We start from the raw sequence: 68,140 nt of genomic DNA, 5'->3' as shown, positions 1-68,140 counted from the left end.
GTACAGAAATAACATGAATCCTCATTTAAAAATCTGTCACAGGGTGTGAGACAAACATATACACTGACATAGACTCAAATGTCTATTGCAAGGAGATCAGACCAGTCAATCCTAAAGGAAATAAGTCCTGAATATTCAATGGAAGGACTAATGCTGAAGCTGAAACTTCAATACTTTGGCCACCTGATGCAAAGAACTAACTCATTGGAAAAGACCCTGACTCTGGGAAAGATTGAAGGTGGGAGGAGATGGGACAACAGAGAATGAGATGGTTGGATGTCATCACCAATTCGATGGACATGAGTTTGAGGAAGCTCCGGGAGTTGGTGATGGACACAGAAGCCTGGCATGTGGCAGTCCATGGGGTCGCAAATAGTTGGACACAATTGAGCAACTGAACTGAACTGGGACTCAAATGAGATTCACCTTACAGGATGTGTGTGTGTGCTTAGCCGTGTCCGACTCTGTGACCTCATGACTGTAACCTGCTAGGCTCCTCTGTCCATGGGATTCTCTAGGCAAGAATGCTGGAGTGGGTTGCCATTCCCTACTCCAGAGGATCGTCCCACTATCTGAGCCATCACAGAAGCCCTAGAAGAGGCTAAAATCAACCCTAACTTTCTCATTTCTCAAATGAGAAAATGAAAGCCAAGGGGAAAACTGTATAACAGCCATACTGAGATAGAATTTGCACACCAAAAAACTCACCCACTTAAAGTGCACAATTCAGTGCTTTTAGTGTGTTGGCAGAGCTGTGCAGCGATCACCAGTATCTACTTCTAGAATATTTTCATCACCCCAAAAAACCCAAAACGCATCATCATGTCCTGCGTTCATCTATCTCATCACACATCCTCACGAGCAGAAATCCTCCCATGGACTCACCCACTCCACAGCCCCCACATCACTGTCTCTACAAGGTGTCTATTCTGAGAGCTTGTTGGAGGTTCTAGCAGGGGAGCACAACTGCTTGCATGCCCTTGACCAAGGACCGGTCCTGCTCTATTGGGGATGGGTGTCCTCTTCAACCGAGCGTGCAGCTTTGGAAGGGATGCACAGTGGGAGGTGAGAGAGGAAAGGGGTCACCCACCTCACCAGCCAGATCATCCAAATCAACTCTGGCGATCAATGAGGTGGCAGATGTCAAAACCAGATCACCCTCATGATGCGTCTATTCTAGATGCTTATACAAATAAAACCATACAACATATGCTGGTTTGTGACTGGCTCCTTTCACTAAGCAAAGCATTTTTGAGTGTTGTCCACATGGTAGCATGAATCAGTACTGCCCTTTTACTGCTGAAGGATGTTCCAGGGAATGGACAAACCACATTGTCTCTATCCACTTATCTACTGATGGGCATTGGGATCACGTCCTGATGAATACTACCACTAGCAGCCGACTCATTGGGAAAGAATCTGATGCTGGGAAAGATTGAGGGCAGGAGAAAAAGGGGGTGACAGAGGATGAGATGGTTACATAGCATCACTAACTCAGTGGACATGAATCTGAGCAAACTCCAGGAGACAGTGGAGGACAGAGGAGCCTGGTGTGCTATAGTCCATGAGGTTCCAGAGTCAGACACGACTTAGTGACTGAACAACACACTACTATAAACATCCCTGTACAGCCTTTTGTGTGGAAACACGTCTTTGTTTATCTTGGTTATCTACCTAGGATTAGGGTTACTGGGTCACATGGTAATTCTACATTTAAGGCTTTAAGGAATTGCCAAGAAGTTCTCCAAAGTGGCTCATTTCACAATTCCATCAGCAGGGTTTCTCCACGTTCTTGCTGACACTTATTTTTATATTTTTATTTTCACCATTCTCAAGGGTTAAAGCTGTAGCTCATTCTGGCTTTGATTTGCATCTCCTTAGCGACTAATGTTGTTGAGCATCTTCTGATGGGCTTTATTGGATATTTGTGTATTTTCTTTCAACAAACAACTCTTTAAATACTTTCCTCAATTTTGACTGTGCTACCTGTTTTGTTGTTGTCGTCAAGATGGATGGGCTCTTTGTTCTATTTACAAAAGACTCCTATCAGATAAATGATCTGAAAATTTTCTCCAATTCTTTGTCTTATTTTTTAATGGCATCCTAGATGCTAATTTTGGTGAAGAACTATTTATCTACTTTTTCTTTTGTCACTGTGCTCTTGGTATTGTATGCCAATTGCTGAACCCAAGACTGAGAAGGGATGTGGTAGAGGCTGGGACCCTCAGGGTAGACCAGACTACCCTGGGGCAGATCCAGCCGGCCCCCTTTCCAGCCTGCATTCTGCATTGGGGTTCCTCTTGGAGGTCCAGTATAGCAGATCAGTTTGCTATAGTTTGGTCGGTCCAACTCTTTTCGCCCCCATGGATTGCAGTCCACAAGGCTCCTCTGTCCATGGGATTCTCCAGGTAAGAATACTGGAGTGGGTTGCCATTCCCCTGTCCAGAGGATCCTCCCAACCTAGGGATCAAACCTGGGTCTCCTGCATTGCAGGCAGACATTTTACCATCTGAGCTACCAGGGAAGCTCAGTTGGTAAAGAATCTGCCTGAGATTCTTTAGGCGTTTGGGTCTGGCCTGGAGAATTCTGTGGACTGCACAGTCCATGGGATCACAGAGTCGGACATGACTGAGCCACTTTCACTTTCACTTGCTATAGTTTGACCAGATTGGTTACCTTTGTTTGTTTGTTATCTGTTGTTTAGTCTGTAAGTCTTGTCTGACTCTTGTGACCCCGTGGATGCCCACCACGTTTCTGTGTCCATGGGATTCCCCAGGCAAGAATACTGGAGTGGATTGTCATTTCCTCCTCCAGGGGATCTTCCCAATCCAGGGGTCGAACCCTCATCTCATGCATTGGCAGGCAGGTTCTTTACCACTGAGCCAACAGGGAAGCCCATGCCTTTATTTACCATGTTATCAAATTCAACATTCTGCTAAGAAACAGGGTATCTTGAGTCTTTCACATTGAAAAGTCCTTTCACTTAGCATATACAATTTACGCCATTTCCAGCAGTGGTTCATTTTTTATTACCAGTTATTCAAGGTTGCTCCACTGAACTGAATCTTTATGTGAAACATGAAAAGTGGCTTGCAATCCTCTGCAGCAGCCCTTGCCTTTTCTAGGAAACACTCTCCCCAAAAGAACCCTGCTCCCGGGAGTCATGGTTAAGAAAATCTTAGGGAACATTTAAATTGATATAAGAAGGGATGGCTACTATGTAGAATATGCATCAAATACTGATTGCAGTATAGTTTCAATGCAGTGCCTTGACATGAGTGTCCTATTTAATCCATTAATGTATAATCTATAGGAAAGCTGTTTAATATATCTGCAATTTTAATGGTTTAATGGTGACTGAAACAACAGGATTCTTTCACTTCATAATATTCAGAACTTTAAGCGAATTTTCAAAGTGAAGTCTATGTTTTACATTTGGTCCCATCAATTCACGGCAAACAGATGGGGAAAAAATGGAAGTGGTGACAGATTGTATTTTCTTGGGCTCCAAAAATCACTGCAGATGATGACTGCAGCCATGAAATTAACATACTTGCCTCTTGGAAGGAATGCTATGACCAACCTAGTGAAAGGGAAGGTTGCTCAGTCATGTCCAACTCTTTGCGACTGAATGGACTGTAGTCCATGGAATTCTCCAGGTCAGCATACTGGAGTGGGTAGCCTTTCCCTTCTCCAGGGGATCTTCCCAACCCAGGGATCAACCCCAGGTCTCCCGCACTGCAGGCAGATTCTTTACCAGCTGAGCCACAAGGGAAGCCCAAGAATATTGGAGTGGGTAACCTATCCCTTCTCCAGAGGATCTTCCTGACCCAGGAATCAAACCAGAGTCTCCTGCATTGCAGGCAGATTCTTTACCAACTGAGCTATCAGGGAAGCCCTATGACCAACCTAGACAGCACATTAAAAAGCAGACACGTCACTTTGCCAACAAAGGTTTGTATAGTCAAAGCTATGGTTTATCCAGTAGTCATGTGCGGATGTGAGAGTTGGGCAATAAAGAATGCTGAGTGCCAAAGAACTGATGCTTTTGAATTGTGGTGCTGGAGAAGATTTTTGAGAGTCCCATGAACAACAAGGAGATCAAATCAGTCAATCCTAAAGGAAATCAACCCTGAATATTGATTGGAAGGACTAATGCTGAAGTTGAAGCTCCAACACTTTGGTCACCTGACACAAAGAGCCAACTCGTTGGAAAAGATCCTGATGTTGGGAAAGATTGAAGGTAAGAGAAGAGGGCAGCAGAAGATGAGATAGTTAGTTAGCATCACCGACTCAATAGACATGAGTTTGAGCAAACTCCAGGAGATAGCGAAGGGCTGGGAAGCCTAACATGCTGCAGTCAATGGGTTCACAAAGAATCAGACAAAGCTGAACAACAATTTGTTTTGGAAGAATATCAGAATATTCCTCCCCACTCAACAATAGTGTCGAACTTCAAAAGATTAAAATCAATGTAACTTCCAATGGCAGTTGGAATAAAAAATGCTTTACTAACCATCATTTTTAAAGGCTATTCCTTACTGCTTTCCAGAGAAATGCCATCAATGTTACTGTTTCTAAATTATCTATGGTGGGAAGATATAAGTATTAACAACTTTAGATTGCTGTTAATATTTAAATGGTTAAAAGAATCATATATCTTCCAAATATTTTTCACAAAAGAGATTTAAAAGAATGAGTTAAAAGTACATCAATAGTAGATACAAAAGAACAGACATTGGTTATTTCTAAAAAAAAAAACTATAATTTGAAAATGTATATACCTAATTCTTCCATATTATTTTATGAAATTCATATAAAAGATCAAAAAATGTGTCCATTATCATGACATTTTCACACTTTAGAATAAGATACGCAAGTTACTTTCAGTCATTGTGAAATTGTATTCTGCATACAATTTACCCAAGGAAGGGCTTCTGAAATTTGTTTCACAGTGATTCATTTTATTCCAAAATTAAATATGTACATAAGAATAATATAGCTTTTATAGGGCTTGTTCTCCCATAAACTACGTTGAACATGTATTTATACACTAGTTATTTACATAGGTGGCTGGCTTACTAATTAGTACTCTCCATCCACAAAGCGTGTTGGTGCAAACTTACAGGCTGATATGATTGCAAACCTCGGCAGAACAAAGGGAGAGAAATTTTGTATCCTCAACAGAGAAAAAGCTACATGGATAAAAAGTAGAAAATGAGTGGTTCTAATATTTATTCCCTTTATCATGAAATTAATCCATCAAGAAAAATACCAACAGCAACTTAATACACTGTTTCACCCATGATCGTTCAAAGGAAGGGGGGCAGCCCCTCTTCTATCTGCCAGGTGGGTGTGGAGTGACCCCCCCACCCCGAGGTGTGATCCTCCCATTCTACCTCCAGCAAGAGACCCGCCCCCCCGACCACCCTGTCTCCTCTTAGTCATCTCGCACCTGCCACCCCGAATCCCCTCCTGGGCTGTAAGCCCCCCTGTTGTTCAGAGTAGACCCCAGTCTGCATCCCCCATCACTGTCGCCTTCAGACAGAGGCAGGCAGTCAGCCCACCACACCAGGCTGTCCTCACCTCTGTCAGTGGCTACATTCTTCACAGTAGGCTCACGGGCTGTGGCTCAAACCTTCAACATTTTCACGTTCAAGGCAAAGTGAGGTAAATAAGATGTGTGAACTTCCCTTTTCCTCCGAGCAGTCTCACAGACACCTGCCCACGTGTACACAGGGCACAACAGCCTAGAACCTCTGTCATCACCGCTCCCTCCCACGGCAGGAAGACGCGATTCCCCCGTTTTGCCCATGAGGGGGACAGAGTACCCCTGCAAGCACCCCCTCCACACCCCTGTGGTAGGAACCTCATCGTCATCAAGCACAGAGGATGGCGTGAGCACCAGGTCACCGACACCCCGCAAGAGCTCCAGAGGCAATGATCCCCAGGAAACGTCGGCAGCCAGAGACGCAGGGCGCCCACAGCACCTGGTGCCAGGTGAGAGCTCACCCACCCTCAGCAGAACAGGGGGTCAAGGTACCTCCCAGCCTCACTTTCAGTTCTCAGATTGCTAATTAAGTGCCCTTTTTACCCGCAATTTAGTCATTGCCAAGCAGACAGGCTGCATAAAGTGAGCTGGAGTCGGGGGTGGGGGGTAGTGAGAGTATCCGCCGTGGTGTGACAGGAAGCGAGGAAGGAACAGAGATGCGGGGCCGGAAACAAGAGTCCAGATCTGAGCAACACTCACAGCCCCGGGACCTGAATCGCTTCTCCGCAGTAGCTGTGAGCCATACCATCGAAGGCGAGGCCCCGGGGTGACTTCACTCAGGTGACCACCGCGGGCTGGGGTGGGAGGGGGCGGGTGTCCACCCTCCCGGCAGGCTCTGCTCTTCGCCCTGACCCCCTGCTCCCGGAAAGGCTCAGACACATCACCCTCGTGTCCTCCTCTACACACATCTGTAAGCAGCACAGGATTTACCCACTGCGTGGCTCCCGGGGACCAGGCACCCTCGAAGCACTTCCTCATCCTTTTTGTTCCAGACCCACAACTCTGCAAGTCAGATGTTGTTGCTGCTGCGGAGGAAGGAACAAGTTCTCTGGGACTGAGCATCTGGCCCTGGATCCCAGGGCGGACCAGGCAGAGCCCGCTTCACACCCAGGTCGCTGAATTCAGCTCCTCCTGTGTGCAGCCCTCACGCCTTCACTTGCAAACGACAGACCAGGACGGTTCTTAAAATAGCCCTTACGTCTTCTTCTTGGCGTCCCAATTCCTGCCAGAAGTTATATTTTATTTATGATTCAGTTTCTGCAAGTATTCTTTTCCAAAAGTATGCTCTTTTACTTTCTAAAAAACACGCAGAGATGTGCTATTTACGGTCCAGAGACTTGACAAGCCAGGAAGAGCATCCACCTTGCGAGAAGCGGCCCTGGGCTTAAGAATACGTCTTGTGAGTTTTTCTAGTAAGACAATTCCATATTCAGGAGCATACAAAATTAACAAAACACTTAATAAAAATTACGATGAAGACATATGGGCCGAATATATATGTTCTATTTGTAACAGCCAACCCCCAGTGTCAACTTTATCATTACCGAGCTAAAAACCCTCATTTCATGATTCTCCACATCCCACGCGGAAGTAGGATGTGGTGTGCTCCCCCAGGCTACGGGAGACCCTGGGTGTTGAACTGGGTGCCCAGAGGCCCTCGCCCCTGCACTCCTGGCCTGGTGGCGGGGGGTGCGGGGGTGAGAGTGGTTTGGGGGAACTCAGAGCATCGCCCACCGGAAGGTGCGGGGCGAGGCCCAGCCGGAGCGGTACGCGGTGTGGACGCGAGCCCCGCGTGAGGTTACCTGAGTAATTTTCCAAATGCAACAGACCCCTTTCATTCAGTTCAGAGTAGGAAAGATGGGAGTAGGGTGGGGTGGGAGTGGGAATGATAAAGGGACTAAATTGGGAATCTGTGCAGGAAAGTTACCAAAGGAATGAAGATGATAATTCTCCGTGGAAATTTCTGGAAGATGTTTGAAAGGAGACGGACCCAGGAGCGCACCAGTTCATTTCAGCGCTTCACTGCTCTCGCTTTCCTTCCAGTCTAAGCGCGGAGGCCTGGGGTCGCAGGAAAGGTAGAAGCCGGCTCTGACCACCATCTGGGCCGGGACCCGGGGGGTGCGGGGGAGGGCCCGGCGGGCTCGTCTGGGGCGTGCGGGGGGCGCGGGGCGAGGACCCATCCGCGCCAAAGCCGCCGGGCAGGCGCGCGTCCTCCCGCGCGGTCGCGGCACCGTTTCCGGAACCCAGCGTCTCAGCTGCCGGGCGGGATTCGGAGCTCACGGTGGCTAGTTATTTCGTCCACGCAGGACAGCTTTTCTTCTTTTTATCCGATAACATTTCAAACCCTAACGGGCAGGTGTGGTGATAATTGGCACATACCCCGTACTCCTGTCTGCTCTCAAAAGATGGTTTCCTTTCTTTCTGTGTATTGCGCTCCTCAGACTCTGGGCCGGTGATTTCTGATTTCTCCTCGACTACTGAATATGTAACAGGACCGGTGTGCGCCCTGAGCCCCGGCCCCTGCCCCCTCCCCCGCGCCCCCGGCGCAAACTCGCCCGCGGACGCGCGTGTGCGCGGAGTGCCCCGGGGGGCCCGCGCCTGCAGACCGGGCGCTTGCCCGCCTCGCGCACGGGCACCCGTGGAAGGAGCAGCTTCTGCAGTGAACGCGTCTCGGTTCAGCGTGCACTTTCCGGTCGCTCCGTAAGCAGGTATGTATTAAGTTCTTGGTTCTATCTTTAGAGACTGAAATCTTCAAACAACTCTCATCCAAAGTAGAACTTAAAAAAATATATAAAACAGAAAAACAAAGTAAAACTTGGTCAATTTAGGCGACAATTCCAGATGACCAGCATGGGAGACAAAGATGGTGAGTGGAGAAGGTTTTGTCAAATTTTATCTACCTTATGAGTATGAGGGAAAACAAATTCATTCGTCTTCTCTCAGTAATTGTTTGCTGCTGCTAGGTCGCTTCAGCCGTGTTCGACTCTGCGCGACCCCAGGGACGGCAGCCCACCAGGCTTCGCCGTCGCTGGGATTCTCCAGGCAAGAACCCTGGAGTGGGTTGCCATTATTGTTTAGTCACTTTCTATTCTACTGTAGGTGAATACTGCCCTCTTTTGGCAGAATGTTCGAACTTTTAAATAGATGGGTGGTTTTTTTTTTAATATAAAAAAAAGAAGAAACTCGTCTCCGTGAACAAGAACCACTTATTTTAAAATAATCTTGAACTATGCTTGACATTGTTCATGTGTCTTTTATTGTCTGTTATCAATAAGCCACAAAGCCGGCTTCTTCCTTTCAGGCCGATTGCTACCATTCCAACGCTCTTGCGGATGTTTGCAATTTATTAGATAACTTGGACGAGAGGAGCAGGTTTGTTACCGTTTTCAGCTCAAAATATCATAAATATTACATTGTATTCGTAGGGCATTTTTTTTCTGGAAGGAAAGACTAAAAACTTTCTAGTTTAAAAGCTTAAGCTGATGTTTAAAGAGAAAAAAAAAAAAGAAAAAAAACTACTGTTGCATTCCATGAATATAAGGCTAACTGAAGGACCCAGGGAGCTTATGAATAACACAATTGCGTCATGGAAAATGCAGTCAGCAAGGTGGAGGAGTCTTGTTTAGCTGGAGAATTTACTTAACTAAGTGATGCCAGAAATTCGGATTTGATCCCTGGGTCAGGAAGATCCCCTGGAGGAGGAAATGGCAACCTACTCTGGTATTCTTGCCTGGAGAATCGCATGGACAGAGCAGCCTGGTGGGCTACAGTCCATAGGGTCACAAGAGCTGGACACAACTGAGCAACTAATAACTACAGATTTAGGGCAGTAGGGCCAGGGAAGAGGAGAAAAGCCCTTTCCTAAGTTAAATGGGGAGTCTTGCCTAGAATCTCCATCCCTATCAATTTCAGTAATGGCAAACTAAAAAGAATTCACCTACCCACCCCCAGCTCCCAGAGATGGCAAAGAAAACTGCCTATTTCAAAATTTGCTATTCGAAAGGAGGAAGGGAGTTAAGTCTCCCTGAAGAAGCAACATGCCCCAGATTTGCTTTGCCATGGATGTTCATGCCACTCTCCCTGAGTGGTGTGAAAACCTTAAATCGAGGACTTAAAAGAGGTCAGTGAACCAGCAGCGCTCACGAAGTACAAGAGAAACAGGGCTCATGAAATCTAGCTGACAGTAGTTTCGCTTTCATGAGAAAAAGTCCACTGTAAAGTTCAGATACTGGAATTAGACACAGAATCAACCCTGAATATTTACTGGAAGGACTGATGCTGAAGCTCCAATACTTTGGCCACCTGATGCGAAAAGCCAACTCATTGGAAAAGATCCTGATGCTGGGAAAGATTGAGGGCAGAGCCTGTGAAGTCAGTGAGAAACACATGTAAAGACATAAGGATACAACAAAGGTTGAAAATAAAATATCTTTAAAAAGAAACTATCAGTAAAAAAATTTACAAAAGACCTGAACAGGAATTTTCAGTTAAGTTCTGTCACTTAGTCATATCCAACTCTTTGTGACCCCATGGACTGCAGCACACCAGGCTTCCCTGTCTATCACCAACTCCCGGAGCTTACTCAAACTCATGTCCATCAAGTCAGTGATGCCATCCAACCATCTCACCCTCTGTCATCCCCTTTTCCTCCTGCCTTCAATCTTTTCTAATCGGTCAGTTCTTCACATCAGGTGGCCCAAGTATGGGAACTTCAGCTTCAGAATCAATCCTTCCAGTGAATATTCAGGACTGATTTCCTTTAGGATGGACTGGTTGAATCTCCTTGCAGTCCAAGGGCCTCTCAAGAGTCTTCTCCAATACCACAACTCAAAAGCATCAATTCTCTGGTGCTCAGGTTTCTTTATGGTCCAACCCTCACATCTGTACATGACTACTGGAAAAACCATAGCTTTGACTAGATGGACATTTGTTGGCAAAGTAATGTCTAGCTTTTGTCATAAGCTTTGTCATGGCTTTTCTTCCAAGGAGCAAGCATCTTTTAATTTCATTTTTTAATGGGAATTTTACCAAAAGGATTTTGGTGAATTCAGATTCTACCAAATTTTAATAGGAATTTTACCAAAAGGAAACCTGAAACCAAGAAGCACTTGAAAAGATGCAAAACCTCTCTAATAAGTGACAAAGCCCAACAGCACTACAGTGTCAGATGTAGGTGAGGATACGGACTAGCTAGAACATTTAAACACTACTGGAAGAAACACAAGTCTGCAGGATTCTGCACCATCCGGGAAAAGTGGACATCGTCACGGCCTCTGGGCAGTGGTTCCTGCTCCTGGCCGGGTGCTTGAGAACTCTGGCGCACACAGCCACAGGCATGCTGAGTGGTCTGGGGGACCACCTGTCCATCAGCAGTAGGATGAACAGGTAACCAAGCTGTGACCTAGCATCGCTAGACAACAGGGACCAGGCTCAGAAAGACAATGTGCAGTGAAAAGTGAGTGCACAGGAATGCATAGGGTGCACTCACATCGCTTAGAGATACAAATGTGTGTAAAACCACAGCAGAAAGCCAGATGCCTGCCCTTACATGTACATTCAATCAGTCCTTAGACTTCACATGCACCTTATAAATATCCCTCATATCTACTCAAACAGTTTATAAAAATTAACTTCTAAGAACACCACAGCCTTCAGACATGGCAGCAGTCAAAAGGCAATGAGATGTCCAGACACAGACACCTCTGTGCTGTAATTCAGCATACATCCACAGGTACTGAGCTTCTCTAAACTTGAAAAGGGAAAAAGAAAACACAGGCCACTGACAGTGATGCTTAATTATATGCAAGTGTTTATTTAAAATAATTTTCCAAGTTTTCCTGTAATTTAACAGCTTTTGCTTCACTTTTATCCTCTCAAACAGCTAGAAACCGATGCTTACATTTTCTGTATTTTAACTATGAGTGCTATTTTAATGACATCTTTATTAATACTAGAACCAAGATATATCAACCAACAAGCAGCACAGATTTAAATGACCTTCCTGGTAGTTACAGTGTGGCTGGCAGTTTTTGGACTTTATCAGATGCTGGACAGTATTTCACGCCATCTCCAACCAGCTTAGAGAAGTCTCACTTAGGGAAGTGTTGCTCCCCTCTTCAGGCCTACTTCCTCTCTGCAAAATAAATAAAGCTTATCCTGCTGTAAAACCCCATGAATGCACTGCTCATCACCTTCCAATTACTTCATCTTTATTTGCAACCTCTCCACCTATAAAGCATAATTATTCACACTCAAATATAACATGATTCATTAAAAAATAAACACCCAAAATATCCGCAATCATTCTAATATATTCCCATTAATAGATAAAGGGTTTTCACTTAAAATTTCATTTTTTATTTCTACTTCTTCAATAGTAAAGTCACAACTGTAAAACAAATGCATTTAAAAACACAAAAGATACATTTCAATGACCAAAATAGGCAATGATTATGAAAATCTATTGTACATTTTGCCAAGGCCAACAGAATGAAAGCTGATACAAAAAAGTCAATCTTCAAATATATCCTTAACAAAAACTTCCCTCATGAATAGTAAAATCATTTAAGAATAGGTTATCTTTACATACGTGGACACTTGCTTCAAAAACAACAAAGCTAGGGTGGGGGTACAAGTAATCTCCTAAAATACGTTTGTTTCAAAATAAAATGACCATTTCTAATATGATAACTGTATGAAACAATTGTTTTTCCTTGACAGAAATGAGATGGGCACGTAACAGTAACTACAGCTTAGTAGTCATCTAAGAAACCCTGTGGAGACACTATACCCCCAACCCCCAGCTCAGTCACTGGTATAAAACCAACAGCTTCCGTGAAATCACCTTTGACGTCACTAAAGGGATCCTGGGATAATTCATGCTCAGAATATTTCCAACACTTGTTTTTACATGTGTAGAGTTTTCAGAACTGAGGTGTTTTTGGAACCACCCATGTGTGAACCTCTGCAGAACATCATAGTCCTTCAACTGCACTGTGACTGCATTTCCTCAAGCATGTCTGATCCACACTTGTAACAGTGATGCTGGCGGCAGTGACACTCAAAATTCTTCCTTCTATAAATACATATAATCCATCAGAACACTAAATAGTAAATAGGCTACACTGTTTACTTTCATAAGCAAGGAATGACTCTTCAGGCCCTAGTAAGCTAAGAATGGCATTTACTACCTGTTTTACCACTGACATTCAAATAATGAATAAAGTATGTGATATTAAGCGAAAAACGAAAATCACTGTTATTTCACCACAAGAAACAACCACAAAATAAAAACACGGGAAGAAGTTAAATGAGCCCAATGCAGGTCCCAAGATTAAACTATGATTCCGGATTTTCAAAGCAAAAGGCATCTACACGTCATTTCTGTGAACGCTCCCGACACCACAGAGGTGAGTTTCAGACCAGGGCAGGCTGTTCTGCCCTACCTTCCCAGGGCAAACCTGCAACCAACCAGAAGCTCCCTCTGCTAAAGTGCACCTGTGGCCAGCCCGCTCCAGCCTAACTCACCCACGAGCGATCGACAGTCACACAGAACTATGCCTCTCCTGAACCAGATACTCTATACAGTGGACGACAGGGAAAACAGTCCTAAACATACCACTACCTTCTAAAACTTCAGAGTAACACAGCCTCATCATGTTTAAATACTGAAAATGTCAAGGGTCCATACAAACTAAGAGCTGCATTAAGCATGTATGTTTTACTCTGATATTCACTTGATCTGCTCTTAAAGTCTTGATGAGAGAAGCAAACGTTTTCCCCATGTCTTTTGGCAACAGATTCAAAAGCGAGAGTAGCGGTGCTGCTGAATTCCATGAAACGTGGGTTTTTAAAGCTAAATTATTCAGTATCTGCATTGTTATTGCACTCATACATTGCCCGGAGTAGGTCTACAGCAACTTGGCAGTGGGGACTGCAACGCAAGTAGGGGGTCTGCAAAGCGTCTGCCTTCCTTGCTAGACAGAGTTCCCATGCAGGAACTGCACACGACTGCAGTTCAGATCCGACCACATGCGCTTCATGATTGTGTCTCCCTGAGGGAAGTTAAGTCAAGCCCTCACCACTACTAACTAGTTCTGTCAGGAACCAAACGGGGATCTGCAGACCCAGTCCTGACTACGGCCGAGTTCCACTCCTGAAGCTGCTCTGAGTTAAAACAGCAATTTTTCCAAGATTTAAAGAAAAATATATTTTATAAAAGGGATTCTTTTTAATCACTGAATACATCATTTTTATTACTAAGACAGAAACAAGTTATACTTTTTCCCACTATAAATTCACTCTGATAAAAGAGAATTCTTTCTTTCAACTCCTAACAAATGCTACATTTTCAAGACGCAAGGAATTATCAGTAGGCATCTTTTCTTCTTGCTCTAAGCTACTTCTCCCTGAAGTATGTCAAGTAGGCTTTTAGAGACTCTGGCAGGGGCAGCTTCATGATCTTCTCCCGCAGCAGGTTTTGGGGTGGCTCCTCTGGCTTCAGGGCTTCGCCCGGCTCCTTCTCCTCCTCCTCTTTGTCTTCCTCCATCTTCTCGTCCTCCTCACTGTCGAGAGGCTGGGGGATGAGTTGGTTGCCCACAAAGACGTAAGTGTTAATCCTCTGCTTGACCCGCTTCCTCTTCCTTTTGGGCGGAGCCCTCTGAGGAATCCCCTTGGCCTGCATCTCATCATTTATGAAATTCCTAAGTGTGCGTCTGATGTAAATGCGAGCCAAGTCCTGCAGGTTCCTGACAGCACAGGGGGCTAAAAACACACGGAAAACATAAAAAGTGAAACATTACATACTGTTCACTTTTCAGTGAGCATCAGAAGACAGAGACACATAAAAACGTTGACTTTCATCAAACACAGACTCAGTGAAGAGCATTGACTTCGTGCAGATCACTCCAGCACCAAGGCCAGCAGACGGGGTGGCAAAGGGGTCGTGGCACAGAGAGCCCAAGGCATTTGCATAAACCCTCTTGGGAAGGTAACTCACAGCAGGTGGAGCACAGGAGAACTGAGTAGTCAGGGGACTGAGGGGCAGGGGCAGGGCTGGTGACAGAAATGGGGGTGACATCACCTCACCATGACCTACTGTCAGCCCACCATGACCTGCTAAGACCAGGGGGGCAGACAGGGGAGGCAAACATGGAGGGGTTGCTGCAGTAGGTGGGCTGGAGAATCACCCAGGAAAGAGCTTCAGAAGTTACAAAGAAGACAAGAAACACCTCCGTCTTCTCGATGGCTCTGCTCCCGACTCCCCCGCACTCCGGGTACTCTTCCAACACCTGCACTGTCTGCCTCTCCTGCCAACACTGCCAATGACCTGTCACAGCAGCCCAAGTTCAGAAGAACCCAACAGTCCCAGAGTGGAAAAGGACTCAGACCTGCTTCAGCCACTTCTAACATTCCCAAGTCCTAGAAGAGCTTCCACACAAGCTTCATTTAAATGTTCTTCTGATAATACAGAAACTTTCAGACAATTCTCAGCCCTAAAAATAGTGTTTTCTGTACTTTCATCCTCCTGGTTCCTAGTCATAAGAAGATCCAGTGGATCAGACAATACGAGTCCTGACTGCTATAGAATTGTACTGTGAACTGAAGCTCTGAGGCCACAACTACAAGGAAGGTTCTCTCTAGCACACATACACGTCAGCTCTGTTTATCTCCCACAAGGTTACTTACGGAGGCCCACAGAGTCTGGCTTGCCGTTGTCATTCTTACTTGGCTGCACAAGTGGAGCAAATGACACAGCAAGAATGTTTTTACTTTCCCAAGTGTTCTGTCCAGTTCGCATAATTTGTGTTAACTATTTAGAGGGCAAAAAAAAAAAAAAAAACAGAATGGCTCAATCAGGGAAGTGTGACCACCTTACACTCACAAGTTTGTTTTAACAGAAAATAGCAGAGATTGCTCTATAATCACCTGTATTTGAATGCACCCAATTACCTTCATTTAAACATTTACCATAAACTAATACAGGAAGAATCCCAAGTACTGGTTTCGCAACATATTCCATGCACACAAATGGCTCTGCAGGTTATATTAATATGACGGTCTGATGTCATCAAGGGGTATTATTCTAACACATGACTGCCACTGGCTCCCAAAACACACATCTCACAGTTGTGTAGTTAAAGTGTTATATTAGTAAAAACACATTTTGATTACTGAACCAATGAGTCAACTTCACAATCTTCCAGGGTGGTAATAAAATACAGATTCTAATCCCAACTTCATGAATAAATGTAATTAGTCACAAAGGGATTAGAGCTTTCCCACTCAGCAAACACCCATCAGCAGTACTTGGCTTGATCAGGACAAATCAGTATCGTCAATTTATATTATAAACGTCAACCCATTATATTTTACATTAGCATAATGTTTATAAGAAATATTCAATAAAATACCAATGGGAAACCATATTTTAGATCTTTAAAAATATATCTTTAAAGGAAAACAGGAAAAAGATGATTAATCTGGGAGTCTCAACCCTGGAAGCATTCAAATTAATGTTTTTCCAAAAACGTATGTTAATGAATGCTTTATATTCTCTTTTTAATAACTGATACACACAGTGTGATGAAGTCCTCCAACCTGCAGTTCACACGCTGTGGAAGTGGAGGACTCTCAGAGACGCCAAGACCACCACTCTAGGTCCAGTCATCTGGGACAGTCCAGCTCCCACATACAGACCACAGAGTGTTGTAACATCTCAGACTCAGGTTAGCATGAACATAAAAGCTAGTTTTTGAAATGTATATTCATAAATTTTCAAAGTAAAAGATCCACCCATTTTCTGAATAGATTATTTCACACGTTTATTATACTTAATAATTCCAAATCAAAGGCAGGCAAAGTGAAAAATAGTTTCAAATGAGTCATTGTAGTACTAAAAGATCTAAAAATTTACTGGTCTCTGAAATGGAGTTAAGTAGTTTCAACCACACCCCTTCAGCTAGAAGAGGCCACCACATTCAACAACAAGAACACTGGTGGGTCGGGGTGTGTGTGTGGAGGGCAACGCGGCCAACACCACACACGGGAGAGCTCAGTTTGGCTCTTCTTTCCCTAGGTAAGGGGCCTTTTCCACACCTGCTCTGGTTAAGAGCTATGCGTCCATTTCAGTGCTTTTCTATACAGATACCTGTGTGGAGAGCACTTCTTCCTTAACAGTCAGTGCACCTTTCACTGACGTAACAGCCCCCATCCTACACTGAGTGTGTCTCCCGCACCATCAAGCAGGACAGTGGCCGCTACCTGGTCCTCTATGGGCATGACCAGAATGCCCCCGACTTTCAGCAGAATCTTCATGTAGTTCTCATGGTCCTTCTGGACCCCAGCTCCACAGTAGATTCGATCATACTGATGACTGTCCGATGCTATCTGCAGGCAATTACCAACCACAAATGCAGGCTCACAGAACTCAAACCTGTATGGAGAAATAAAAAGTATTTTAATTCATTTAAACAAAAGATGAGACCTAAAAAATTAACATAATCCAACTCTTTGAAAGTGAAGTTACCAAAATTAATTATAAGGATAAAATATCATAAAATTTGAATTTGAATTATGTATATTTATGAAATCTAACAGTGATCAAATATATTGCTTTATTATCAATGACACAGTATACATTTTTCCAAAACATCAACCTATTTTTCCCCCACACTGAAACCTTACTTAAAGCTCAGAAGGTGAGTATAGTGAAAAGCCATCACAACACTCTTGTGATTGACAACCTGAAACAGTCTCTAACATACATAGTTAAAACCCCAAAGCACTAATAAAACATGTACGGTAGTTTTAAGAAATTAATTCATGAAAATACCCTCTCAATTTTAAGTTGATTGAAATTAATATGACCACACAGCAAAGTCAGGTTATCATCTGAGGATGAAATAATTTGCATTAAAAGGCTCAGCATGCAGTGAAAAATGTCTCTGAAATAATTTTTATTTTGTAAAATGTATCTTGCCCTTTGGTAATTAACAGACATTACCAGGGATTCCCTGGTGGCTCAGATGGTAAAGAATCCACCTGCAATGCAGGAGACCTGGCTTCCATCCCTGGGTTGGGAAGATCCCCTGGAGGAGGGCATGGCAACCCACTCCAATATCCCTGCCTGGAGAATCCCATGGACAGAGGAGCCTGGCGGGCTGCAGTCCATGGGGTCACAAACAGTTGGACATGACTGAGCAACCAAGCACAGCACAGACTTTTTACACAATGTGTTTCCATTAAATTCACTAAATATGCAGACACCCCGTGGTCACTGATATTTAAAGAAGAGTTTCCCAGAATGATGCCCAGTCCTCAGCTTCCTGTTCCGGGGTGGGGAGTGGGGTGGGAAACAGTGCAGGCCCTGCCCTCTCCTCTCGATACCCACAGGGGCGGGTGGTCCTAACCCCAGCTCCTTCTCCTATGACTGCCCAGTGCCCACACTTTCTGGGGGTTCGCCACCCCCACCACCACCCTGTGCCCAGAGGCTCAGGACAGGTTCCCACCTCTGAGAGGCCACATGGGGCCCTCCCCGGCTCTGCCCCATCGCAGAGACACTGCTGTAGCCATGGGTGGAATTACAGGCCCCCAGTCACTTAGAGGAAATACTACAAGTTGTCCCCTGCATCCGTGTCGTTCCTGTGACTGCACGGCCCCTCCCTCTCTGCTTCTTAAACGCCCAGCATCCCTTCAAGACACAGTTCAGATACGAGCCACACTACACAAAGCACTCTTACCCAACTCTTCAGGAACATCTCAGTCTTTCTACCTGCATAACACTCACGAAAGTATAAACTTACGTATGTAATGGGAAGCGTTTAATTTCTCTCTTATACTCAAGACTACTAGACAACCTAGGACTGTCTAAAATACAGCCAAAACAATCTCTTGGCATTTAAATAACTAGATATTGTGGATCACATGGTTTAATCATCTCAAAGTTACAGTAAGCATTCTTTGAAAAAAGACTAGTATTTCCAATCTAAAAACCCTCATTATTATAAAAATTTATTTTAAATTACTTAATTTTACAATAATTTAACCCATTCTTAAAATTTTCTAGATGAACACGAGCAAGGAATTTAAGTAAAATTATTTTGAATTATTAAACCTTTTATCATTCAGTCTGTTAAATCAACTTAAAAATATGCTTATAGTTTAAAAGCTTCCTACTAATTAAAAATATGATAGCTTACAGAACTATTATCTATAAAAACACCATTACAAGTAAACAATTTAGAGTTAAAACTGCTTCTCAAATTACTGATATTTTTATACACTCTCATCCCAGCAAAATGAACTAAAAAGAACTGAGTGCCTGATTCTAAAATCAAATGTGACTCTGGTCAAGTAGCCTGACACTAGCAATTAGCACAATTCACTCCAAACACTATTTGGGAGCCCCAGTTGCGTGTAAAGACTGGATATACAGTGGGAGGCACTCATGCCTAATGCAGTGAAAGAGACAACAATCTCACCAATTAAAGATGAACTTACAAGGATGATAAATGCTCTAAAAGAACACCACTCCATAAGTATGGCTGAGGATGCAAGGGAACTGACAGGGCTGGAGAGCCTGAGGAAGGCTCCCCAAGAAACGGCGACCTGGGATCTGAAAGGTGAGACAGGACAATCAGCCCCGCTAGCCACCAGCCTTGTGCAGACAGGAGCCCCGAAATGCGGCTGGTGGCAAGTGAGATGCACAGAAAGGATAAAAATCACATGAGATATTTAGCATGTAGAGTATCTCAGGATCTCGTTTAAGTACGTGTGTGTGTGTTAGTGTGTGTGTATCTCAACAGCCACAAACTGAAAGCACTAAGCAGCCGCTTTGTCAGCTGTGAACAGGAGCTTCAAATACTTTCCTGAGCACAACCTCTCCTCTGGGACATTCTCCTGCTTTCCCTGATAATCTCTTAGAACACTTCTTCTGAACTTTAATTATATCTCCATCACCTTTTACAGTCCTCAAGAAACATTTATTAAGTGAAAAACCTAAGAAATGTAATTGTTTTGTCATCTTTTCCACCTACCAACTTTGAACATGAACTCAGACTTGATAAATATGCTAATCACAAGAATCTCAGGACTAGAGATTTGCCCAAAAACAGTTACAGAAAAAAATAGGTGCCTGTGGCACCCTCTAAATCAACATGATGGTTCTTACTTTACTAAATTGGAAACTATAAAATAGCTGTAGTTTCATGTTACAAAACACATGATTTTCCCCCCAAAGTGCCAAGAAAAAAGCAAAACAGTAAAAAAGCCAAAACAAAACCTTGCCTTTAATAAACCAACTGTCCCCCAACTTAAAGGTGCTTTTTAGTGGCCTTTCTGAAGATCTTAAATAAGCCACCCTTATTTATTATAGGAAACAAAGGCTTTTCCCCTACAAGGCAGATCTGAGCCAAGTATACTATCTTCTTCCATTTAGGAAGTGTTACAAAGAATCATTACAGAGAAAAGTTAGACCTTTACATTTACAAATGATTTCTACTAATGCAAATGGAACATACACTTCTAACATGTATATGGGGTCTTCGAAAGTGTGTATACCCTTTCATTTAATATACCAAATTCATTTCCTTTACCAGCACACTCAAATTTGAAAGTTTAACTGAACTGAGGCAACATTCCAAAAGGAGTAGTAGGACTTGACTATTTCTAGATACAAAATAGTAAAATTTCAAGGACATAATCAGGGAGAAAGGTGTGGCCTTTTAAAATATAAACACTAAAACACAATGACTTAATAGTTACAAGAAATGGCCTAGCAGAGACAGTGTTTCATCTGGGGACTGTTTATTACATCCACAGCTGTGGCTTCACCTTCTCCACCAATACTAAGGGAGTCCTTCATGATAGTAAAGGAAACAAAACAACTCTCAAACTGCCTATACTTACAACATTATTTTTTAATGCATACATGGGTTAAAGATGATCCTTCCTATAAGGACTTGGAGATGAGTGTTAGCATTTCTGACTAGGTAGAGATGAGGATCTTACTTAGACACTTTATATTCTGATATTGAAATTATGGCTTGTTTTTATTACAGCATTTCATGTAAATAAATTCATACAAATTCTACTGCTAACAATATTTTTCCAAAAGTCGATGATTAAAATTCTTCAGGCAAATGTTTACGAATGTGCTCATATATGTATAATGATGTGAGATAAGAATGACAGCTACCAGGTGGTCAGGGTAAATTACAACTGCTATTAATTTTTCCAGCATAAAGAGGAAAATAAAATAAAAGTTTCCTCCTTTTAGCTTTAACTAGATTCTGAAAGCTGCACCTTCTCTAAGTCTCCACAAACCTCTGTAGGCAAAGGACATATTTTATACCATAAACACAATTCTGTATAATCCAGAAGTCTGCATTAATGAACTAACCAGAGGTTTCCACTATTTGTAGATTTGCACATAAAATCTAGGTTTGAAAACGGTGAAAGAGAAAATCTAAATTCCACTTTTCACATCAACTACACATAAATGGAACCCAAGAAAGGAAAATAAAACAACAAAAATTTTTTAAAAATGGCAAGAGGCCTACCAAAAGGATATTTTCTGTGGTTCTAATTTTAATCCTAAAAGTATTGATCTTGTGTTCTCTCCTAGTTTTCACACTTAATTTAGGGCAGCTCATTAACATTTTTTGCCTGTTAGTAACATGAAAAGTAGCAATCATTTTTATTCTTTGAAGAAATTTTCCAAAACAAAATTTCCAGGTACAGATGTCTTACACTCCTGAATTCCACCACGTTATACTTCCTAACCATGTAAATTATCTGTATACAAAAAAAGTAGTTCTGAACTGTAATAACTACAAATTCAATCACTTTAGACTTATAATCATTTATTGATTTAAACCTGAAAACCCAATGGCTTTTTAGACTTACGTAGAAAGGGGAGAGTATCTGACATACGCTTACTAAAACAAAACATACAAACAACATTTGTGGGAAAACCGAGAGCACAGGTATCTTGGTTTACGACATGAGCGCTTGGCCAAAAGGGCACCAACTCCATCACTTACCTCGGCAGGGGTCTCCTTTACAGGTGCACGCTGGGTTATCCTCATCTCCAGATGCACAGACGCTCCATTCACAGCAGGGACCTTGGCAACGTGCCCACATAATTCTCTGATAAGCTGCTAGGAGATCAGGGTGACCTAGCCTTGCCCTGCAGCTTCCCTCTTAGACGGGTATTCTAGGTCTAGGAGCTGACTGAGAGTAGAAAAAACAACATTCCCCTTCAATACACTGTTGAAATCGGGGCTGAAAATTTGCACACCTAGATTATCACGTGCCACAGGATGCTGTCATCAACATTTTAGACTATCGTTCCAGCGCAATAAAGGATTTCAGGGACACAGGAAAGACTCCCATAGTGTTCTCATACCTCACCCAAAACAACCTGCCAAATGAATCACATATACTTCTTTTTCTTAAAACACTTTGTCAAAATGTTCACTTTGAACTGTGACAGCCATGACAACTTCATTGAAACAAGACAAACTTCACAACCTTCCACTGGGAAGAAAACTCAGGGAAATAATCATCTCTTCTTTGCCAAATACAGTTAAATCATTCAAAAGCTCTTGTAACCAAGAATTAAGCTACTGAATTTTACAAAATTTAAAAAACAAAGACTTTACCTTTATAAGAGGTTTCCCTTCCAACTGCACCAAACTCACCTCAGAATAATTTAAATATTATTTAAAGCAAAGTATTAAGAGTAAATACACAGATTTTTCACTGAACAGAGCTTTAGGAAACTCCATAGGACCAAAAACAATCTCTAAACGTTTTATAAGAAGTGTGACTGGTACCTGATATGAAAGCGAGTCCTCATATTTCAACAGTAATTTCTTATAAAATAACTTGGGCTACAAACTTTTATTCCTGTCAGTATTTTATTCTTGGAATAATTTCTTCTTTGCCCAATAATGTGTCAGAAGCTACCAAACCTCCCCCCATACCATTTCTAACTGATGTTAAAATACATAACTGAGAGCTTAGAGGACTATTTTTAAGCATTTCTCTGTCCCACCAATTGAATGTCCGTCATGATTAAAACCTATATTTAAAACCTATATCTCTCATAAAACTACCATCTGAACATGACTGATATACCCACATGTTCAACTGTCTTAGAAAGAGTTCACAATAATGTTGACTATGTATCTACAGATAACAAAACTTCTTTAAGTATGCCACAAGTCTCTTCAAGATGAAGTGGGACTGTTCCAGTAATAAAGGTGACAGAACACAGTATCATTTCATTTTCTCCAATCCAACATGAATTATGTGAAAAAGGAGCCTATAATCGAAAATAAAATTAGGACACTACACCCAGCCACACAGCCATTAAATCTTCTAAAATGCAAATGACTACAATAAACCTGAATTTAATTTAGAATTTATACCTTGACTACACCTGAAGAAGGCATGGCCTCTCCAGCTCATCTCTGACCCCCAGTCATCCACCCCAGAGGCAAGTCTCAATGAACAGGGCAGGTGTGCTCTGTGACAAAAAGGTTATCATGCATTTAACCAGACTAAGAGCACTTCCTAAATTCTAACCTAGAAAAAAATAAATGATGAAAAATAAATAAATAAATAAATGATGGAAATAAAGGTGCCGCTTCAACCTCTGTTATCTGGGGCTAAGCTGTAAAATTCATTGGCAATCTTACTGCTGGGAAGAACATTAAAATAAATCAGTTTTTACATCATTATAGCTAAATCAGAACTAAACAACAAGACAGGCCTGGCTGAAGTTTCGGCCTGTCTGATCCTGTCCTCCCATCTGGGAAACATGGACACCAACACTGCCTCTAGAACTGTGGGTACAGCTCAGAATGGTGCAGACGACACACATGAGCTGCTATCATTTTCATCATCATTTCATTACTGTCTTCAGTACTCACATTGTGACTCATTTATACAACAAACTACAGGAAACAATGGTCCTCCATGCAAACAGAATGGAAATCTTCAACAAAGCAGACAACGCTGCACTCATGTGGCTTCTGGCAGGAGAGCATTTCCAAAACAAGGTACAGTGTCCTTGGAGGGGAGAGGACACAGGACCTACTGTCTCACAGGACAGCTCACCCCAAAGCATGCCCTCCAACGAGTCAGGTCAGCTGCATGCACATGTACACATATTACACAAACATATACATGTAGTTGTGAATAAATGCTATGCCAATTATCAACTCACAAAGCACTTACAGGGTATAATCCAGGCTCCTTTTATCTGACCTCCTCTTCCAAGTAAACACAGCTGGAGAGACTGTTTTGCTTACGGTACATGCACAAAACTGATTCAGATGATCTGGCCTTCCCCCATGAAAGCCAGATACCCAAGGGCCTTTAAACCTGGGGCTGGAAGACTTGTTTACAACAGAATGGGCTAAAGTAAAGACGTCCTGGAGAACGTGTGTGAAGAGCAGAACAGGTTAGCACACTGCAAACAACAGGCCATATACAACCTGCTTGCTCTGGTAATGAAGTGACTAGAACCCCCCGCCTACCCCTGCTCGGATTGTCTGAGGAAGGCTGTGCACTGCCACAAAGACCACTTAGCCCACGAAGTCAGAAGTATTTACTATCTGCTCCTTCGCTGAAAACGCTTGCCAGTGTTTTAGAGAACCTGTGAAATCAAGTGTCAGTTCATAAGGGAAGGTCAGTGAGTCTGGGAATACCGGAGGCAGAGCATAGGCAGAAACCACACAGGAGAACCTGCCTTCTCTCCTGCCTCCAAGCACAATAAATTCAGAGTAGCCTCACCAGATCTTCGCATTTGCTGATACAGAACTGAGACACAGAAACAAAGTTTACAAGTATTAACACTGTATAAAGGATATTTTTTTCTGAAAGAAGTAGTAGTACTTTCAAGACTCAGGAGCCAAGGCTCCTTTATAAAGCATACACAAAAACATACACCTGCATTTTTTTCATCTGTATCTCACATGATACAGTCTAATATTGAATAGTTTATTGACTCTATCCTCACCTACTATATTTGGGAGTTTATTATGATCTCCAATAGATACATACAAGAAAACTTCAAAGATACACTTTAAATCATAAGCGATATGATAATACTTTTGAAAAAGGAACTGGTAAGATCCAAACCAAGAGGATAAATAAGACTGGGTAAATATTAGGTTTTAGCTTTCTACTGTCTTCCTGTTACAATCAAGGTAGCCTGGTCCTAAGTACTAAGGGATACATAAATAGCAATTTTGTTTCCTGAGTTACTTTATATGTTATTAATTAAAACAAGTATTTTGATGACCTGTATAAAACTAAATATAGTAAAATTGCTTAGGAATAGAATTTTAAAAATCACTTTGCATGGCAAGTTTTTCAAATTTAAAAACTGAAAGTAAATAGAAATATTCTCCACAAACACCAAGAAAAAGTGCACAGAAATCATCAAAACATAAAGACAGGAAGAAAACTGCTACATCTTTATCATTTCTAATCACCAAAATTAAATGATAAATGACCCCAAAAGGAGTCCATTAAATGACCTTAAGTAGCTTTGACTACTTAACTTCCAACCAAATCAAGATTTTATGCAAAACGAAGCATTTGCCAGTACCTGCTACCTTGGTAAGCAAGATACCTTTATAATCTGAAGTACACAACTATTTCAGAAGCTACCTGAAAACCAAAATAGGTAACATTTCCAGAACCTTTTTTTTTTTTAAGAATAGTCTGTTAACAGAAGAATCTGTTTTAAAAATAAGTTGCAACATTTCAGAAACAACCATATTATAAAGTCTGATTATTTTAACTAAAATAAGACCATTAAAAGTTATGAAGAAACATTTAGATCAGTCATATCACTGTATTTGAGATGATTCACCATTTTAAGAATAACAAACCTGTATAACACAGTCTAACAACACTCAAGAAATACAAGCCAAGGACATTTGATATCTCACAATTACATGAAAGCAATTTTAGAAAATTTTTTTTAACTTGAGACACTTAAATACAATAGCCCTCAAACTTAACTGTGTTCTAGATTATTCAAAATTTAAATTACATCGACACAAAGCCAGTGCTCTGGGACAACCCAGAGGGACAGGTGGGGAGGAAAGTGAGAGGGGGATTCAGGCTGGGGGGGACACATGTATACCTGTGGCCAATTCATGATGATGTACGGCAAAAAACATCAGGATCTTATAAAGCAATTATTCTCCAATTGAAATAAATTAATTTAAAACAAAAGCAAGACTTTAAAGAATGACATATTTTACTGTTTGCCAGGACCATGCCCTTGTCAGCAAGACTTGTCTTCATAGATACTGTAGAGGTGCTTCCACGATTCAAAGTTCTTCATTGAGCTTGTTCTGCCTGATTAATGACCCAAAAGTGAATTATCTGTGCCTTTATGTGTTAATACCTGAAATCTATTGTTATCTAATATATTAAGATAAACCTTAAACATTTGCTTTTACTAATATTACTTTCATATTTTCTAAGTTTAATTGTATTCAAATGGTCTTACATGTAATTAAGTTTCAACATCAAAACAAATACTTAGAATAGAAATTCAATAAATTCCACAAAATTCCACAGTTCTAATAAACAATATGAAAATATCCATGCCCACATTTTAGGCACTTACCATATCACTAATTATAAGATAGAAATGATGAAGACACAAAGGGTACCACAATTGAATCTCAATTTCTTACAAAATAACTTGGACTAAAATCTATTTTATTTCTGCCAAACAATATGTTATTCTTGGAAATGGAAACAGAACACGGTAAGCACTTGAAAAATGATTCAAAAATGTGAATTAAAGGTTAACTATTTATTAAGACAGAATACGATAAAAGGACAGTGTTCAGAAAACTGGTGCCGAAAATTCCAGTGACCTGCTCAAACTCATCGAACTGATTACAGAACAAACCCAAAACCCAACATGTGCACTCCCCCGGCTCGCTGAGCACAGGCTTCTGTTCCTCAGCCTACCAAGTGTCACTGCCAGGGTGTGGGAGGCAGAGGAGGGAGGAGAATGGGGGAGACATGCCAGGAGATGCCTGCACTCAGAAAACAACCTCCAGCTCAGATCCGGCCCAGTCGTAGATCTCTCCCCTCTATGGCCATGGCCATGGCCAGATCAGAGCCGAGTGAGGAAGGCTCACACCCAATAAGCTGGGTTGGAACTCTGAACCAAAGCTCTTGTCATGTTAAGGAACTAAGTTCTAAGCTCAATTCTCATCATTTGTTAGCCTTTCTCTCTTTGAAAATATGACTAGCTGAGAGAGAAATGCCATCTAAATTTTTCAGTGTCACAGTACTATCCACATTACTATCATTGCTGGCTGAATGTCAGGGACATGACACACCAAACAGACTTCCCTACAAGGACCAAGACCTGTGCAGTATTTTTCCTAAGGGAAAGTAGTTCAGAACAATGGTTGTATAAACAGATTTCTCAAAACACAGCCCTCACAAGATATAGTGATATATTTCTATGATTAATTTCATTTAGCTATATTATTAAGTAATTTTATGTTTTTAAGAAAAAGTCCTCCATATGCTATGAGGTATCACTCTTATTAAATTACTATCCCCAAAGGTATAAACACAGTTGCCAAAGATTCTATGGCCAGGAACATCTTTACCTTCTATCTTGAGGAAAGGTACCTGTGTGACGTTTAATGAATGGAACAATACCCTACTAATATAGTGACAACAGCATGTAATTAAAACATAAAAGTTATTTACTTGTAATCTACTATATGTTTACAGAGAATAAGAATTAGAACACAGCTTTCTAACTTACTTTCCTCTTGCATTTTATACCATGCTCATTTTTGCTGCGCTCAGTCAAGCCAGGATCAATAAACTAACAGTAGTGAGGAACACAGATGTCACTCATATCTACTTATCAAGTGCTTTCAGAGCAAAACCATAGATACGAATACTTACTTATCAAAGCTATCACTATTTTTGATGAAGCTCTCCAGCTTTTCCTTGGCATATTCCACCACATCTGAATGAAGTTCAATCCCATGATTTATTCCAAAAGGACCTGCAATTGTAGCAGCAGCATTTATAAACAATATTAATGCCTTTACAGAGCTCTTAATTTCTGTTCATTTATCTATCACAGGAGCATTTAAAGAGAACTCAAAATGTATCTACTAGCCACAGATTTATAAAGCTATATGGAAATCTATTTACATTGCTTTAAAAAAAAGTAAGTCATAAAGAGTTCTCTCAGGAGTGTAGTTTATCTGTCAGGACAATATTGCCAAAGAAATAATCACATTTCCGTATGAAGTTTAAGTCATTTGCCATTATGTTTTCCATTTCGCCATCGTAATTTAGCATTATCACTTGCTAAAAAACTTGGTTAACTCTCAAATGTCTGAATCCATGGGCTGACACAGGTGAATACCCCATTGCCCAGTGAGTACTAAATTCTTCCAGGGCTGAGATCACACCCTCTGTCCCTGGAGCTCCCAGCGTCCAGAAGAGTGTGGTCACTGGGCAAAGCTGGTTGATGCTCCTGTTCCAGTGCACTTCTCACTTGGTATTTCTTCCTGCACACAGCCAAGGATGGGTGACCACCCAGGAATGAGGAGCAGGAGACAGTCCCAGGATGGCTCCTTCCCCGACCCTGGTCCTGGCTGAGAACATGACCACCTGGATTCCTGTTTCCTAAGGTGACTGTGCCTCCTGCCTGCCCTGCAACCCCCTGACAGTGACATACTGTCTCACCTAGTCACCTGGCTCCTCCTAGACTTCTGACACTGAGCCAACCAGGTTTCCCACTCTACATTTTTTTCCCCAAATTTTAGTTATATTTTTATCTTACTTCACAATTGGTCTCCCAGTGGGGCGGGGGGGAGGGGGTGGGTTGCGCATGGGTGTGTTATTCTTTGGTTATCTGGTTCATATCTTTGGAACTACCTGAATGTGCCCCTACTAAATGCCATTAAAAACACAACATATATGAAGTGCTATAGACCTCAAAGGACTTTAAAATAACCAAAAAATCACATTTACATTTAAATAAACATTTTTGAATGTACAAAGGGGGTATGAAAATATCAGCTTGTAATCGAGGAATTACCTAATTACAAAAATTAAACCAAAATTTAATGGTTTAATTTAATTAAGATGGTTCGGATACCATCTTCAAGTTGAAAGCAGATAAACCTACTATATTTCTATTGATTTGCTTAAAAAAAAAAAACTGATGCTATTTGAAAAATGTATTTAGATAAAAAGATTACGTAAAAAGGTACTTGACCCATCATACCACAACAGAGAGCATTAAATTCCTTTGCAATGCTTTTATACCTTTTTAAAGTTATTCTGATCAATGTAATCTTAAATGTTTCACTTCTCGGTTTTTGTTTCATCAAACCATAAGCCTTTATCTGCAAATTAGAGCATCCATTCAATATTATTTAAGATCTCTTATAACTCCTTATTATTAACAAATAGACAAAAATTAGACTTTTTTTAAAAGAAATGAAAATGGCAAAAAAAATTTAACAGAGAAGTACATACAGTGACATCACTTTTTAATTTACTATTGAATCTTGAATAGTGTGAAAACTTGGACTTCCTTAAGGAAACAAAAAAGGCTAAGAAACCCTGAATAGTTTTGATTTGTTGTTCGGTTGCTCAGACGTGTCCAACTCTTTGCGACCCATGGACCATATAGAACACCAGGCTTCCCTGTCCTTCACCATCTCCCAGTTTGCTGAAATTCATGTCCATTGAGTCAATGATGAATAATGATTATGAATAGTTTTCCTCATTTAAAAACCTCAAATTACACTACAATTATTTAACATTATATATACATAGTAGGGAAAATATTGATCTAGGAAATCTTAATTTTTCTTTTACCCTTTTAAAGTAATCCACTGAATGTAAAACATTAGGAGACTTTTATATTTTCATTAAGAATCTAGTTGTATGGATGAGAGATCACTAAAAGGTCAGTATTTCTGGGGTTGAAGTTTCTAATAGAACTGAATGAATAAGCACTATAAGAAAGGTGTCAAGAATGTAGAAATCTAGGCTGCTATTCAGTATTTCAAACTGCTTTGCTAGCAGAGGGAGTCAACTTGAGTGCTCTGGATCAAAAGGGACTACATATGCTGTCACTTAAGACAGCTCTGATCTCATTTTCCTTTTCTTGCTTTCTGCTCATATAATATCTAAAAGCAAAGTGGCAAGTTTTAGAAATAAGGCTTAAAGTTCGCTAAGAAAATTTAAGACTTTTTCGCATCAGCTTGACACAAAATAGAGACAACTTCATTAACATACAATGGATTTGACAGATAAATGTACATACTATCATTAATTCTGATACAAACACCACTGATGATTTAATGGATGGACTTGTTTAATTTTAAAATAACATGGAGGTATATCTTTATTATCGCTAATGAATTAAACAGTAATTGATATACTGAAAAGAATGCACTAATAGAAGGCAGAACTTATATGGCAATGTCACCGTCTCATTTATTTAGAATGTGATATACAAGTAGAACACATTGAGGATATGATAGAAGTGTATGTGATGCTTTTTATTACAGTTCATTTGACACCTGTATTGAACAGAACAGAAAAATAGAACACGGGAAGCTGAAAAATATGTAGCTGCTTCCAAGGAAGGGGACAAAGAGGTCTGGGTGGGAAGAGACATTTCCATCATTACACCCTGTTGTCTAAAGTGTGTCAACACAGGCATGCACAACTTTTTCAACCAAAAAATGATGTGTTAGTCAGAGATTTTTTAAGTACACGATTTTCAAAGAAATGGATAATACAAAATAATTCTAACAGAAAGGTATAAGCTGTCAACTGAAGAAAATGAAAAAGGCATGCAAAAGCAAAGCCTAAGACTTCCTAACATCATCTAACAGACACAGCATGAATCTGACGGCACTGAACAGATTCCAACGTTATTCTGTATGTGCCAATGGGAAGAGATCTCTCTAGAAATAATAAAAGTTTAATTTCTGTCATACAATTTTTTTAACTTTAAAAACCTTGTCATACAATTTTTTGAAAAAAATCAAAGTACTAACAGTTGACCACTATCTTTAATAGCTAAATATTGAAAGAGAAACTTACACAGAAGTCAATGTTTATTAAGACAAATATAGTTATTAGAAGAACCTAGATACCCTATATTAGAAATTATTTTTAAGGCTGGCAAAAATTCAGTAACAAATACAATAAAATGTCAATATAATAATAATCTCTAGAGAATGTTTTTCTTTTGTGGTACTTGAATTAGCTTATTTATCACCTTCCAGTTAGTCAATAATCAGAACTGATACATAAAGGTCGCCGATTATTATGTCTAGGTATCAGGTGTCTCAGGTGTCTATCAACATCTCCATCTCTCAGCTATATATCCCTTACTTCACTCCTCTCTGAAGTACCAGAAAGGTGACCGAGTGTGGCGTGCAGGTGGAAGGCTGTCCATGGTAGGTGTGGGAACCTGAGAGCTGCATGAGCCGAGGACACCTGTGCCCTCCGTCCTGTGTGGAGAGCTAATCTGTGGGACAGCCATAGCAAGACCACTTCACAGCACATGGTAGGTGACTAGAGGAGCCCTAAAGATGCACTCAGTCACTGGGCGGGGGGTGGGGTGCAGGGGACAGAGGGTTCAAGGCCGGTGCCTGTTTCCAACTCTGGCCCCTACAGCTGCACAGTCAGACCAGTCACGTTCCCCATGAGGTCCTTCCTACCGTGTGAAATGGGTCTGTGGGAGAGCACCTAAATGATGTCAGAGTCTTTCATACCATAAAATACAAGACAGCTACAAACCACCAGAAATTCAAGTGTGCTCTCTCTGCAAATACACAACTGGTTAATCATAGCACCAAAACCACACCCTGTTTATAAGTGGTTCTCTACCCTGACTGCAGGTTAGAATAACCTGGAGATTTTTAAATTAAATTTAAAAGTAGATTAAATTTATTCTGATTTAAACTATGAACAGGGGGAGGGAGTCCCTCAAGAAGAGGCCCAGGCACCGCAGGTGACCCTGACGGGCAGCTTTACTGACCACACTATCTACACTCCCCTCATTGCTGCAGTGCCCAACCTAAATGTGTGTTTAAATCTCTTTGGACTATCAGATCTGTGCTCTATAAATGACATAGAGAGATAACCACCACAAAAAAATAGAGAGAGAGAGAGATAACAACCACAAATAGAAGCATCAGGATAAACTATTTACCACAAGAGGGAGTAGCTGAACCAATTATTTGGTTTCTAGAAAACCAGTGCAAAGTTTCTCAGCAAGAATTAAAACATACAGTCATCCTTCGGTATATGGGGGTCGGGGGAGAATGGGGGGCTGACTCTAGGACCAGACTCTACAAATACCAAAATCTATGGACTGTGGACACACAAGTCCCTTGTATAAATGGGAGAAGTATTATTTGCATATATGACCTGCACATCTGTATATCCTCCCCTGTCTCAACTACTCAATACCCAATACAATGTAAATACAGTTGTAAATACAATGTAAATGCTACGTATACAGTTGCCAGCATGTAATAAATTCAAGTTTTGCTTGGCAAATGAATCCTCAAACCCTGGATACACAAGGGCAACTATATACAGGAAAACATCCTTAAATAAACTGCAATGATACCTCATTTACTAATTCCAGGCATCTTTGGGAAGATTCAGGAGTAACTTTATAAGGATTCAGAGACAGCAGTAACAGGCGGAGAGCAGACATGAGCAGGTCTCTTTCTGAGAACACCCTTCCAGTGTGGTGCAAAGAAACAAAGCAATACAAAGGGGGATAGAGGAATGGGGAGGAAGATGAATCAGCCAAAGATTAAGAAACCAATAACCAAATTATGAGAAACTTACTAAGATACACCTATTTTCCTATGGTTTCTCCATTTGATTATATGACGCTAAAAAAGCACATTAACAAAAGCACTGCCAAACGTTTACTCAATCTCGCCACATTAAAGCTTCAAATTCTTTGGCTAGCAGGGCACACCTAAGACTAGAAACCTGCTCTCTAGGTTTGGGAAAGGCCTTGTGAGGCAAGTTTTGCAATTAACGAGGAAGTTCCAGTCCCGTGGGCTTCCCTCAGCTTATGGATAGAAGTGCTGGTTTCCCAGTGGCTCAGCAGTAAAGAATCCGCCTGCCACTGCAGGGTCAGGATCCTGGGTCAATCTCTGGGTCAGGAAGATCCCCTGGGGGAGAAAATGGCAACCCACTCCAATATTCTTTCCTGGGAAATACCATGGACAGAGGAGCCTGGTGGGCTACAATCCGCGGGATCACAAAAGAGCTGGACATGACTTAGTGACTAAACAACACTCAAATCTTAGAAACATGCTTAAGATAAAAATAAAAAAAAAAGAAGAAAAAAAAAAAAAAGAAAGAAACATGCTTAACGAAATGGACCACAGGCCCAAGGCCCAAAGTAAAATGCATTCCTAAAATGTCAAACTATCAAGAACAGACATCACAACCAGCTGCTTTAGATACCTCCACCCAGTGGGCTGATAATACCCAAGTCTAATGTGGCTGAGTAATTTACAACTGCAACTCACATGTCTACACTGGAACATTACACCAAAGCACAGTCAGTAAACTGAGAAGGTATGCTCAACTATGACACAACAGAACATGGTTTAAAAGGTAATGTAAACAGCATTCGATATCAGTCCACTTTCCCTGGAAGCCATTTTATCAGTTCTTTCACTGCACTGTGTATTCACCTGCGAAAGATACTCCAGGGCCAATGCATGTGATCAAGTCACAAGTAACCAAGACACATCGATACTCAACAACTATTTCCTGACCTAAATGAAGAACAGCCAACAAAACTGACCCAATGTTCCTGCTGCTGGTTCAGAAATAACACACACGATACGTGGGATGCCTTCCGCACAGCTGTATGTTCAGCAGCTCGCACAAAGGCACACATAGCAAATACTCTTTGAAGAAAGTTAAAAGTACATAAAGGGAGCTATGGTCCCAAATTTAGAAAGGTTTACAAGTAAGACTGAAGTCAGTGATATATACAAAGCATAAAAATGTGTATTTTTCATGACTTTATAAGTATATTGGCAAAAAACCACGTGTCACATCTACTTCATCACAGAATGAGGCATTGTACAGAAGTACATCTTACACAGAAAAGTATATTCCATTCAAAATAAATTTCTTATTAATTTTAGCAGTTTGCTAGAAATCTTTTAAGATGCAATACATATTTTCCTTCCTGTACCTAGGAAAATTCTTTTGATTTCAAGTCAACTATCATCTCTATAAACATTAAATTGAGTCTGTGCAGGAGTGGAGGTGTTCCCAGGGCTCCATACGTTGTTCTTCAAGTGGGAAGGGCAACCAGACAAAGTGGAGGAGAGGCAGGTAAGGAGTCTTTAAAAGTATCCCTTCTGATTCTTTTGGATTATTTAACTCTGTGAATGTATTGCCTATTCCACCAAATATAATTAAAGAGAAGAAAGAGTGGTGTTCAGGTTTCTGCCTTGAGTCACGAAAATGGATACAGGTGGCAGAAGCCAACCTCAACTGCTCTGGTGTGGCTAGGGTGAGGAAGGGTCACTCGAGCTGGAGACAGGTTGAACTTTCAGAATCTCGTGCACACTGAAGAAGAGATATGCAGTAAGCACAGCAAAATTAAGTATCCAGTTTGTTGGTCAGCTTGGAAGATGCAGTGTCCAGAGCTCCGCAGACAGACCTGGTGCTGGAAACCTGTGAATCCTCTGCACGTGGAAGGAACCCGAAGACAGAAGAGGCGCCACCCTTCACCACAGGCTGAAGGCAAAGAAGGTTCCACAACAGGCTAAAGTAAGTGTCTATAAAGGAAACGCAAAGAGGAGTGAAATCCATTGGATGAATCTTTGCAGGCAGAAGGCATGGGACGGTGGACAGGCTGATGCTGCAGGAGCTGCCCACACAGGGTGTGAAGGCCGGTGCAGGCGCAGCCCTGCGACACAGGTGAGCCGCTCGCATGGGTGCTAGTCCAGCACATCTCAGCCCAGGAAAGACTGAGGAGAGAGCCGAGGCCACGGATGCCCGCTCCAGAGTAGTGACTCATTAGAAGCTGGAGATTCACAAATTATTTCACACAGACACACAAACTCAAAAGGTTGTCATTTTCTGAAGCATCCAGTCAGTACTCATTATTTGTGGTACCTTATGTTCTATAAAGTCCAAAAAAACAATAAGCAAATGCCGCACCACCCAGTGGCTTCAGGGGAATAGTGTGCATATACTACACATATATACCTACCTCAGACAGACAGCAATGTTCAGTCCTAAGAACTCACCCTAGAAGAGTCTGTTTTCTTTTATGAAAGAAATGAGCTCCAGAAGAAACTGGCCCAGCACCAGAGCTGTTTGCACCACGCTGTGAATGCATCCTCTGGCCACTGCCCTGAGGCACGAGCAGGACTGCCCCCTGACCCGGCCCAGGGGGACCATGTCCACAGAACTACTCACTCTGTCCCCTCTCCCCAAACACGTGCACCAATGACGAATACTGATGTGAGAGTTACAGACACATTTCAGCAAGGAAGCAAATTCACAAATACAGCTCAACTGTTCTCAGTTGACAGGTAATGCAAATTGGGGAGTTAAGCCTGAAGGTAAAAACTCAAGACGCCTCATGATGCCACGAGATCCACCTGACACTCTTCACAGCACTGAAGGAACTACCTTTCAACCTCTAAGGAAATATACTCAAATTACTGTAAAAATTTGCAAAATTTCTAAAACTTGTATTGTGCATGTGTGTGCATGCTCAGTCATGCCCATCTCTCTGCAATCTCATGGACTATAGCACACCAGGCTCCTCCGTCCATGGGATTTCCCACAGGCAGAATACTAGAATGGGTTGCTATTTCCTCCTCCAGGGTATGTTCCCAAACCAGGGATCAAACCCGAGTCTCCTGCAGCTCCTGCACTGGCAGATGGATTCTTTATCACTGAGCCACCTGGGAAGTCCCTGATAAGAGGGTATATGGACACAAAAAAGATGCACAGAAGCCTAACTAGGACTAAGAAGAAACAGTTTAAATAGTAAGGAGCTTTACTGATTTCAGAAAATCTTAGTAGCTTAAAGGAAAGGGTTCTTTTCAAAACAGATTTACTCAGAGCCCAAAATAAAGCACATACCAAGAACAGTCTTTGTAATTCCTTTAACAAAAAAAGTAGGGTAAAAAGATAGAGGGAAAACTGAAGTTTGGCTTAATGCAGAGAAGAGAATCTGCCTTAGAGAGAACCATGGAAACCTGCAGAACTGTGTTCTGTCCAGAAAAAAAGGGATAGGGGAAAGGAGGCCCCTCTGGATCTCCCTCACTCTCAGGCCTCAAGGGAGGCATGAGTTTTCTAAAGGGGTGCTTAAAAGCAAATGGAGAGAGATTTGAAAATCATACTTCTGAAAAAGGGCTTGTACTTAAAAGAACACTTACAACTCATTAATAATAAGGATGCCAATAATGTAGTTTAAAAATGGAGAAAAGAGCTGAACAGACATTTCACCAAAGAAGATAGAGGAAAGTCACAGGAACATATGCTCTACATCATTAGTCATCAGAGAGGTACAAGTTAAAACCACAAGATACCATGTTATGCCCACTAAGATGCTATTAAAATAAAACAAAACACCACCAGTGAAGATATGGAGAAACTGGAACCTCATACATTGTTGGTGGGAATAGAAAATGGTGCAGCCACTCCAGAAAAGTTTGGCAAGTTCTTAAAAAGTTAAACACAAACTTACCATAAACAGTCCAGCAATCTCACTCCTAGGAATCCACCTGAGAGAAATGAAAATGGACATCTCCACCAAGACTTATACATGAATGTTCACATCAGCTTCATTCAAAACAGGCATCAAGTGGTCAAAGGACAAATAAATGCAGTCTACCCACACAACGGAATGTTACTCAGCCACCAAGAGGAATGGAGCAATGATACATGTTACAGCACAGGTGAATCCTGAAAATCTAACACTCAGGTAAAGAAATCATACAGAAAGATCACATGCCACATGATTCCACTGACATGAAATGCACAGAAAAGGAAAACCGAGAGACAGAAAAGAGGCAAGCGGCTGCCAGGGGCTAGGGGAGGGAATCCACGGGGTGATGGAAGGGCTCTCAAAATGGATTACCTTCATCAATGAAGGACTACATTCTCTGTGACAGTTCTTCATAGGAAGACTCTTAGAATATGAATGTATCTTCAACTGGAAACTAAACAAGTTATCTGAAATGAGGTATAATTTAGAACTTGGAATCATCCATCTTCTCTGTGTGGGGCAAAAATAAATTCCATTTATGAATAACTGCTTCAAGTGTACTTTAATCATGAGAAATCCCCTTAAGTGAGAATAAACCTAACTCCTCTCACCGAACAAGAGCTCTCCAGACTGCAAGGTGCAGATTCCTCAAGAGGCCTCCTCCGCAGACCCCCACTCTCCCCGCTTCAGCCTGGACCCCCAGATTACACCAGCACATCCCTGGATGAGAGCCTCTGTTGCCAGGGAGCACCTGTCACCCTCATCTTGTGACTGAAGTGCAGGGCTGAGCACCAGGGTGCTAGCAGAACTTAGTAACACAAGGTCATGGGAAGCACTGGGGCCCAGCCTGAGGCACCACACTCGAATAATTACAGGGCACATGTAAGCACCCTCCTCTGGAGTGAGTGCTAAGTGATTTCTGTGGATGTGTCCCGTCCTTGATTTAATTAAATGCTCAGGAAACACAAACCAAACAAGGGGAGCAGGGGAAAAATGATTAGCTTCTCAGAAGCTGGCAAAATCCAAGATTTATTAACTGTAATCACAGTTTTACAGGCTCTGTTCTTTCTTTCCTTTTTAAAAGTTTTTATCTTTCTCATCAAACACTTTCCCCATCAAAAGGAGAGAAATTATATCTTGATCTTGACTGCAGGAACACACAGAGACAAATCCCCGAACAATATAAAGTAAGGGTAGTCATGCCTGTGACTGAACACGTCTGACTCCCTGGAGCCTGGGAGCAGATGTCCTCCCTGTGGACTGCCACACAAGGGTCTGTGTTTCCACACTGCCTTCAGGTTGGAGGAGGAAACATTCCAGACACAATAAATTTAACGCACATACAAGCAATCTAGAAAAACGGTACTGATGAACCTATTTGCAGGACAGGAATGATATGCAAACATAGAGAATGGACTTGTGGACATAGCAGGGGAAGGAGAAGGTGGGACAAATTAAGAAAAGTAGCACTGACATACACACACTACCATGTGTAAAACAGACAGCTAGTGGGAAGCTGCTGAGTAACACTGGGCCCAGCCTGGCGCTCTGTGACAACCTAGAGGGGTGGGATGAGGTGTGGAAAGCTCAAGAGGGAGGGGATATACGTACAATTATGGCTGATTCATGCTGTTGTACTGCAAAAACCAAAAGAACATTGTAAAGCAATTTCCCTCCAATTAAAAAAAAAGACACAATAAAGTTGGCAGCTGGCCCACAAAGGCAGTTAGCCCCAGGAAGCCCATTTCTTAGGGACCAGGACTAGGGAATGGATTGAGTGAGCAAGACTGCCGATTCCTTCTCTCCCCGCCAGGCCTTTGGCTAAAACTCCAGCCTGCAGCAGGAGCCAGCTAACCAGCTGGAGGAGCAGAACACTCATCTGAAGCTGGACTGCAGCCCTAGTGGCCAGAGCTGGTAAAGCAGCACACTGGCTCAAGGACAGCAAGCCCACTTTGGGAAGAAGCTCTCTCTACCACTCCCCTCTGCTCCTTGGATTTGGAGACCCTCTCAAACCCTGGATCCCTTTTCTAGAGGCTCTTATGATACAACAGTTGGATTTCTGGGATTCCCAACCTGATGAAAATGCTATCTCAGAATCAGAGAGATCACCAAACGTAAATGCAAGTTGCTTAACTTCTCTCTAGGCAAAAATGAATGATGTCACCTTTCTGACCAGTTACTACGTATCAGGAACTGACTCATTAATGGGATAAACAGGCTTCAGGTGAAACAACTGCAGGCTCCACGACTAGGAGAGAAAGTATGGAGACAGCCAGCACAGAGCAATGGGATTTCAGACTTGAAAACAACTGAAGCCATATGATGTGAGCACATAATTTACTGTCCAAACAGGGACACTTTGGCAAAGAAAAGGACATTACTAATACTGACGCTAGGATAATCAAAAAAAATCAGGACCGCTTAGTCACAGGGGGGTCACAGTCACTTCTCTGAAGTCCTCCAATGATTCCCCAGCACTTCAGAGTGAACTGTAAGCCACAGCCTCGTCCTTGTAACCTGGGAAGACACCCCAGCCACAGGACACATCACATGGGATAAGAACCGCTCACTTCCTGTCTCTCCACCCCCGCCCGTCTAGTCTGCAAACCCCAGGGCAAGTCTGTGTCACAGGGGACTTGGTGTTGCACCTTGATGCCTGTCACGCGGTGGTGCCCAGCAAACACCAAGGGGCGCAGTGACAGCCATGGTCCATCCTCCGCCTGACGTCACCCGTGTCTTTCAGCAGTCTCTCCCCTGGCATGCTTTGTCCACCCATAGGCTCAACCTCACAGCTCTCAGCTCCTAGCTATGGGACCACAGGCAAGTCACTGAACGTGACTCAGTTTAAACACACAGGAACCATGACAATACACACTTCTCAGGGTTACTGGGAACACTAAACAAGTTACCAGACCGTGTCAAGTGCTTTCAGCAATGCCAAGCCCTCACCGTGAGCACGAGGAAGTTTCGTGAAGGCAGAGCTATCTGTCCCTTTTGATTACTGCTGTATCCTTGCTTTAGAAATAACGCTTGGCAGACACGTAATGACCCACACTCTTCCCCCTCTTCCCCGCCCTGCGTCCTGCGCTTTGCCCCAGCAGTGCCCCAGCAGTGCCCCATCTCCCGCCCCCCACAGGCTTCTGGATCCCTAACAAGCACAGCACCACCCCCTTCAGCAAAGGACACCAGGACCCACCGAACTCTCCCAGCCGCTGTCAGGATGCTTGACCCCAAGTAGGCTACGAGGTGCTCCTGAGCCTCCCAGCGGCCAACTGCTCAGTTGTACAGTACAGATGGTGCTTGGGGGATCAAAAACAATTCCAAGAACTTTTCACGTCTAGCACTGAAGGCAAAGTTAACTATGGGGGTCAGGGCTGAAAATAAGAAAAGATGACTACTCTGACCTTAAGGAAGGAAGGTAACTACTTTGAGAATATACATTCAAACATACGCTGTATACAAAGTTATAAACCCTGTAAATCAGAAACAGCAGTACAAACCCAGCTTACTTTTTAAAAAAGAATTTTACAAAAATAAAATTACCTAAAATTAAGCCCACCATTGTACTTAAATATCCGGTTCCACTTCCCAGGTTAAGAAAAGACAATCCTGGTTGAAGTTTCAATGCTTCCATAACTTCAGAATAAATGCAAGGTGCTGACAAGTGTATGTTGCCATGCTTCCAGGCTAAGTCTTTGTACGCATTGTCTCGGTAGCCTTCCAAATAGTAATCTCCGCGATCAATCGCTCTGAAGGCTTGCTCCACTCTTTCAGTGCGGATATACTGGGCTTCTTTTAAGTTATCAATTAAGTCATCATTATCTTCCCCAGCACTCACAGCTCCTCCCATGATAGTATTCAAATCAAACCATAAATTTTAAACCGTAATAAAATTAGCAGAAATGGCTTCCAATAATGTAGTGTGGTTTTGTTTTCCTTTTAATATTGCACTTGATTTCCAAAAATAAATTAATCCTGAAAGGGAAGAATAAAAATAAACAGGTTTAAATGAATGCTCAAAAGTAAAGTAATTCTAGTTTATTAAATATATAATAGTCATTATAACTAACGATCACTTCTCAAGGACATAGTCTCTTCCAGGCACAGAGTTAAGTTCCTTAAATATGGTATTTATTCTTAAAACCACCACAAAGGGCAGCTTAAGTGTGATCTCATCTCTCCAGAGAGGAAACCTGGGACACAGAAGAGTTAAGTCACCTCATCTTGTGAAGCCCAGTATAGCAGCCATGGGTCACACAGGGCTGCCTAGACATAGGCCGATTTAAACTCAATACACCTAAAAATCCAGCCAGTCACACCAGCCACACTCCAAGAGCTGAACAGACCCATGTGACCAGTGGCTGCCACAGTGGACAACGCTGCTCTGGAAGGTGATGCTGCTGGGGCGAGGTCCCTGGTGGTCTAGACTTCAGAGACCATGCTCGTCATCACTGAGTCACGTGGACTTCTACAGTGTGGAAAGCCTAGATAAATATGCATGTGTTACTTCACTTAAAATTCCTAAACAATCCACTAACAATTCCTAAATACACCACATAAATTCAAAATGTTAACAAAAAGAATAATATATTACCTAATCACTGAATACAAAATGGAACTTAAAAACAGATTCACATATTTAAAATGTGTGTGTATATAAATCAATATATATACATACATACATTTACACCTATTAAGATTTTGTTTGGTAAATTCTGTCATGATGAGACCACAAATTTTGTTAACAACTTTTAATAGTTTAAGCAGTAGAACATAAGTTATACACACACAAACACACACACACAACAAACTTCTTTAACAAACTCAGCATATTTGAAAGGAAACATAAGTACAAATTGTTAAAATAAGAATTTAGATACTGAATACACAATTTAAGCTTTATTCAATAAGTTAGTAAGCAAACTTGTGTGTCAATTAAATTCTGAAGTAATAAATCAGCCAAGGGGGAAAGTGAGAAATGAAATAGCCATGGCCAAAAACAAGTGTCCTGATGCCCACTCCGGCCAGGAACTGGAGGAAAAGCAGCAAGAGGAGCAGGGCCCCTCGCCGCCAGGCTGCCCCACTGCCTGAGCCCCTCTTGTCTTCTCCTGCTTCCCCCGCTCTGAGACTGATGACAAACTCCCCCCTCTCTACTGAAAAATGAACAAACTGGAAGTTCTGCATACAATTTCAGAAGGCTCCTGAGTTCCCAGAGGCCCCTGCGTCTACTGCATCTACTACAGGTGACAGTAAGTTAAGTCGCTCAGTCGTGTCCTACTCGTTGCAACCCCATGGATGGTAGCCTACCAGGCTCCTCTGTCCATGAGATTTTCCAGGCAAGAGTACTGGAGTGGGTTGCCATTTCCTTCTCCAGGGCATCTTACCGAGCCAGGGATCGAACCCGGGTCTCCAGCATTGCAGGCAGACGCTTTACCGTCTGAGCCACCAGAAAAGCCCTTACAGGTGACAGTTAGTCAAGTATTAACACGGGAAATTACATCTCCATTTAGAAAGTGCAGTGCATCTGTATTTCAAATCCACCACTACAGGCCTGAGACGCAGGCCTCAGAAGGCTGGCGAAAACACCACTCTGTCAGCCAGACAAACCACACACTGTGGAAGCCGACTTCCCTGACTCCTTTCCATCTAGTCTGGTAGGAAAGACAAACAGATCTGAACAGAAAGCTCAAAGGGTAATGCAGGAGGAAGTCGGGAAAGGCTTCCCGGAATATAAGGTACAACCTGCTATGATGTGTGTTTCTTTAACACAAATCAAAGTTACTTAGTTGCTCAGTCATGTCCGACTCTTTGCAACTCTGTGGACTGTCTCCGTGGACTGCAGCCCGCCAGGCTCCTCCATTCATGGAATTCTCCCGGCAAGAATACTGAAGTAGGTTGCCATTTCCTTCTCCCGGGGATCTTCCTGACCCAGGGATTGAACCCAGGTCTCCTGCATTGCGGGCAGATTCTTTACCGTTTGAGTCACCGGAGAATCCCAACACAAAATGAGCTCACATTCAACATACAGAGTAATGACGTGGAGATAAACATGAAGGTGTGGTGGTCACAATATATGTGCATGTTCTGAAGTGACAGGAAGGGACAAGCTTCCACACTTTAGAGGCACACCTCAGCAGCTTATGAAAACTTTAAACAAAAAGCTGAGAACAGAGTACCTTCCTGTAAGACAATGAGACAGTGTCTTCAAGTGATCTGGGGGACTGTGCACACAGATGAAAAAACACTAAGACATCTTCCACGAATTAAAACAGACTAATGAAGGCTATAACCAGGTTCAGATTTTTTTTTTATTTTAATAAATAAAAATGACATCTGTCTCCAAGTAAAATGATATCCAGGGCCTGAATGTCAAAGTAGGGTTAAAGCAGGACCATGAACACTGGGGGTTATGACTATGGAGGACTGATTGACTAAAGCCAGGTCCAGAGCCCAGCAGAGACAGCTGCCCTAGAAATTTTATTGAGATTGTTGTTTCTGCTGGTACAGCTGATTGCACAGGCTTTGAATGTTACACCCAAAGCTAAGCTTCCCACAAGCCCAGCTGCTTTGCAGAACAGAAGGTGTTTTCAAAGGTTACAGTAGAAAACCCAGGACAGACTTCTCAGGCCCTTGAAAGCTCTCAGAAGACCTCGAAGACCCCAGGCCACATGTGGAAAACAACTGGCATAAACAATTCCAAAATCAGATGAGCACAGAAGTTACACGAGGGTGTTACAGGGCACCCAGCCCAAATACAGGTGGGATGGAAGAATCAGAAGAGTTGCCTGGAGAAGCACAGACAGAAGAAGGAAAGAAAAGTGTCTGGGGATGTAGAAGAGATGGGGGCCACATGCCCACTCAAGGCACAGCACCGCAGAGCTAAGCCTGGGTAAGAAAGCAGTGCTGCTGAGGCCAGGAGAACCCAGGGTCTAGGCAAGCCGGCAGGCCCCAGGACACAGAGCCTGGGCCTCAGACTGCCAGGGAAGGCTCAGAGACAGACAGGACACACTAAGGGACTAAAACTGGATGTTAAGGGAAAATCAACACCCACCGGAAAACAAAGGGACTTTTAGAATGCGAACTCATTATTTGGTCTGTGGAAGACAATATTTAGTATTTACATAGTAGTACCAGTGCAAACATAATTGCTGATATTCATCTGAATAGTCGTTTAACCACCCTGGGCGAGTAAGAGGAAAGACTTCGAGGGGCATGGGAGCTAACCCTCCATCTGTAACGGAGAGTAAAAGCTGTCTAGGCTGCACAAGTGTCTCTGTGCACCGTGGAGGCAGTGTTCCCCGTGGCGGCTCCATGCCGTCCCCTTCCCTCTGACGTCAGTCTCCTGGCTAAGGACAGGTGGAGCCGGGAGCCGCTGTGCTGTCGTCAAGGCCTGTAGTGTCACTTAACCTTCTCAACTGTGGGCATGCGTTATGTGAACAAAACTGACAAGGTAAAGATAAAGAGAGCGGTATTGATTTATTTAGACCAGATGAAGTACAACAGAGATACATGGACAATAACTTCCTAAGAAATAAAAATACACTAAATAAAAGTATACAGCAGAAAAATCAAGGAACCGGAAAAGGTCATAATATAAATAATTTACACCACAGAGCTTCAAAGATGCCATTTTATAATATACATTTTTCTGAAAAAAAAAGTGAAATATGAATCCATTACATATAAATAATATGCATAATTATTATAAGTTCCATTTTATAATATTCACTGATTTGATTATAATAGTAGTATACGAATTCACAAAAAACTTGAAAACCAAGTAAAATAAAGATTACTGATAATCCTAACCTTCAAAGAGCCACTATTATTTACTTTGTAAGCATCAATATTCTTGTTTCTTTAACACAATGTTGATATTATACTGTATATATATTTCAGACTTTCACTTGATTATGTCTTCATTATTTATTCATGCCATCAAAAATACTTGCAAAATCCAAGGCCATGATATCCCACCAGACAGATGCATCAAGTAACCAATCCCCTGACTACAGAGCAAGAGATTGTAAATTGATTATTATCAATGTACATATGAGGAGTTTGCAACTTAAATCTGTAGTGAATATTTTGATAATTCAACCATAATCCCCTAACTTGAAATACAGTTCATTTTTATGAGTAAAGCAAACAGTAGTTTAAAAACCAATTACAGCACTAAGTCATGGGATGTGTTTGCCATCTGTCTGAAGTAATTCCATCTCAATCATGCAAAGTGCCAAACACAAGTCAAGAGACCAAGGTGCAGTCTTGACCCCAGTGACAACTTTGCTGTATGGCTCTGGGCATCCCTCCAGGACATCATTTCCTCACCTGTGAAGTGAAGAGGCTAAATTCTCTGACTCCTAAGGTTCCCCAGGGCTCTGACTTCTCTGCTAGTTGGGCATCAAGGTTAAACCTGCATTTGAACACAACTGAGTTTTAGTTATCTAGGAATGAGTATGCTTGTCTCAGCATTTCTGTTACTTCAATCACAATTTTTTCTGCTCCCCTCCTGCCATTTTCTGTAACACAGAAAACAAGTTTTAAGGGTATTCAAGTCCTACATTAAACATAAAAGCAAAATAAGGGCTCTGAGAACAAGAAGAAAGGATGAAGGTAGCAAAGGACAAAATGCAGACTAAAGGACTGAACAGGTTAAGGAAGCGGCAGCCTTTACTCCTCGAGCACAGTCTCACCCCGTAGCCTTTTCTCTCTGGGACACGTCTGGTGTGGAAGAACAGCGGGCATGTGCACAGCAACTCACCTGACGTGACTGCTAAGTGCTCCAAAAGGTGCGTGCTATTCTTTCAAAATCAGATCTGTGACTGGAATGCATTTGGTTGAGGGGAGGAACCACTGGCGGCACAGTTTAATATTATGTTGTCTTTCAGGCAGCTCAGGGATGTTTTACAGAAGGTTAAAGACAAGTCAAAGGAGGTGGGAAGCAAGCAGATGGCAGACAGATGTCGTGAAGGGGGAAGAGAACAGACTGAACACTGACTCCTCCCTCCCCTCCTGGCCCAGTGGCAAGCAGCCAATGGCAGCTCTTATGTGCGCCTCTCTCTGCAGAGGTGGGGACAGAGCGCACTCAGCTTTGGGGGAAGAAGATGAGTGACCCACACAAAGCAGAACACACTATCTGAGGGCATGAACAAAGGACCTTTCTTTTTTGGGCCCTCAAGGATCTTGTCATTGGAGCCATGGACCAAGGTTGCTTCGAGTACAGAGGCAACCACACAGGGGAAAACCTTCCTCAATGACGACAAATACGTATCAGGGAATATAAAAAAAAGAATTATGAAAGAAAGAAAAAGAATAGGATAAGCTAAGGTTCAGTACTCCATGCCAAACACTGCTGAGAATATCCACTTAACTCTACATCAATGGTAATATAAACCTTACCCTTGTTTTAGCAATAGTAACATACACATGGGCAATTTCCTATGCACCTACCGAGCGCTGGAGTCTGTATCTTCAGCATACCTATGAAGAGGCACCAACTTTATTTTACTGAGGAGGACAGAGCTCAGAGACCACAAGACAAGCTCACAGCTGGCAGGGGCTGAGCCACAACTCAAATCCAGTCTGTCAAGCCGTGAACCTTTCTGAAACACAACAGCTGGCCCACAGGCTCTCGACCTCTCACTCAGGAGAACTTCCCATTCTCTCAGCTGAAAAGATGTTCAATTCAGCTCTCCTTCCCTCTCCTCAACCTCTCATTTCCTCCTCTTCTTGCCTTTTGGACTCCTGGTTCCAAAGAAAGATTGTATCAGAGGGAAACAAAGCATCTGATGTCATTTACTGACCATGCATCTCAGGCCAGTTGTTTAACCTATGGTCTTCAGTTTCCCTGTCTATAAAATGGGAAAAATAAACACATCAGCAAGTTATGAAGAGTAAATAGTGAGCTACATATAAAGTTCTTAACATACACACCATGAGGGTATATCTTATGAGCTGGATGGAACTGGAGGAATCAATGTGAACACATGATATGAGTTTACATTATTTAATGTGTACACACACACACACCCCTCTCGTTTATGAAGGCCTAGAACATTGACAATGACTGCTTTTCACTCCGTCGACCTCCCCATCTGCACTGAGGGCCCTGAGGGTCCAGGCCCCGTCATCAGCAAGGACTCTGGCATCTGAGCTGCAGGTCCTCGGCTGCCAGACCTAACCATCATCCTGGGCACCCTCACAACTGTTCAAACTCCAAAGCCCCAACAACTGCACTGTCGGAGTCTCTGAGGAGCTGCTCCCACTGCTCCTCCAGGTCCTCATCTCATTTTCCAAGCACGTCTTGTATCGAATCACTGACCCTTCCACCACTGCACTTAACCTTCAGGCCTTGAGCTCCTATAAAAGGTCAGACCGCACGTATTTTAAGATTTGCAGCCCACGGTTTCCATCACAGCTTCTGAACTGTGCTTCCAGAGCAAAGCAGCCACAACCAGCTTGTAAGTCAAACATGGTGGCTGTGTTCCAGAAGGTTTATTTATGGACACTTGAAACCTGATTACATACAATTTTCACATCATAAAATATTACTCTTTTTCTAGTTTTTTCTCAACCATTTGAAAATGTCAATGCCATTCTTAGTTTGCAGGCTACACATAACTGCTGACCCAGTTTAAGCCATGGGTCAGTTTGTTGACACGTATCAGGACCACTCTCCTCCCAAATCAAACAGGCCCCACGAATAATGCTTCCTTCTCATGCTCTCCTGTTCCTCTCAGCTCCTCACCCTAATTTTCTGCCTAACACCTCTTGCAGACTCCCAACCTTGGATAGTCCAGTCATCTCCTGGCAGGCTCCCACAGCTCAGCAGGGGTCCCTGCACCCAGTTCCCTCAGCAGCCCCCATGAGCATCTGGTGGAAAGCAGCCTCTGGTGAAACACCTCTCTGTGAACATCTCTGCCTGGCACCCCAGAGAGCAGATTTCTGGCAGCTTCCATCAAGGAGGCACCACAGCAACTTCTCTGCTGTCTGCCTGCTTTCTTTGGGCTTATGGTCCTTTCCTCTGTCTTCCAAGCAGCCCTGTCAGGCTGAGTGCTCACTGTGCCTCCTCCTTCCACTTCTAAGGAACCCTGTGATTACACTAGGCCCATCAGAATAATACAGGATACTCTCCCCATCTTAAAGTCAGCTAATCGGCAACCTTAATTCCCCTTGGCCATACAGGATGACACTGTGACAGGGCCCAGGAACTAACACACGAACATCTTGGGGAAGGAGGCATTACCTGTCTGCCATACCACCCAAACTCTATAGTAGAACGCTGCTCCATGGGGAATTAAATCTGGACACCTGGGGACTGAATCCATTACCACCTCTCCTATTACTCACCCAAGATACAGGAAAAGAAACAAGAGATCACAGTATAATCAGTGGCAAGAGATTTGCTCATATTCCTTGACAGAACTTGGAATTCACTTAAGTATAAGGCATGGTCACGTGAAGACAATCTAAAGGCCCCTGAAACAATAACAACTATACCACACACTAACTGCACGAGGACTTTAAAGGTGACCCTGAAATTCAACTTGATGTACTAACTGTAAACACTACAACAAATAAAACCATTAACACTTTGCTTTGGTTATTCTTAAGCCATGTATCATTTTTTTTTCTTATAAAAGACAATGTATGCCCAGCCCTAAACCTTGAGCAGTATCACAAAAAAATTTTAGCATTCCTAATATAGTATACCATTGGAAGAAACTGCCTTCAAGCTTAAAACCACTTAGGGCACCAATCTGCTTCATTCCTGACCCTGCTTTCAGGACAGTGGGAAGGGAAGCCACTACACAGATTCTGAGTGCTGACAGAAAGTGAGGGCAGCATGAGTAAGACCCCATATGTGAGAGTTGGCACCTTTTCCCCGTTGCTGGTACTTTTCAGGATATTTGCAGCAGATTCAAAACTGTCCAAACTTGAATGCAGTATGACCCAGGCTGGCCTCAAGAGGGAGCACACTTTTAACAACACACTAAAAACACACTGCCCTGCAGGTGGTGCTCCATGTGTTGTTACTAAAAATGAAGGGAAAGATGCATGAGCAAAAGGGATATTAAGACAATTAAGAGCAGGACTTGATTTTAATAACATTCTGCACAACAGAGTGATTAATGGATATAAAAGGAAGCAAGCAGACACTGGACTTGATAAATAAGCTTTGGACTAAGTGAGAAAAAGGCCCAGAATCAAACATATTTATGAAGGTCTAAACTCCTGGCCTTTACCTGAACACTGACTATGAACCTTACTATCAACTATACTCTGTTTTAAGAATCAAATAAAATGTACATATTCAAATTTAGTAAAATTCATTTTCTCTAACACCATAAAGAGCCAAAAGAACTAATGCTACAGATAACTGAAAGATAGTTCTTTAAAGAGTGAAATAAATTGATGAAAGTCTTCCTACAGTGTGACAGTTCCACAATCTTAGAAAATACCCAGTATAAGTCAACATTTCTTTATGGTCCCAAATCATTACCAAAAACATCAGTGACAACAGTATGTTAAGAACACCTCAGGGACTAACGCATGCAGGACACATGCTCCACAGTTTAGAATTCTGTCTTTCCCTTTCGCTGTAGTAATTTCTTGTTTTTTGTTGACCAGATGACTCAAAATTGCTATTTTACACATGACCATGTGGACCTGATGTGACTCCAGAACAACTGCTCTCCTGCCTCCCTGACTCCTCCAAGGCGCTCTCTCCTTTCACTTCTGATTCTGATTAAATGGACACTATGCTATGTGAGGTCCCATAATCTCTGAATAGCGTATGACTCCTGTTACTGTTTAGCTGCTAAGTCATGTCCGACTCTTTGGGACCCCATGGACTGTAGCCCACCAGACTCCTCTGTCCATGGAATTTCCCAGGCAAGAATACTAGACTGGGCTGCCATTTCCTACTCCAGGGGATCTTCCCAACCCAGGGATTGAACCCATGTCTCTTGTACTGGCAGGAGGATTCTTTACCACTGAGCCACTGCGTGAGGTCCCATAATCTTTGAAATGTAGTATGTCACTCCTAAAACATTATTATCTTTATCATTTGTTCAACTGTCATTAGCTGAGCACTTACTGTATATTAAGTTTTGGCATTTTTATGTACATTAACTCAAAACTTTGTGTAATAGTATTACTTCCAAGGAAAAGGGTTACCTAACTTGCTTAGGAGAAGGCTTTGAGTTCAAGGTCTATTCTTATATTTTTGTCCTTGAAGACTGCTGATCATTTCACAGGAAAGAAAACAAGACTCAGGACAAGGAAGTAACTCTGAGTCTCAATTCCTGCATCTATAAAAATGAGACTAGTGATACTCACCAGACAAGATCCTCTTTGACAAGGCTGTTGGAAAGATTAAATAAATAGTTACATGAAAGTGTGAAATGTTAAAGCATCAAAATATTAGCATCTCCTATCGCACAGCTCCCAGATAGGGTTTCCAGGTGGCTCAGCGGTAAAGAAACTGCCTGCAATGCAGGAGACCAGGTTCAATCCCTGGGTCAGGAATATCCCCTGAAGAAGGAAATGGCAACCCACTCCAGTACTTTTGCCCGGAGAATCCCATGGACAGAGGAGCCTGATGGGCTACAGTCCAAGGGATTGCAAAGAGTCAGACACGACTGAGTGCGCACGCAGAGCTCGAGGGAGCATCAGCCACACACCTGTGAGACTTCCTGAGGCAGCACAGGGAATGGTGTCTGTGAAAACAGGGCATTCAGGCATGCGTCCGTGTCAAGTGTGGACCACACACATACAAAATGTACCATGGAGGCACGATAAAACCAGGTGTTATTAAAATAAAGTGACAACTGAACAATTCCTTAACAAGAAGAAAGCCTGCAGAAAGCTTTTTTGCCATCAACAGTGAGGTAACTGAGCTAGTTTAGGACCATGTTGACTTCCCTCCCTTTCCTTCAGAACCAATTTCAGGAACAGTTACAATATAGATATTTATATCAATTACTGTAGAAAAGCCTAAATTTTCTTTTTCCATTTCTAATTTCTGCGGTTCAAAAAAGAATAAAGGTTCAAAATCACTCTATTTGCAGGAAAAGTCAAGTTCCTTAAACCATTAAAATGGTTTAGAAGTATTTAAAGTAATTCTTTCACAATGCATTACTTTACAATATATGTTAAATCACTACAGACCACTGCCAGGCTTTTTCTTAAAAGTAAATTTGTAGTAACTACCTTCACGTATTCCAAAACTTGCTCTTATATTTGAGTACTGAGATGACTGACTCTGAATTTAAAAATCTACTCTAGTCATCAAGAGACTACAATGCAAACAGGAGACTAATGAGTGTGATAAAATACACCCTCCTTCTAAACACTGTCTGACAAAGAAAGGTTCACTTGTGTGGGGGTTTTTTTGGTGTTCTTTTTTTCTGAGCTGTGGCATTTCTAAATATTCCTAAGGCACTTAAGATCCAGTATTTTAAAGACAGATTACAAAAATACAATGATTTGTTATCAGAGTAAGATCTCTGAACTATTAACCCAGGAGCAGCAACAGAGGAGCGTACTGACACCCACTGACACATGGGGCTCCCTCACAACAACTACACAACTCGGCACTTGACCACATATGTGTACAAACAACCTGACAGCTGAGTCAAGGCCCTACCACAGTCCTGGTTACCTGGCAGAGCATGCAGGTCAGAGAAAATTCAAGTGATCACAATTTCCAAACTTCTATCACCAAATAAATATATGTCTTATTTGACAGCAGGATTTTTAAAGCTGGACTTTTCTAACTGGTGTTCTCATTAATATAGAAATCTCTGAGAATTAACTAAAGGAGACACCATCCCAATGACTGCATTCCCAACGATCTATTTGCTTTTTATCCTTATCTTCTAGTCTTTTTACAGTGAATTCTTACAGCTATTATATGTGGCAGGGGTCCGTGGATGAACAAAAATAAATGACCTTTTATTATCATGTTCAATAACCCTGTTCAGTAAGCCATGCTTACTACACTACCACGGATGACGCACAGCACTTCCTGGCCCAGTTAGGAGTAACCTGGTAGAACAGCTGCACCACGTCAGCAGCTGACATGCACTGTACACCACCACTCTGGACTCACAGCACCCCTGGTCTGAAGGAATCAAGGGGCACTCACTGTTTAGCTGGTACCCACCATCGCTCACTTGTTAATCCATACAATTCTGACCTTCATTAGTCTTACCATTACTTGCTATTCAGTAGGATTCTGACTGACATGTCTAAGATGCATGAATGTTACTTTTGTTTATACATAAACTCTGAAAGGAATCACACCACACTGTTAAAAAGCCATCATTATTACCCAAGCAACCCATGAGGAACAGATGTGGATGGCAAGAGGTTTGCTGAAGGAGGAATTTGTTTAACTTCATTTATTTCAGTACTTTAAATCTTATCTCTGAACACACAATATTACAGTAAAAAAGTTAATGACCTCATAAAATATATTGTGATGGTGGCCATGACACTTCCTTCCAGACAACACCCAGATATCTTATTCCATTCCCTGAAAAGGTTTCCTAAGTTAGATATACTACTATAAGCCACAGTCCCAGAGATGACTTGCCAGATATCAAGAATCATTTCTGAGCACAGAACTTGTAAACACAGGCAGAGCTGGCCTCGCTCAGAGCAGACAATTGGTCCCAGGAGCTGCTGCCATTCACCACTGCCATCCCTCCTCTTCCCATTATGCTGTCAACAGCTCCCAGCATCCTCACATGGTCCCCTCCTTCTCTCCATTCACTCACCCATCAGCAGCCTCAAAAGCTATCCATCTGATTCTCTACCAAGAAACAGCCATTTTAGCTTTCAAATTTTATTTTTCTCTAGAAAGATCTTCCAGTTTTTATTTCTCTTCCTTCAAACAGTTGCCTCAATGGATGTGTGTAACAGTAAAGAATGGGAAACAATCTAAATGTCCATCAGTAGGGAATATGGTTAAATAAATGACTATATAATCTATACATGTAGCGATAAACAGCTGATCCTTTGAGGCTGCAAAAAAATTTTAAAGAATGAAGAAATTCTTTATCTACTGTTATGGAATATCAGAGATACACTGAGTGAAAAATGCAAGTGAAACTATTTGCAATATATTATACCTCACCATAACTTGAAAGAAAAATATTTATTCAAATATACTTGTAAACAAACTGCTTCTTCTATAGCATTCCAGAGATAAGTGACTACCTCTCAGTGGGGAAAATGGGAGGTGGAGGAGGAGTCACTTTCAGTCTATAAACTTTTTATAACACTTATACCTTGACCCATGTGACTATATGTTTTTAAAATCAATTAACTATTATAAACTTGCTTAAAACTTTTATCTTCAGAGATTTATGATTATTTTAATCCTTTATAAAGTTGAGAGCTGGAAGACTGACAAACTGATTAGTCTGAGAATCGATAACACTTAATTAAACACTTTTTTTTACAAACTTTTATAAACACTTTTATTAAACTCCAATGCCATCACCGTGATAGCCTACATTCTCAACTTCTACCAGAAAGGATTATATTTTTATATAACAAAGCAAAAACATATTACTTAATAAAATGCTTACATTAATATAGTACTTACAGTAATGTAATACTTAAACTATAATACAAGATGCAAAGGCACTATGTTGTTGTTTAGTTGCTCAGTCGTGTACGACTGTTTGTGACTCCATGGACTGTAGCCCACCAGGCTCCTCTGTCCATGGACTTCTCCAGGCAAGAATGCCAGTGGGCTGCCATTTCCTTCTCCAAAAAGCAATATAGAGAAATATAAAATTTTAACCTCTGCATGGTAACCATTAACCATGAGAAAATCAAGGTTAGACATGTGCATGTAAAAAAAACTTATAAGTAGTTTTACAAATAAATTGCTTATCATAATTACCTAGAAATGAGTCTGAAAATTTAACTCATTTGATAGCCTACAACAAGGAAATCCAGTTTTGTTACATACACAAAATTAAAAATTCCATTAAACTACTGTGTCATCCACCAACTAAAATAAGAAACTATTTAAATTACCATGAATGGGGCAGGTGACCAGAGATCATTTTCATCCACACACATCTTCTAAGCATCTACAACACATTTTCTGCTTTCTAACATTTTATAATCCAATTACAACTGTTAGAGTACTCAAAATTCAGAGTAGAAGGTTCTCATCAAGAGCTTAACAGCTATATGAATGAGAAAAGACCTCGCTAGCAGACAGGGAAGAGGAACCTGAGGGAAATACAGCCCATCAGCTAGCCTTTCTGCACAGGGACCTCCTTGAAAAGCAGACATGGGAAAGGGAATAAATCCTGAACGAAAATGTTTAAGAAACCAAAAGCCTGAATAAAACAAGAAACAAATGTGAGAAGGAGTGCTGGGGCCAGGTAAGGCACTTTTGAAAGGCAAAGGTGAAGAACAGGGACCGTATCCCAGAGCTGATCAAGAGCCACTCCGTGGAGGTGCAGAACTCTGCAAGAACACAGAACTGGAAGACAGGCTTCGGATTCAAACTCCGGATCTTCCACCTATTAGCAACTCCTTCAGGTTCATGAAGTCTCAAATTCTTTCCCTGTAAAGTGGTACAATAGTACCTAAGACAAAAAGCTATCATGAGGACCAAATGAGACAAAGCATGCCAGCACAGTGACTGTCAGAAGAAACAGTAAATTTGGAGCTCTGTTTTGTTCCCATGCAGGGAAAAAAATGATCAGGGCTGCATTTAGGACAGTTAATTTGACAGCAGTATGCATGATGGATGGCACAAACTTAAGAGATTATGGTTGTCCCCTGTTAAGGACAGCTGAAGCAAAGGGATTAAAACTGTTTCACCGCTGCAAATATGCAAGACAGGAGAATCAGGAACAATATGCAATAAAATGACAAATCATTTCTAAAAAAAGGAAAGCGAGGAATCAAAGATGCCCTTTGAGTCCAGATGACTAAGAAAATGTGATGATTAATATAAACAAGTAAATGGAGAAAAAAAGAATTAAATTTGCAAACAAAACACTTCAGTTCTGAATGTATTTGATTCAAGAAACAAAATGACAGCCACTTAAAAGTTTTTCAAGAAAACTAAGTTAAAGGCAAGTCTGAAGCTTTGGAAAGAAAATGAAGCTATGCAGAACTCGGGCCTCGCAAAGAAGGAAAGAACAGCGGGAACAAGGGGCCTGTGGTGGCCAAAAGGGAGAAAACAGCTCCCAAAGGGAGATGAGGAGGCCCTCTCAGGTGACCTGTACCTCAGTGAGGTGAGAAAACAAAGGTCACAGGGCCCAGGAGTCCGAGATGCTGGCCAGGAGAACAGGGAAGACAAGGGCCTCAGGGTACTTCACGGCCCACAGTTCTCAGATGCTCACTGCACTTGAGATTACACACTCAACTGACTCATGATAATGTGGTCATTACGGGTTTACAAGAGCCTGCAGGTTACCACATAGTGTTAATTATTTCAACTCAACCCCTAGACATATTTTTTTTCAGTATCTCTAAGCTCAGAGAACTGTAACTTTCACATTCTTATTTCCCTTGACCTCCATCCACATAGCTGACTCCACTCTGTCTACGCTGAGGGCCAACTCGCAGATTTTCTCCCCTCTAATTCCAGCTTCAAGATCTTGCATCTGAACTAGCTTCTTCTTAGAAACAAAGTTGTCAGGGAACAGGTCCTTTCAGCAAGTCCAGAGTTGTTTTATATTTAGCTTTTAAATCCCATTTAGATTTTAAACTCTGGGTGATGCTGATGCTACTGTTACCATTCATAGGATGTAAAAGTTTATTGATTTCTGGCTACTCATGAATGCATTCCCCTCGCAGAAACGATTTTTTAGGCTAAACTGGAAAACTTTTTATTTCTACCCATCAGTCTTAAGAACTCTCTTACTAATTTCTAAGAATATGCACACACAGTATTGGACTCCCCATCCTACAATGGCTGGGAGTATCCTGAAGACATCTTGCTGGTGTTGCATTGTTGTTTATATCCCACAACTATAAACCCACTTACATCCAGCCTGAGTCATCCAAGAGACAAGCGATGGCAGATTAGCCACTTAAATGTGCATCTAATTACATCCTTTAACAACTACCAGGAATAAAATCTCAAATATTTTCCTATACGTGGGTTTCTTCTCAAATACATATATATTACAACTGATCACACTTTAACTTCAGTATTTGCCATATTTCTTTAAACCACAGTTTTCACATGTGCTGGAAAACCAAAACACATTAATAACCATAACATTATGACATAGACGCTATTAAATTGCCGGTCACGATGCAGTTTTAGAAGACCAAAATAAATATGGAAAACAATCTTTTTAGGGCCCTCTTTGTATTCTTTCCATCATATTAGTTTATAGAGTGCAACTGGGTTCATAATGCTAAACGAAATGAGACTAGTCTTTAAGGAACAGAATAAAAGTATCTGTAAGAGCTACAATTTACTATGATGCCCAAATGAGCATGGTATCTAGTGGAGTAACCAAAGACTAAAGTAACACAATCCCCATCTTCCTGGTTAATGGCATCACTCCAAGGTATTCAATATTTTAATAACACACCATCAGAAACCCCATCTAAAAAGATATCACTAGAGATTCACACTAATTATCCTTTAGATTATTTTTCAATGCACACAATTATATTCATGTCTCTACTCTTAAGGAACATTTCCAAGCCAAAAAGGAGGAGGAAACTCAGACATCAGTGATTTTGTAAGGTAATTTTCACTAATGGGGGGCAGCACGGCAGAGCAAACCACAGGCTCTTGGCAGCATGTGTGGAGCAAGAAGCATGCCCAAGTCTAATTTAGCCACTACCAGTAAAAAGGTAACAGGGTTTTGAGCAGTTGCCTTTGAGAGCCTCTCTTTAAAAATCCACTGAATGAACAGCATGCCACCTAGGTTGTGAGAAATACATGAAAGAGTGCTTCTATTATCAGCCACGATAATTAAAAATGCCTTGGATGTTTCTGATTCTTTCTGAACACAGTTCCCCAAATAATAAAATGCTACACAGCTGGGCCTAATATCGCAAGCTACATATGCCGAGAATCAAGTGGTTCCATGTGATTCCCAAAGTTGTCCTCCCTGGAAGGCAAGATGAACATGCTACACATTTCCAATAAGCACAGGGCGGTGATTAAATCACCAAAGCCTCCAGCGTCCGCACACAGAACTGTAAAACTTAACAGCAACTTCCTAGCTTTCTATCTTACTGAATGGTAAGCAGCTAGGGACACCCTTCCACTTAAGAGCTTACCTCTTAAACTAGGGCCTGAAACACGAACCTGTGGGCCGCCGGCCTTCTATCCTATCTCCTCCTTTTATACACAGTCCAGTTTTCCTTTGAGGGACAGAATTTGCTTTCAACTGGCCCTATGGAATTTAAGTTTACTCTGAAAAGTACACTTAAAAAAACCAAAAAATAAACTATTTCAGTAACCTGCTTTGTGAAGTCATCCAAGCCTCCTGCAAGCTGCCATTAAGTTCTATGTAAACATATTACTCAATTTTCTAATTTGTAAGTATCCTCAACTGGCCTCAGACACTCTAGAAGTTTTATTATGTTTCAAAGTATCACTTTGTAGACTTTATTAAAAGCTAAGTAAAAGCTAAGATTATAGAAATAATAATGTTCAGCAATTAAATTTACATATACAGCTCTGTAATTTATTGAAAGAATGAGGTGTGTAAAAAAAAAAGGAGAAATAATTGTGATATTGTTGACCAATAAAAACTATGTGCTATGTATGATCCCATTATGGTTTTTGTTTTTCTTTGCTTGCAGTCGATTTACAGTAAGTTTAATATGCAAAGAAAAATCCTTGAAAGCTAAACACCACACTTTAAGACTGGTTACACCCTGGGTATTAAGGGAGGGAGGAGAAATGGGTGGGGGTGAGGGGGGTGAGGGGAGGGAGGAAACTTCTGTACCTGTACGGTTAGGCTGCTAGTTTTTTTTCTTCAAAGAGCATGTAATACTTTAGTAATAAAGGTAAATTAAAAACTAGGAGGGAAAAAAACTATTGGCACAAACTGTACCTCCTCCATACCCAAATGAGTCTAATAAGTAACATAAAAAACACAGTCAGGCTCTCTAAATGTTAAAGACGACAGATGAAAGCACAGTATTGGGGTGGGGGATTGCCCACCCTAATTGTGGACTCGTGCAATCCTCCCCTCCTTGCTGCTCCATTCCTGGGCCATTTCGACGCCGGCGCTGGAAACCCCCTAGGGACCAGCCCGCACTTCACAGGAGTAACCGCCCAACCCCAAAACCGAAAGTGGGAACTCGCAGCGCCGCTTCGGCCCCAACACCCCCTCCCCTCCGGCCCCAGCGGGCAGGTCCGCCTCCTCCAAGACAATAACAAAGTCAGGGGGGCGGAGAAGTGTCCAGCGGCGGGCGCGACCCCACCCCCGCGACACTCCCCACTCCTTAGACCCCGGACCCCCTCGACGCCCCTCGGCAGCCCGGCCCCGACGCCTGGCCCCGCGACCCTTCCGACTCCTTAGACCCCGGGGCCCCAGTCTCCCTCCACCCCCCCGGTCCCCTCGACCTCTACAGCCGCCGGGCCCCGACCCCCGGCTTCCGACCCCAGCTCCCGCGACCCTCCCGATTGCTTAGACTCCCGGCCTCCTTGACGCCCCTCGGCAGCCCGGCCCCGAGCCCCGGCCCCCGCGACCCTTGCCGAGCTCCAGTCTCCCTCCACCCGCCGGCTCCCTCGACCACCTCAGTGGCTCGGACCCGACCCCCGGCCCCCGACCCCGGCCCTCACAACCCTTCCGATTCCTTGGACCCCCGGCCCTCAGACCCCCTCGACCTCAGCGGCCTGGCCCAGAGCCCCGACCCAGACCCCCGATCCCCCTTCTCGACTCCTCAGCCCTGACCCACCCAACCCCCAATCTCCCTCACGCCCCTCAGCCTCCGGGCCCGCGACCACCCTCCGGGACTCACCCCTGCAGCCTCCATCTCCCCTTCCGGCCCCTCGGACTCGACCCTTGGGCCCCGCCCCCGCCCTCAGCCCTCGACGGAGGCCTTACCTGTGGCGACGCGGTCGGTGGGCCCGCCCCAGTCGGTGCTGGTGAGGCGCTGGGTCTCGGTTTGGCTCCTCAGCAGCCAGCGCCGCCGCCAAAACAACACGTCCGCCACAGCAGCAGCCGCCGCCGCCGCCGCCGCCGCCGGGGGGAGGGGCGGGGCCGGGACGCAGGTGGGGGAAGCCCGAGCGCCGCGGCCTCGGAGCCGGCGGCGACCGGGCATGCGCGGACGGCGGCGGGCGCGAGGACGCCGGTGTCAACAAGGCCCGGGGACGCTCCATCCGGCTCCGCCCCTCGGGTCGCCCCGCCCCCAGACCCAAACCACGCGAGGTCTCAAGGGTCCCGGGACGCGGCGTCAGAGAGAGGGAGCCCGCGAGAGCGGCTTCTGTGTTGCTACTGCTACCTAGCGCTCTTTGGCGGGTCCCAGAGCCGAGACCCGAGCGCTAGCTGAAGCTGCTCCGCGGTGCGGGTGCCTGTACGTCAGTCAGGGCGGGCGGTGCCGGGAGCGGAGGCGGAACCGAGGGCTGCCCGGCGGAAGGGCTCTGTCCCAGCTGTGGGCCTTGCGAACGTGCGGACAATGTCCGCGGGCCTCCCCCGCTGTGCGCCTTCCCTGCTGTAGGTCTCCGGGTGAGCAGCTAGTTGGGGTTCCCGGGGTGCCGCCCTGACCGTGTACGGAAGCGTTTAAGTCAGATACTGTTGGCGGAGAACCTGCGAGAACGAGGAGCGAGAGCGCAAGCGAGCAGAGCAGTTGCTGTCCCGTTTGCTATATTTGCAGCGGACGGAGCATGAATGCCGGCCCGGCGGCCACCCTCCTGGGTCTCTTGCAGGATCGCTCCATCTGCGGCGCCCGGCCCCAGGTCCCAGCTGTGACGGGCCCACGTAGCAGTCTCGCAGGGTTCCCTTTCTGCCATACCAAGCAGGAATTTCAGCACCCGAAAATCTCCTCCCATGGGCTAGATACCTAAAAATGGTCAAGTTAGGAAAACTGCTGAAATCATGAAACACCTGCCACAGCATTTTCTCTGATTTTTCTGTTTCTTTCTGTGTTTACTTTCTGCAATCTACTATAGGAATTTCTCAGAGTAATTGACCTCTTTTTTTTTTCTCTTCTTTCGCAACTGCTTGAAAGCTGACCACAGATCGTTTGTAACAAGACTGCTAGTAAGTGCGGATTAACAAACAGGACCCAGTGCTGTTCTTGTGGGTGAGGTGTTCAACAGCAGACAGCAGATCCGGGGAGAGCGCAAGGTCTTCCCAGGGTTCTCCATCTTCAGACCATGTCTGAGTATGCCTCCAGTTAGCACTTTTCGTGATTTCCCTCTGGTGAGTGTGCGTTCCTACTGCTGTGTGATCCCCAAAGTCTGGGCCCAGGCCCACTTCGTTCTCTGCTGCTTTTCAGCGCCCAGTGCAGGGTCTCCTGCAAGACTGGTGCTCTGCGTTTGTTGAATGGCTAATAGAATTTTTAACTATCCCATCATCTGAAATTATTTAGAAATTTATTTAGAAATTTAGAAATTTATTTAGAAATTTATTTTACTAATCTTGATTCCCACAAGACCGTTTATTCCTAGAGTTCTTGGCTTCTGGTTGCAGCAGGTCTGGCCCTGGAAACAAGAAAGCAACACTTGCTCCCTTGCCTTCATAAATTAATTCTTCACACAAGGTTGCTTCAGTTTTAACTTTAAGCACAAAATAACCAGAGTGAATATACTGCGAATACAGAACCTTAGGTAGGCAGGAGCCTTGTGATATCAAAAAATTTCTAATTTGCACACATGAGGCCATTGACCGGGGGGAGCACCACATGAGCATTGTGAGTTAAGTTTTATTCGAGGAAATGAGAGCTATAGCCCAGGAGACAGCATTTCAGTTAGCTCTGAAGAACTACTCCAAAGTAGTAGGGGTGGAGGTCCGTGTTCCATATAATTTTAGTGAAGGTGGGGTACATAAGCTTTTTGGCAGACTTGCTGCTAATCACAAGGAGCAGATGTCATCACTGATGCTTTTAGTACTTTTCTAGCTATGGGGAGATATAGGAATTGGGCTTATAAAATCTTCTGAAAATATCTGTCTGAAAACCAGTTCTATGGGTTCTTCCCAGAGCACAAGTTTCCTCATTCTTGATCTCCACCCTGAACTCCTTTCAGGGGATGTTGAAGGTCAGCAGCTGCAAGGGCTCATGATTTAATCTTTGTAGAAGTAGATAGATGGCAAGTGCCAATTTGTACTTGGCAAAGCATTCAACAAATGCTTATTAAACGAAATCAAATTCAGAATACAAACTACTGTAACCATCCTAGAAGTTCACATTTCCCAAAGTCATGACAAGAGTTGTTGCCTGTTTTCTTCAGCCTGGGGATTGGAGGTCTTTGTGGGTTGCCCAGATTAACCTTAAATCACCTAGTCATTTGCAAACACCTCTGTTGCATAACGGGCCTTGGTTATGATTTATAATGAGTGCCAAGTCTGGTCTGAGGCCTGGAAGAATTTCCTTCTATCTTTCATTTGACCTGCAATATCTGGGGGAAATCCAGAAGTAAATCCTACTAAATATGGAACTGTTTTGTTCTGCAATTTTATTTCCTTGTACTATTTTCAGTACAGTTACAAGTCCATTGCCTTCTCCCCACCCCCCACAAAAAAAAACAATAAAAATAAATACTTCCTCTCTAATAAAAGAGAATTAGTTTCACTGTACTTATTTTTCTCTGAAAAACAAGGGCAACACAAGTGGCATTTCCATACTGATCTAGTTCGTTGGGAAGATGGCAATATTTTCTAGAGCAGAACTAAATTTAAATGTGAAGAAAGCATCTAACCCTACATTCCTGAGAAATGGTATCTATATAATTTACAAATTGAGGAACTGTAACACACCTTCAGAGCTGACAGAGGTGAAAGGGGAACTTTGAACTTGGTGACATCTTTACAGCCGTCAGCACTTACTACATAAGGCATCTCCTTGGTGTTATGTCCCACCGTATCACTCAAGACTGCTTAACTCCACATCCCAAGAAACATCAGAGTCAAGATTAGGGATTTCTCTATGACAGTCTAGGTGGCTATCCTCTAATAGAAAAGTGAAATAGACTTTGTGTAAATTAGTGGTTCTCAAACTGTGGTCTGGGCCCAGAGACATCAAATCTTAAGGGCACTTCCCAGAAGTGCAAATTCAAGGGGCCCCACCCCAAGCTAAGAAGTCATCTGGGCGATTCTGGTCAATGCTGAAAGCTTGAAAATACACTTTTTCAGTACTTTTCCCCCCCTAAGTTACATATAATTCGTAGATATGAAACTGGGTGGAAATAGACTTGCTCTCTATTCCTGGTATTCCCAGTGTTTGTAAATCACATGGCTAAGGAAATTGTACCTACTGTTCGTGGACCTTCCCAAGGGTTTCTTCCTTCATGAGCCTTTCTCAGTCATTTGAGCCGTGATCTGATGTTTTGTTGCTCTTGTTCACATTCAAAGATGCTATTCGTGACTGAAGGTGTGAAAGGAAAGACTTCTCCCACAATCCTTTCCAGACAGGAAAGTCACCCGGAATTGTGCACCACTGCTGCTTCTGGGGGCCTCAACCTTTACTGACTGTTTTTTATTTTTTATTTTTCCCTCCGAACTACCCACGCAGAATGCCAAGCTGATCTTCAGACTCCATTAGTTTCCCAGCATTTCAAAGCTAGTCTGTATTTTCTGAAACTTCTTACTGTTTACTTTTTTAAAAAAAAAAAAAAAAAAAAAGCTATGACAAAGTTTATGTAAAGTTACTTTATGAGCGTGTTAAAAAAAAAAAAAACAACCTGGAACAGTAAGGAATTTAATTCTTTTGAGACCAAACAACAAATGTAAAAACACATACCTTGCTCTGTCCACCCACCTGCCTCCACCAGAAGTATTTATAGCAAAATACTTAAAAAGCAGAAAAGTTGCTTTTAGCTTCTCAAATTCAGTAACCATTGAAATCAAAGTAATAAAGGAATTGTATGTGCAATTAAAAAGAGAATACCTCCCCAAAGTCACTTCCAAAATTTCTGCTCTATTTAATATTAAGAATGAAACCTGTTGGTGCAGACTATCCAAATAGAAATGAATTTTAATTAGAAATTTAATCTCTTATATTAAGCCACAACATGTGTTTGTGCTACATTGCTTTTATATATGTAGATGCCTTTCATTCTATCTGACAATACATAAAAATACCAAAGACATTTAAATGATTGTTTTAGGCCTCCTTGCTCACATTTTCAGGAATTTACTTGAAAATAACTTATCTGATAATGGACTACTGATTCCTACATCAACACTTTTTCTCTTTTCCGTTGGTTTGGAAGTCTTTATACTCAAAGAAAGCTATGCAGCTAGCCCCTTGACCACCTAAACTGAGAAGTCTTAGGATTACTTATCTTGTTGCATATGCCTACCTCTCTAATTGTATACTATGTAATATTAAATTGGCCAGATGGTTTTTAAAGTGATGTATCCATTTTATTAATAAGTAAATTGATAGATTCAGTGAAAATAAGAATAAGAAAAAAAGGACAATTGAGAGCCTAGTTAAGAAGCAAATTTCATTTCTAAAATCACTTAAGATATTGCTGTATTTATGCTCATATGTTTTTATGTCATGGATCTAAGATGTTGATGAATAAAATAGTTTATTACCATAAACACTTAAATAGATGAAGTAACTATTTCGAAGTGATGACATAAATTGCTTTATCTTAAACAATTGATAATTATTTAATGACTGTATAGTTATCTTTGCCTCCTTTTTCACTTTCCTTGGAACCTGACTTCCTCCACTTATCGGATTTTGGCCCCTCTCTAATAGATTAAAGTACAGAAGTTAGAATCATTTCCTTATGACAAATACTTACATTTTATCTTAGTTTCAAAATTTGCAAAACAGGCTGCTTTCTGGAACTCAAGTATCATTATGTGGTTAATAAGCTTAGGGAAGAAATTGCCATAATAAGCTAACTTTATACCATAGGTTTATATATTTTAAGTTACTAACATAATATAGTGAAGATATTTTTGTTGACAAAAATAACACTTTAGATACTCTATTTCCATGAAAACGTTCAACTCTCTTTCCTCTCCTTTCTCCAAGGAGACAAGTTTTCACCATCTTTTCTACTGTGGGCAGTCAGGCACTAATAAATAGAAACAGGAAGTTATTCCATTTTTAGAGCTCATTAAACGTTAAGAGAAGAGAAATCTAACCCTCATCCTTTTTTTGTTAAACTTTTTATTTTATCCTGAAGTATAGCCAATTATGGCTTCCCTGGTGCCTCAGACAGTAAAGAATCTCCCTGGCTAACACTTCATGCTTCCAATGCAGGGGGCACTGGTTCAATCCCTGGTCAGGAAACTAAGATCCCAGAAACTGTACAGCCAAGAAAAGTTAAAAACAACATCAGTCAAGAGCCCCATAACATTAAAAAAAAAAAAATCCAAAATTGAGAGAATTTTGCACTGCAAAGGCAATGAGAATGGTTTTTTTAGGACAAAGGGTAACATAGAGTAACACTGAAATATTAGCAGGTTGTTCATGGTGTGCTTCTGAAGAAGAGATTGTCTCATCTGAACGTAGGGTACAAAGGGGTAAGGGGACTAAGTCTGGCTGCAGCTGGATTTGGTGTCATTAGGTTCTCGCAGTCACAAAGAGCCAAGTTCATTTTCTTTATGTGCCATTGACCCCAGAGCCTCCCATCAGAGCTAAAAAGTCTACTGTGTGTCTCTGTTGCTTTCAGAGTTTATTATCATCCGAGAGTTTGTCTCAAAAGTCTACTGTGTGTCTCTGTTGCTTTCAGAGTTTATTATCATCCGAGAGTTTGTCTCAGTGAGTCACAGTATAAAACAAATGTGTGTGTGTGTGTGTGTGTGTGTGTATGTAAAGAAAAGGATAAATTCCCTGGTCAGTAAGCCTATCTTTACTGACCAAAACTGAACCACAGCAATGAGTAGTCTAGGCACTGAAGTGGTAACTAGTATTTATAGATTCTTCCTGCTCTAAATAGGTTGATAATCTTGAACACAGTAATTAGGAGGAATTGACTAGAACCAACTGGCCTTTGAACAGAGTGTTTTTAAAAATCTCATTAGATGGAATAGTTTGCTAAAAATAATGCTGAAAATATGGGTTATGTCAACAAATCCATTATTAGGGCAGAACAGAGAATTTAAGTGAAAAATCCTAAAACAAAGCCTGGGCCTAAATAATCATCAGCACCTATTCCATTTAGCAAAAATGCTAGATAAATCAGAACATGATTTAAATTCTATGCTTTTTCAAGAAGATACTTACAGAGTCTGGTCCACCCCAAACACTCTGGACAAGTATTCAGTGTAGCCCAATCTGGAGGTCACGGTTAGGTGACGGAGGCAGTCCAAAAGCACAGGTGCTTGGATCACATGGCCCCCAGTGCCCCCTGCCAGGATGAGACATAAACCAGTACATAACACAAGCAGCACCTCAGCTCTTCTCCTCCACCTGGTCCCTCACACTGCCCGAGACTGGGAGAACCCAGAGTGGACGCCTCCCTGGTCTTGTCCACACCTTCCATCACTGTGTAATGTTTTAACCTGATATTCCCTCTGCTTCTCCATGATATGTCCTATTGGCCCCAGAACTAGCACTGTGTTTGAAAAAACTTACTATAAAGGGATTCACATCAAGATGCTTCACATACAAAAATCAACTTGGTTTCCTTCCAGGAGTATTTTTACCAAGACAACTGTTGAAAAAAGCTAGAATCCTTACAAAGGAATTAACTAAGAGAGTTCTAATCACAGAGAACTTCAATCTCAGTAGTAAGCCCCTACAGAAGGTTACAGGAGGAGGGCTTTCTGTTTTCTGAGCTTCCTTCAATGTCTACTTAAATGGCTGAAAGATGAAATACATCTCTGATACTGGTTTGTATTTTTATTTTGAATCTTTTCCTTTTCCCTTGATCTGTTTAAGCAGGTAGCCAAGTCACGTGGCTCCTCACTTTGTTGCAGAGATGAAGTTGTTGGCAGGACAGAAAGATGATTTTGTTTGCATAATACTTACACCCCAAGGCTTCCCCAGATGGGAATGAAACAGATGACCCAGGTCCAGTGAGCAGCAAAACAAAACAAAAGCTTTTTTACCAAGCAGGGGACAAGACCTCGGAGGAAATGGATGCACAGTATAGCTAGAGAGGCTGGTCTTTTACGCTTGACATTTCCAGCTTCACGTTTTCTCATGCCTGTAGGGTAGAATGGACTCAGTAGAACCTCAAGGAGTGAAGGGTCCACACCAGCAGGGACAATGGGCATCTTGGCAGAAAGCACTGTGAGATGACGGCCCCCAACCAGGAGAGCCACCTCGAGGATTTGACCTCACCAAGAACCCAGAATGTTTCATCTTTAGGGACATGTGCATGCATGCTAAGTTGCTTCAGTTGTGTCCAACTCTTTGCGACCCCATGGACTGTAGCCTGCTAGGTCCTCTGTCCATGGGATTCTCCAGGCAAGAATACTGGAATGGGTTGCCATGCCCTCCTCCAGGGGATCTTCCCTAACCAGGGATCAAACCCTCATTTCCTGTGGCTCCTGCATTGCAGGCAGATTCTTCACCAATGAGCCACCGAGGAAGCCCCTTTATGGACACAGGAAATCTGAAAGTGTAGTTCAAATTGAAATTTCTCAGTAGTTCCAGAGATTATCAGCTCACACTCAAAATTCACTTGACTAGGAAAGAATATTTGTTTTGACTTAGGCTCTAAAATTGCACAATTTGCTGCGGCTTGAACTGCATTCCAGCATACCACTGGAGAATGTTACTGGGCAGCTGTCTGGTGGTCAGACGTTCTCAGGCCACAGGCTGAAGATGACCGTACATCCTGGTCTCTTTGTGGCTGTCCCAGGTGATGACTGTCCTCCCATCATGGTTATTAGTGGAGAACCCTTTCATGGTCAAGTGTGCAGATTTGGAGGAGACACTGCGTGGCTCCCTGATACAAAACCCTCTCTACTACTCTTAAACTGCGCAGGGGAGATGGCCGTTCTCACAACACAACACTGCACTGGCTCCCCGGACACAAGTCTATCAGGTGAGCTCCAGGCCGCTATCCTCAGTGGGCTGGCTCAGACTCCAGACCTCACCATATCAACACATGCTCTGCACGACCCTTACCATGGCGAGAGAGAGCTCTTCAGCTGTCTCATGCCAGCAGGTGAATAATCCAACTTGCTGACCAGAATTACTCTCACGGCTCAAGCTACCGGCAAAGGTTGTGGGTGGGGGGCAGTAAGTTTCCAAGAAGAAAAGAGCAGAATATGAATGTGAAAAGTCTCCTGCTAGATATTCAAGCCAGAAGCCCAGGAATCCTGTTTACTGCTGTGTTATGAAGCTGAGAAATGTGCTCTCGAATGGGAAGGTGAGTTCTTAGCCACTTCCTTCACGCTAAACCACAATTCTAGTAACAGCTGCTCTTATGAGGATCCCAGGCCCAGTTCTCAGAGGCAAGATAAGAGGGTTTATAGTTTTGTTTGCCACTGAACAGGTTAAAGAAGCAGCAGCAGACAAGAAAAAAAAAAAAATTGAAAATATGACTCAAGATTCTTTCAGTCTGAGAACAGAACAATAAAAGTCATGAAACAAACAAAAAGTCATGAAACAGAAATGCATCCGGCGTAAATGTATATGTATTGCCCCTAACTTAGCTAATGAAGAAGTGAAAGTGTTAGACAGTCATGTTCAACTCTTTGTGACCCCATGGACTGTAGCCTGCCAGGCTCCTCTATTCATGGAATTTCCCAGGCAAGAATACTGGAGTGGGTTGCTATTTCCTTCTCCAAGGGATCTTCCTGACCTAGGGATTGAACCCTAGTCTCCCACATTGCAGGCAGATTCTTCACCACCAGGGAAGCCCAGAGCTCCCTCAGCCTCCTGCCTGCCATGTGAGGACACAAAGAAGCCGGCAGTCTGAACCCAGAACTGCACTTCATTCGTTGTGAGCATCGGAGCGTGGCAGCCGCCCTAAAGTTCATCATCAGATCCCCCTCACCTAGGGGTTCATCTATAATGGTCTCTGGAAAGGCTTTTATAATTTGCATTTTTCAATTTTATCAAAGTCACGCGTGTCATGGTGAATAAAAGCCAAATCTTGCTATAGAACTGAAAATATCAACAGTTCCTTCACCTATCCTTCCTTATCCCTGACCCACTGTCCTCACCACTCCTTTAAAAATGCTTAGGGCGCTCATTTCTTTTTCAAAACCACACATAAACCGCTGTTCATTGATGATCACATGCAGATGCTGTTATCCTCTTCCGACAGCAGACATGGAGATGGTTCACTTACCTCACTGCTGCTGCTCCCATGCGTTTACTCTTTTGCATTTATGTCTCCTACCACCATTTCCGTCTTTAGGACCATCTGTGTCAGCCCTCGTCTCCTGTTGCAGCCTCGTACTCCCTTCCACTGACCCTTCAACCTCTTCCCTTCCCAGTTTACAACCTCTGCGACCTCTCAAGTTTATCATTTTTTTTATATTTGTAATACAATTATAATGATAGTGAAATTAGAAGCGTTCTTCCACCTGGGACTTTATAAACATAGATTCAAAAAAGGACTTAATGAGAAGAATGACTAGAGAATGAGGATTGTGTAGTTTACAGTTCAAGCATGCATAATTCCTTGCCACAAA

The 68,140-nt window shown here is 42.4% G+C and overlaps 1 protein-coding gene across 6 annotated transcripts; it reads right to left on the bottom strand.

The window, feature by feature from the left end:
- Window positions 1-11,337: 11,337 nt before the first annotated feature.
- Window positions 11,338-58,691, bottom strand: PCMTD1 (protein-L-isoaspartate (D-aspartate) O-methyltransferase domain containing 1). Of its 6 annotated transcripts, XM_065902681.1 has the most exons (7): window positions 58,466-58,604; window positions 44,721-44,805; window positions 39,933-40,364; window positions 27,527-27,629; window positions 16,814-16,985; window positions 15,239-15,362; window positions 11,338-14,314 (listed from the first exon to the last, which is right to left on the bottom strand). In XM_065902681.1, exons 3-7 carry the CDS (start codon window positions 40,237-40,239, stop codon window positions 13,950-13,952), a joined length of 1,071 nt encoding a protein of 356 aa, XP_065758753.1. In that variant the 5' UTR covers window positions 40,240-40,364; window positions 44,721-44,805; window positions 58,466-58,604; the 3' UTR covers window positions 11,338-13,949. The 6 variants fall into 6 exon arrangements, with proteins under 6 accessions (XP_065758753.1, XP_065758757.1, XP_065758754.1 ...); XM_065902685.1 differs by lacking the exon at window positions 39,933-40,364; XM_065902682.1 differs by lacking the exon at window positions 44,721-44,805 and having other exon boundaries at window positions 58,466-58,601.
- Window positions 58,692-68,140: the final 9,449 nt, after the last annotated feature.

This window comes from Muntiacus reevesi, chromosome 12, assembly GCF_963930625.1.
Source record: "Muntiacus reevesi chromosome 12, mMunRee1.1, whole genome shotgun sequence".
NCBI classification, from domain to species: Eukaryota; Metazoa; Chordata; class Mammalia; order Artiodactyla; family Cervidae; genus Muntiacus; species Muntiacus reevesi.
The sequence above is the reverse complement of the archived record's forward strand: the minus strand, read 5'-3'. Positions and strand labels throughout refer to the sequence as shown.

What these genes read in the sequence shown, in the direction of transcription:
- PCMTD1 (XM_065902681.1), bottom strand. Translation starts at nt 40,239, where the DNA reads ATGGGAGGAGCTGTGAGTGCTGGGGAAGATAATGATGACTTAATTGAT. An exon ending in AATAGTGATAGCTTTGATAA is followed by an intron (nt 16,986 to 27,526) that starts GTAAGTATTCGT and finishes TTCTCCATACAG; the next exon opens with GTTTGAGTTCTGTGAGCCTG. An exon ending in TCATGCCCATAGAGGACCAG is followed by an intron (nt 15,363 to 16,813) that starts GTAGCGGCCACT and finishes CCCTCTAAATAG; the next exon opens with TTAACACAAATTATGCGAAC.